General features: G+C 47.0%; 2 protein-coding genes across 2 annotated transcripts in view; both read left to right on the forward strand.

Annotated features, from left to right (window-relative positions):
- The window catches only part of LOC119391619 (monocarboxylate transporter 9), an 18,164-nt gene extending 7,869 nt beyond the window's left edge, over nt 1-10,295 (forward strand). The window contains exons 3-5 of the mRNA XM_049415347.1: nt 3,536-3,704; nt 5,640-5,703; nt 10,119-10,295. Of these exons, the coding sequence (XP_049271304.1) occupies nt 3,536-3,704; nt 5,640-5,703; nt 10,119-10,295 (410 nt within the window). The remainder of the gene's footprint in view (nt 1-3,535; nt 3,705-5,639; nt 5,704-10,118) is intronic.
- Nucleotides 10,296-31,966: 21,671 nt separating this feature from the next.
- On the forward strand, nt 31,967-56,244 carry LOC119390729 (monocarboxylate transporter 9). Its single transcript, XM_037658415.2, has 5 exons — nt 31,967-32,030; nt 38,162-38,406; nt 42,458-42,601; nt 51,379-52,266; nt 55,622-56,244. The coding sequence occupies exons 2-5, from the start codon at nt 38,163-38,165 to the stop codon at nt 55,906-55,908; spliced, it is 1,563 nt and encodes a 520-aa protein (XP_037514343.1). The 5' UTR covers nt 31,967-32,030; nt 38,162; the 3' UTR covers nt 55,909-56,244.
- The last annotated feature ends 4,704 nt before the right edge of the window (nt 56,245-60,948 follow it).

A 60,948-nucleotide genomic window follows, 5' to 3' on the forward strand; every position in this document is an offset into this window, starting at 1 on the left:
AAATGCGATATTTGCTCGGGGCTTTCAGAATTGCTTTTTCGGTAGTCAATTTTTCGAAATGTCAATGTTGGGATGGGTTTCTGGCACGAAGGACTTCAATTACCCAATTTGACACAGTCACCTAACTCCACTAATTAAAAAGTTAATCATATTAACTTTCTTAATTACGGCCTCAAGTCATGTCTCTAACCATCTTAAGATGCCTAGCGCTACAGAAAAAGTCATTGACTCATTTTGAACGTCTCAGAAGAATATGGCAGTTGTGTTCTTCCATGTTTCTGTTTAGGTTTTGCCATTGAATTTGGTTGAATATCATTACTTCGTAATTATTACTAGATGCCACTTTTTCGAAATCTCAAAGTTGGGTTGGGTTTCTGGAATGAACAACTTCAATTCTCCCATTTGACACAACCACCTAACTCCACTAATTAAAAATTTAAATAATATAACTTTTTTAATTACGGTCCCAAATAATTTCTTTAACCCTCTTAAAACCCCCGCCCCTACAGAAAAACCAATTCTGAAGGCAGCAATCAAATATCGCATTTTACAGATTTTTTGAGAAGGTTGGACGCATTTCTTGAAACACCCTGTATATATATATATATATATATATATATATATATATATATATATATATATATATATATATAGAGTAAATTATAGCACGGATTGGGAAAGGGAAGTGATGGTCATGTCGGAAAGTAGAGGGTGTGAGGTTAGTCTGAGCATAGTCTTGTATAGTATATACCGGTTATTGAATGTTAAGCGTTATGGTTTTGGTAAAATTGATCACTAGGAAAAACATGAAAACCACCTTTGCAGATAAGTTATGTATCCAGGGAGACACAAAGTGCGACAAATAATATTGATGTCGCACGCCCAGTAAACTAGGATCGAATAATGAACTTTTTGATGACTGCAGCAAGCGGACATGTTTGTAATAAAAAATTGGAGGGAAGTCGCGTTTCAAGACAGTTTCACTTGGAAGAATTATTCTAGCATGCCTGTGCCCCGAGATGTCCCGCTGAAAATTTTAATTGCGGTTTGCATGATTACGCATGCAAGACGGTGAGGATCGGAGCAATGTTCCTCTCTGATGTGACGAGCAGTCATTGCTTGCTATCGCCAGCCGGTTGCAAAAGGGTATCCGTTATCATCCTTCGATCCGTTGTCAGATTAAACGCCGCACGTAACTGCCGCGACACGTCGGGAAGGAGCTTTGCGCCCGTGCTCACTGTCTTGCATGCGCAGTCACGCAAGCCTCAATTAAACATTTCAGCGGAATCTCTCCGGGCGCATACATGCTAGAAGAATTATTTCAATTGGAATTGTGTTGAAACGCGACTGCCTCCGACTTTTTAATACAAATATGCCCGCTTACTGCACTCAATAAAAAGTTCAGTGCTCAATCTTAGTTAATTGGGCGGCTGATAGCAATAATTAGCAATATTTAGCAATAATTATGAACTCACTTTGTGTCCCCCTGGATACAGAACTTATCTGCAAAGGTGGTTTTGACGTTTTCCCCACTGCTGATTTTTAACAAAGCCATAAAGCTTAACTTTGAACACCCGGTATAGCATAGCAAGGGATGCGAAAGGAAAGTGAGGATGGGGAGGAGGAAGGAAGCGCCACCAGCTTCGCTGCTTCATCAGTCTTCGCATCACTACTGCGTAGTTCCCCCGTTTTTTCCTTCATTCTGTTCTGGTATCATCTCACTCAATGCTCCGACATGTGCATGTGGGCCCTTTAAATGAATAATTGATGTATAGTCTAACAGGTTAGCTAAATATGTTTTCTCTACCGCCACTTTGGTTGGTTGGTAACAACTCTATTGATGGTGCGGCAGAGCTTTCGCCGACTGGGCTTTAGGTCTCCGACGTGGGGACGTCGAGGCCTTGCCTCACCGCCGCCTCGCGGGCCTGCTGGACAGCCCACTGACACACTAAATATGTCGGACTAATGAATATAATCAGGCAGAAAGGCGATAGAAAGTGAGTAGCACGAAAGACAAGGAGATAAAAGCCACACATCTTTCGCGCTGCTTCCCTGCCATATGTTCAACCAACTAGCCGACAAGGTCATCCTTCAGAAAAGCGAGTCTATCGAAAAAAGGGCCCCATTTGCACACATTTGAAGAGCTTGGCTTGTAGATTTCTCTCATACGCACCACAAAACACATAAGAAGACATGTTGACTTACTTCAAAAGTACTTGATGTTTTCCAAAAAACAATGGATGTATATGTCAACGAAAGGATATTCAGTGGTGTGTAAGGTTTTCTATTATGTATACCTCTCAGTTATTTTTGTAAATGGGCAAGGAACATAACGCAATCCTGGCATTTTTTTCTGCAGGACTGGCAAGTTTACGTTATTTTAACAGGAGGAATGCGGCACTCTAGCTATAAAAAAATGCGATAGTTTGTCTCCTAATGGCATGTTTGCAAAAAGAGCGAAGTTAAATTATATTGTTGTGAGACGTGAGACGCCAAACGACAGCCGTTAAATTCGGAGAATCATCCTATTAATAATATCAGTCGATATTTGTTTTTACTCCCCACGGTGGTATAGTGATCATGGTGCTCGACTGCTAACCCGAAGGCCGGGAGGTGGAATCCCAGCCGCGGCAGCCGTATTAAGATGGAGGCGATAATGCTTGTGGCCCGTGTACTTCAATTTAGGTGCACGTTAAGGAGCCCCAGGGGGTCCGGAGCCCTCCACTACGCGGCGTTCCTCATGATCATATTGTGGTTTTGGGGCGTTAAACCCCAACAGTAAAAATTATTATTAGGTCGATATTTTGAGCGAGTGAAGCATGATGAAATCAACTAGGTAAATGCATTATCACGCTAAGACCACAACTTAATGATGGCTGCTGTACAGGTGTCACTGGCGTTCATGCACGAGTGGTCTCCTAGGAGTTGTCAGCTACTTGACGGTACTTTACTACAACGATATTGGTTTCCTATGACACATACTTGCTTTATGACGAGCATGAACTACAGACAGTGTTGGCAGTTAGGCAATGTATTTTTTTCTTTTTACTTTTTTATACCCGCAGTAACACGAAGTAGATAATCGGTGAGGTAAGTAATAGTGTTGCGTATTCAAGCTTGCTCAGATATAATCGTGTCTACTTCACTTGGCTGATACCTCCTGCGACCGAGCTATGTAGGAGAAAATCAGCCAATACGAAAGGGAATTTTTCACTAATTAGAATTAGGAGTGTCAATTCCTTCACCTCAAATATTCCACTGATATCACTTTTCGCGTAATATTTGCCTTCGCTTATGTATGAAGCTCTCGTACATTAAGTTGTGAAAAAAGCAGGACTTGAGCATTGCATCACAAGACTTTTTTTTTTAATCGCCAGTTTTGATGTGCCCATACTAACAATACAAAACACGTGATGTGAATATTCCGTAGATGGTCTTGGATTTTCTTTAATGAGGCTGCCGAGGGCTGGGCAAACATTAACAATGGGTTAATATAAAACAAATGGAATTAACTAATGTTCTCTTATTCACGAAGGTTTCTTTCGAGACCACGTCGGCTGCTACAGCAACATGTACCGGTTCTTGTCCGGAGGCGTGTTCGTGTTAGGACTGGTATGGCTAGCCGTGTTCCAGAGCGAGAGGCGCAAAAGGAAGGAGTGGAAACCGCAACCGGCCGGAGCCACCGAAGCCATCCTCGTCGATGGGCACGCAGTGTACTGTAATCCGGGTTTCACGGCCACGGAACATCGTCGCGACCCGGAGTGTTCAACCGACGGTCGCACGAAAGGCGATATCGAATGTGTAAAAGCCTGTAAATAATAATAAAGCCTGTAAATATGCAAAACGTTAAGCGCAGTACTGATTTGACGAGGACGGGACAGGGAGTGACACACACACAACCGCTAACTTTCAACAGTGATTTATTGTGAGCCGGATCAGTGCATAAATACATGGAAATTGCGGTCATCAGGCATGAGCAAATGTGAAGGATCTAGGAATGACAATTCTTTTCTAGACAATGATAATGAAGGTGCGCTGACACAATCTTCGCCTAACTCGTGTATGGTGGCTGATTCAACTATCAACCGCGTGGTCTCATCTTTGTGCGTGCGTACGACAGAGCACTCATGAAAAGCAGGCGAACACCCACACGTACTGCAATGCGCGGTTAACAAACCATCGCCACCCTTCTTTACATTGTTTTTGTGTTCTCTAAGCCTGTCGTTAAGGCAGCGCCCCGTCTGCCCCACGTAGAATTTCCCACACGAAAGGGGGAGCTTGTACACGACCCCTTCTTTGCAATCCACGTGGCGAACTCTGATTTTTTATTCAGCCGCGCGCTTTGTGAGCAGTTGGGTTGCTGAGCCTGCACAACTTTCCCAGCTTATTTGGAGCCGTAAAAGCGACGCTAATGTTTGCTCGAGCGCCCACTTTTTTTAAGTTGTGGGAAATCTTGTGAAGGTATGGCATGACAGCGAACCTCTTCCGGGAAATCTCACCAGCAGCGGCGTTCTGTTGGCGACCTGAAGGCTTTTTGAGCAGGGATTCTGCCACTGACACCAGAAGGTGGTCAGGGTAGCCTGCTTGTGCGAGGCGAGCGTTTTGGCAATCAAGGCTGGTTGCCATTAAATGGCGGCATGATTTGTTTATAGCGTTGTCGAGGCAGTGCCTGACGACGCTCCTCTTGACTAATTTCGAGTGGGATGACGAAGACGGCAGCAAAGGTGTGTTTCCCCTTGGATCATACAGGCGCTGAGCCATGCTCCCAATTAGGGTTGCAGAAGTTGCGCCTTTTCCTTTCCTCAACCTCTCCTCCTCCTCCTCCTTGGATCATACAACCAGCACCTGTGTGTGTCGTGAAAATACAATCGAACATCTAAAAACTTAAGGGAACCGTTCTCTCCCGGGACTTCGTGAGTAAGCTGCAATGGCTCTAGGCAGTCACGGACAAGTGTGAGTAGGTTAGAAACTTCCGATTCAAAGGAACCTTTGTCACAATTCATTAAAAACAGGTAGTCGTCAACGTATCTAAAACATTTAAAAACACTAGTCCCAGTGAGATGCGTCAGGAGGGTTCTGTTGAGGCTACCTAAAAACAAGTCGCTTAATATGGGCGCGATACAGGACCCTATACAGATGCCTTGCTTCTGGATAAAAGGCTTACCGTCCCAAAGGATGTAAGTAGAATCCAGGTAAGTAGCTAAAGGGTCTAAGAAGTTTCTAGACGAAATGCCAGAAGCGTCCTTGAAATCTATCCAGCCGAACTGAACTAGAGCCATCTTGATACATTCGAGCAATGCAGTGCGGGGCAACGAGTAGTAGAGGTCTTTGATATCAATAGATATGGCACACAGCCCTTCGTTAGTCCGGGGGGCGATAGCGTCCAAGACGTCTTGCGACTTTTTTTATGAGGAACGGGTCATTTACTTCCAGTAACTTCAGCTTTTCTTGAAGAAACGTTGCTAAGGCCTTCTGCCGCGTGCCTATCTCGGAGACTATTACTCGTAGGGGTGTTTATGGCTTATGTGTCTTTGCACGAAAAAATATCTCGGGATGGTCCTTCTTGCATTTACCGAACTTTGTCAGCACACTATCTAATGTAAGCTTTTCACACAAGTCTTTTGCCCTTTTCTTGACAGCGGAAAGGCGTACACCCGCGCGGCAAACAAGTACGTCAGATATGGCTTTATTAGCCTTGGAAAGGTACAGTTCGTGGGACATTAACGTGAACCCTCCCTCCTTATCCGCGGGTAAAAGGTATAACGAATTGTCTTTGAGAAAGGAAATGACGCGTTGTACAGGAATTTTTGAAGATGTCTGCTTACATCGTGTTAACACGTCGACTCCTTCCGAGATGCATCACGGTTCCTCTGATTCGGTTGCCTGGCGGGCAACCCGACGCACATGCGACAACAGTTCAGGAGCAGAGAGCTTCGGTTCCGCGGCGAACTTTGGTCCCAAAGAGAGAACGTGCCGGACGGTGGGAGTAATGACCAAAGGCTCTTGCATATGAATGGCACCAGTAGCTCTCGGCGACTTGAGAGGAACTTGTGCGCGCAGGACACACAACAGCTGGATCCAAATAGCCTCGGTGATTTCACCAGCAATGCCTAGAGACTTTCGAAGTTGCTGCTTCGCCGCTTCTTCGTCCAAGTTGTCGAAGAATATCGAACTAAGCAGTTGTCGATAAATTCGTACTTGCTGGTAGCATTCAGATTTCAAAATCTTCGTGATTCTTTTACCGTGCCCTGTCGAAGGACGGAAACCACAGAAGAGTAGCTTGACGTCTTCTGGAAGCAAACCGTTACGGATGCAAAAGGAATAGGAACGGGCCCTACACGTTGCAGCGGCGATGAGTGAAATGATGGCTTGAGGATCCGGAGACACATCTAAAAAGGGGCCATTTGTAGTAGAAATGAACTTAGCAAGGGTGGATCTTTGGCCTTGTTGGTGCGACATATGCATAACGTTAAGTGCATTACTGATTTGACGAGGACGGGACAGGGAGTGACACACACACAAGCGCTAACATTCAACAATGATTTATTGTGAGCCGGATCACTGCATAAATACATGAAAATTGCGGACATCAGGCATGCGCAAATGTGAAGGATCTAGGAATGACAATTCTTTTCTAGACAATGATAATGAAGGTGCGCTGACACAATCTTCGCCTAACTCGTGTATGGTGGCTGATTCAACTATCAACCGCGTGGTCTCATCTTTGTGCGTGCGTACGACAGAGCACTCATGAAAAGCAGGCGAACACCCAGACGTGCTGCAATGCGCGGTTAACAAACCATCGCCACCCTTCTTTACATTGTTTTTGTGTTCTCTAAGCCTTTCGTTAAGGCAGCGCCCCGTCTGCCTCACGTAGAATTTCCCACACGAAAGGGAAAGCGCGCGGCTGCATAAAAATCACAGAGTTCGCCACGTGGAATGCAAAGAAGGGGTCGTGTACAAGCTCCCCCTTTCGTGTGGGAAATTCTACGTGGGGCAGACGGGGCGCTGCCTTAACGACAGGCTTAGAGAACACAAAAACAATGTAAAGAAGGGTGGCGATGGTTTGTTAACCGCGCATTGCAGCACGTGTGGGTGTTCGCCTGCTTTTTATGAGTGCTCTGTCGTACGCACGCACAAAGATGAGACCACGCGGTTGATAGTTGAATCAGCCACCATACACGAGTTAGGCGAAGATTGTGTCAGCGCACCTTCATTATCATTGTCCAGAAAAGAATTGTCATTCCTAGATCCTTCACATTTGCGCATGCCTGATGTCCGCAATTTTCATGTATTTATGCAGTGATCCGGCTCACAATAAATCATTGTTGAAAGTTAGCGCTTGTGTGTATGTCACTTCCTGTCCCGTCCTCGTCAAACCAGTACTGCGCTTAACGTTATGCATATGTCGCACCAACAAGGCCAAATATCCACCCTTGCTGTAAATAAATGTACTCAGAAAATATAGAACGCGTTTTTTCTCGCTGTCCTCACTGAAGGGCATACAGACGGCCAATAGCGGTTGTGTTGGATTGCCTTGGCAGTCAATACTGCAGGTTTTTCCGCTCAATTTAACCCAAGCGCCAGCCAATTTGGCTGGCGCTTGGATTAAGTTGAGCGGGAAATCCAGTAAAATGTCGACCCAAACTGTCGTCGTGCTGGAAATCTATCAAGGTCTTATTGAGCTTTCTGCGTGGCAGTGGCCTATATGATATGCTATAGTACTCCCGTGCCGCACCTTTCTATTTTTGTTTGTTTACGCACGGCCGCTCTTTCCTCCGCTCTTTTTTCCATCTTTCTTTCCCTTTTCCCTTAGTGCAGAATAGCAAACCGGATGTCATAATACTGGCTTACCTCCCTGCCTTTCGCTCTTTTGCCTCTCTCTCTTACTCAAAAATGTTATTCGCCAAAATTTTAAAATTGTTCGAAAACTGATGATGAGCCAGTCAGTTTGTTTGAAAGCTACGGTCTGGTGAAGTTTAATTACGTTGGCTGTTTGTTGTGACCGGAAAACAATAAACCCTAATATACTATCCATTTATTCACTCGCGCTGCTCTGTTCACGCCTTTGTATTGCCGACGTACGCAACTGCCTACGTGCTTTTGCCGTTAATATTGTCACGGGTGAGAGTATAAAAAGAAGAAATGTATTTACAAAATATACAGACGGAGATAGAAGCAGCTGCTGCCAAGATGGAGGAACAGCAACAACACGAGCGCTATTTCATTCTTCGTCATCATCGTCTTGTTGAAGCGTTCTTGTTCCTGATGGCATGTAACATATAACCCCCGCCGTTGGTAGCGCTGTCTCGGCGCTTAAGAAACAGCAGTATCATGTGCAGAGAAGTAGGGCGTGAGGCGGGAGACGTGCACTATATCAATAACGGATACCGAAGATGACGAACTACTGTCCAGAGGAGCGATCTCGTACGTGACTTCAGTGAGCTGGCGTAAGACCGTATAAGGCCTAGAGTAACGAGAGAGAAGCTTTGATGACAGGCCAACGTGGCGGCAAAGTGTCCAAAGGAGGACCAAAGAGCCTGGGGAATAGGTAACCACTCTATGATGGCTATCGTAGCGGGTTTTCTGAGACAGCTGGGAGGCAGAAAGACGATCCCGTGCGATCTGTCGAGCCACTTCAGCGCTAGCAGTTACATCACGGGCGTACTCGGTGAGAGTGGACGTAGCGGATGGTAGAAGATTGTGAAAAGGTAACGTGGATTGGCGGCCAAACAACAGATAGAAAGGGGAGAAGCCAGCGGTGTCGTGGCGGGAAGAATTGTACGCGAATGTCACGTAAGGCAAAGTGCTATCCCAATCACGATGATCTGCGGAGACATACATGGATAACATGGTGGTCAAGGTGCGATTGAGGCGCTCCGTAAGTCCATTTGTTTGCGGGTGGTAGGCAGTGGTGAGCTTGTGACGTGTGGAACACGAACGGAGAATGTCCTCGACGACCTTCGAAAGAAATGAGCGACCACGGTCGGTCAGTAGCTCTCGCAGAGCGCCGTGGTGGAGAATGACGTCGTAAAGCAAAAAGTCTGCGACGTCGGTGGCACAGCTTGTAGGTAGTGCCCGCGTGATTGCGTAGCGTGTCGCGTAGTCAGTAGCTACGGCAATCCACTTGTTACCACTTAGAGACGTTGGAAATGGTCCCACGAGGTCGAGGCCGACCCGATAGAAGGGGACACTTGGAATGTCGATAGGTTGAAGAGGACCAGCTGGGGACAAGGAAGAATGCTTGTAGCGCTGGCAGGAATGACAAGCAGCAACATATCGCCGCACCGAACGGTAAAGGCCGGGCCAGAAAAATCGACGCCGTACGCGATCATACGTGCGGGTTGCTCCGAGATGGCCAGCGGTGGGGGCGTCATGAAGCTGTTCAAGAACAGTGGAACGGAGTGCCGCCGGAACTACGAGTAGAAGCTCGAGGCCCTCGGAACTGGTGTTGCGTCGGTAAAGAATGCCATCGCGTAGCACAAACAAATGAAGTGACGGGTCCGCGGGATAAAGACGTAGGCGGTAGATGATAGGCCGCAGGTAGTCATCGCGCAGTTGCTGGTTGCGTATGTCGGCGAAATTGGATATGGCTAAGACACAGGCATCAGAATCGTGCGCTGACGCCTCAGGAGGATCCACTGGATGACGGGATAGACAGTCGGCACCCTGGTGCATTCATCCAGACTTGTATGTCACGTTGAAGCTGTATTCTTGAAGTTTCAAAGTCCAGCGTCCAAGTCGTCCAGTGGGATCTTTGAGGGACGACAACCAGCACAGCGCGTGGTGATCTGTAATTACCGAAAAGGTCCGACCGAAAAATTATGGTCGAAATTTTCCGACGGCCCGAACAGATCGAGGCACTCACGCTCAGTGATAGAAAACTTGCATTCTGAAGGGGAGAGGAGGCGACTGGCGTAGGCAATGACGTGATCCTGTCCTTGTTGCCGCTGGGCGAGAACAGCCCCAATACCATGGCCGCAGGCATCGGTGCGAACTTCTGTAGGGGCCGACGGGTCAAAATGAGCCAAGATGGGTGGTGAGGTAAGAATCGTAGTAAGTGTGCCGAATGCAGTTGCTTGGTCGGTACCTCAGTCAAACGGCACGTCTTTTTTCAGGAGTTCCGTGAGAGGACTGGCGATGTTGGCAAAATTCTTGACAAGACGATGAAAGTAGGAGCACAGGCCGATAAAGCTCCGGGCATCTTTCACGGACCGTGGTATCGGGAAATCTTTAACGACTTGAACTTTCCCAGGATCAGGCTGCACGCCACGAGCGCTGACAAGGTGGCCTAGCACAGCGATTTCCCCACGGCCAAAACGGCATTTGGAAGAGTTGAGTTGAAGGCCTGCTGCTCTGAAAACTTCAATACCAGCTGACAGGCGGCTCTGGTGGCTGTCGAATGTGGATGAGAATACGATGACGTCATCCAGATAGCAAAGGCGTGTTGACCATTTGTATTCATGTCACTATGGCGCGCCCTGGCGGGCGCGCCATAGTGACATGCTAAGTCAAGCTGAAGCAAGCCGGTTCCATAGTCAGTCAGGGCAGAGTGGGCAGACAGAAAGTCCATTCCGAGGATAAGTTCATGGGAGCATTTCTCAAGCACGGCAAACAGGACAATTGTGGAGCGGTCAGCAACACTTATACGCGCGGAGCACATCCCAAGCACGGGGAACGTCCCACCATTGGCGACTTGAACGAGGGGTATCGTGGGGGCGTTAAAACTTTCTTAAGGCGGCGACGAAGCTCCGCGTTCATCACCGATATATGAGCCCCTGTATCGACAAGAGCAACAACGAGTGCGTCGTCCACTTTAACATCAATAAGGTTACGTCTGGTCGGAAGCGTGGTCAGAGGATTTGGTGGGCGCAAAGTAGATGCAGCGTCACCTCCGGGAGCTGCATCGGCTAGTTTTCCCGAGGCAGGTGGTCAGTCGGCGACGTTGGACGGCGAGAGTGGGGCGAGCGAGACGATGGGCGACGCGACTGAGGTGAACGGGACTGACGGCCATGCGGGGACGGTGAGCGAGGACGATACGGCATGGCAGAGACGTCGTCGCTGGTGGCTTGAGGTGGTTCGCCGTGAGGTTCGAAGCTTCCGTGGTCAGTGTTGGGCGACGGTTGTACCCATAGGATGTTTGATGCCAATACCACGAGTTGTTGCAATGGCGGGCCACGTGACCAACACGATGACAGTTGAAGCAAATAGGACGGTCAGCAGGAGTCCTATACTCGGCGGGATCACGAGGGGGCACTGGACGGCTTTGAGCTTGGGCATATGGACGTGAGGGGTGACGGCGGTTCATCGGTCGAGAAGGGACTGGAGTGTATTCCGAATTCAGGCCAGCACTGGAAAGCTCCTGACGAACGAGAGCATACACAAGTGGTACCATCTGGGAACTAGAGTCACAGGCGCGGGAGCACGGGGAGGTAGGAGCCATAGCTTCAAGTTCACGGCGGATGATCTTCGTCACATGCTCTGCAGTTAATGGCGCCTGGACGACTGGTACGTCGTCACACGACCACGTTGCGGCGGGTGTTCGGAAGTCTAGCGAAATGGTGGGCGATACGTCGACTTTCAGCGGCCTCGAAACGCTGACATTCCTTGACGATGGCATCCACAGTGTCACAGTCCTTGCAGATGAGAAGATTGAACGCATCATCTGCAATGCCTTTGAATATGTGCCCCACTTTCTCGGTTTCGTCCATATCACTGTCTGCTTTGCGGCAAAGGGCAAGAACATACTGTATATACGTCAGGTACGACTCGGTCGACGTTTGTGCGCGAGTTGCCAACTCCTTCTTGGCCGCTGCCTTTCTGCCTGCAGACTTGCCGAAAAGGGCCCGCATCTTTTCCTTGCATGCGTCCCAGCTTCCAATTTCTTCTTCATGGTACTTGAACCATACTTTCGCTGTTCCTTTGAGGTAGAACAAGATGTTCGCCAACTTAAGTGTGTCATCCCAGCGATAGTTTCTGCTTGTACGTTCGTACATCGGCAGCCATTCGTCAATATCGACATTGTCGGTGCCACAGAACGTGTCAGGATCTTTTACCTGAGGCAGGACAACGGTTGTTGTTGTTGCGGTCGCTTCAGCGGGAGCCGAACCCTCTTCTGCCATTGCTGGACAGGCCAAGCGGCGGCCACTTCGGAGTTCCGTTGTAGGCTGTTGTCACCCAGCACTTCCACCAAATGTCACGGGTGAGAGTATAAAAAGAAGAAATGTATTTACAAAATATACAGACGGAGATGGAAGCAGCTGCTGCCAAGATGGAGGAACAGGAAAAACACGAGCGCTATTTTATTCTTCTTCTTCATCGTCTTGTTGAATCCTGATGACATGTAACTATATTATGATGACCGGTGTTATTGTGAAAAACAGAACCGGCTGACTATTGCGCTCACACGCTTTTACTTCGCTGCATATTGGCACCGGCGGAATTTCTTTGTGTACAAACATTATAGCCGAATTCCAATTCCAGGGGCGTATATTCACAAATTGTGGCTGACAGGAATAATTGACTATTCTTTCAGCGGCTTCGCCAATGATGCCTACAGCGTTAAGATTGGCTAGCATTGTTTTCCTCCTAAACAATTTAAAGTAAGCAGTTTTTCTTTCTTTTTTTAAGCAGTTCCAAGCAATAGCTTAGCTCTGACGTAGAACACCTGCTTTGTACACAGAAGGCATGGGTGCAATTCCCACTCCGAATGAATTTATTTATTGCAACTATCTCGAATTCTTGCTCTCGGACAACCTTGATTTTTCGCTCGCAGCCAAACATGCCGATGCCGACACCGACACCGGTATTTCTGCGAAACGAGCTCTTTAACGCTGTTGCGTTAACAACGCAACTCGCACATCCATGAAAGAAGCTGCGTAGGAACCCTTGAGATACGTTTTCATGCGAGCCCTATCCAACGTACTGTATAGTCACCAAAAATATCATATCAGTGACCATGTTATTTAAATACGACAAAGTACCCTGCATTGTTCCTTACCTCACGGCTGTCTTCAAGAAACTGCGCCTTTTTCCTGTTTATTGAGTACTGAAATCAGCCGAAACGGAATTTATCCTGAACTGAACCCGAACCATAACCGATATTCACGGAGGGTGTCTAAAGAAGAACCGTACCTGAACCTTAAAAATGGTAACGCTTACCGGTCGCTGCGAAACGGTTTAACCAAGTATAGGGCGAGCACGGCAACGCAGCAGATGCTTCGTCATAGCAGGTGTTCTAGGCGGTTATTCTTGGTAGTAGATCGTTACTGCTCACGAATAGCGTTGTGTGCGAGAATGCGCACCTACACGAGGCGCCAGTTATGGGAGTGCAGGGTTTGACCTCCGATATTCCCGTTCGCCCCTCACCCACCTTCGAAATCCTTCACAAAGAGGAGGAGGATGGTGATCCTACCTAGGCGGTGTATTTTAGCGGCCATACCCAAATTAGCCGCTCAATTTTTGTGTAAACATGTGTTATAACGCCGGAATGAACCTTAAGTAAGCCTGAAAACTTCCATCACGAGAATGCCGCACTTATTTTGTGCACCTCAATGCACGTTTGCCCAGCTAGACTCTACAGACAGGCTAGACTTCACAGGGTACATATTCTCCACATCGCACCCGATCACAGGCAATCAGGGTACACCTCTGTACATACACAGCTGTACATACATGTACTACATAACTTACCTGCAAGCGGGTATGTAGCATCGGAGCAACAGGCCACTTAAGCACCAGTAACGCGAGTAGGCGCATTGAACCTAAACGTACAGCGCGACACCACAACTGGCTTCGTCAGGAAGACTGCGTGCATAGTTTTTCAGAGTGTGCCCAGATAAGATCGAACACGAGGTCCCGGTCACCATTGCCAATTTTGATTAAATTTACTATGGGTCTAGGCATTAGACCCAGAACAATGATTTCGAAGTTAGTTGCGCGAAAAAAAATTGTTCGCCTGAAAAACAATATATAAATCTTGGCCGCAAAAAACGCTTTTCCGCCAATTTCGCGATTTCCGAATTTCGAGCGCGGCTAGGGAAAAAAAAATCACGCAATATCCTTGCAGTGAATGATGATTGAGGAGCTGCCTCGGAGAAGATCGGGAAAACCCGTGAATCTTCCGTACAAGTGATCTACCATGATATTGTCACGTGGTCGTGACGTCGACGAAGACAGCAGTCGGCGTTTGTAGGATGAAACTGTTTATTTGGCCGAACTTGCGGCCGGAAAATGAGAACTACAACTACAGCAATGCACGCTGTACAATGATAGCGGCGAACAGGGCGTCGTCCGTCGATCAACTGACAAGCGGTCACGCGCGTCGGCTTTTATACAGGCGCTATCGAACTTTCCAGCAATATCGCTGGTGGCGGCGTAATCTCTAGACAAAGCTGGAACATTCGCGTGCGGGGCGCAATCTTAACAAACCGATCTACTACAATCGCGACGCTTCTAGAACACTACTTCGCGGACAGCGTCGAGCGTTGATAACCGTCTCTGCCGGTCAAACCCGAATACATCAAAACAAGACAAGAAGTGGGCGTGGCAATGCCCCTCTCTGAAAAAGCATCGTCCCGATGCTTGTGAAAGAACATAGAAGAGAAAAAAACAAGTGTATACACAAATAAATTACAATAACAAAGGAAAAAAAATATAGTCCCCAGGCTCGCTAACGCGCGAAAAACGGCTTAAGGCGCACGACATGGGCGACTTCAGGTCGCGCACGGCGCCGCTGAGAGTTCGTAATGCCGTCTGGGACAACCTCATAGTCGAGTGTGCCCAGGCGTCGAAGTACCCTGTACGGTCCGAAGTATCGTCGAAGAAGCTTCTCACTAAGTCCTCGTCGGCGTATTGGCGTCCATACCCATACACGGTCACCGGGTTGGTATTCCATGTGGCGTCGTCGAAGGTTGTAGCGGCGGCTGTCACTCGTCTGCTGGTTCTTGATCCGTAGGCGGGCGAGCTGTCGTGCTTCTTCGGCGGGCTGTAGGTAGGTGGTCACGTCGATGTTTTCCTCGTCGGTCACGTTTGGTAGCATGGCGTCGAGCGTCGTTGCCGGGCTCCGTCCGTAGACCAACTTGTATGGCGTCATCTGCGTCGTTTCCTGTACGGCCGTGTTGTACGCGAAGGTCACGTACGGAAGGATGGCGTCCCACGTCTTGTGTTCGACGTCGACGTACATGGCCAGCATGTCGGCGATGGTCTTATTTAGACGCTCGGTGAGGCCGTTGGTCTGTGGGTGGTACGCGGTGGTGCGGCGGTGGCTTGTGTGGCTGTATTCCAAGATCGCCTGAGTCAGGTCAGCCGTGAACGCCGTACCTCTGTCGGTGATGAGAACCTCTGGGGCGCCGTGTCGAAGGACGATGTTCTCAACGAAGAACTTGGCTACCTCAGCGGCACTGCCTTTGGGCAGGGCTTTTGTTTCGGCGTAGCGGGTGAGGTAGTCGGTAGCCACGACGATCCATTTATTTCCGCAAGTCGGCGTTGGGAACGGCCCCAGGAGGTCCATCCCGATCTGCTGGAATGGTCGCCGAGGAGGCTCGATCGGCTTAAGGAAGCCTGCTGGTCTTGTGGGCGGTGTCTTCCGTCGCTGACAGTCTCGGCACGTCCTTACGTAGCGAGTGACGTCGGCGGCAAGGCGCGGCCAGTAGTACTTTTCTTGTACACGTGCGAGCGTTCGGGAAAGTCCGAGGTGTCCAGCCGTTGGGTCGTCGTGCAGGGCATGCAAAATTTCTGGTCGCAGTCCCGAAGGTACAACGATAAGGTAGCTGGCTCGGGCCGGAGTGAAGTTCTTCTTTACGAGGACGTTGTTTTTCAAGGAAAATGATACCAATCCTCGCCTGAATACTTTTGGGACAACGACGGTCCTGCCCTCCAGGTATTCCACTAGACCCTTCAGTTCCGGGTCGGCTCGCTGCCGTTCGGCGAAGTCTTCGGTACTTATGGCTCCCAAGAAGCTGTCATCATCCTGGTCGTCGGGCGTTGGTGGGTCGACGGGGGCACGAGACAAGCAGTCGGCGTCGGAGTGTTTCCTTCCGGACTTGTAGACGACAGTAATGTCAAATTCTTGAAGTCTTAGGCTCCACCGTGCGAGGCGACCTGAAGGGTCCTTCAAGTTAGCTAGCCAATACAAGGCGTGATGGTCGCTCACAACTTTGAAGGGCCTGCCGTAGAGGTAGGGGCGAAACTTTGACGTGGCCCAGATGATGGCGAGGCACTCCTTTTCTGTTGTGGAATAGTTGACCTCTGCTTTAGACAGCGACCGGCTAGCATAACTGATAACCCTTTCCAGTCCGCCCGTCCACTGCACAAGGACGGCGCCGAGTCCTATGCTGCTTGCATCGGTGTGAATCTCCGTATCGGCGTATTCGTCGAAATGCGCAAGTATCGGAGGTGTCTGCAGGCGTCGTTTCAGTTCATGAAATGCTTCGACTTGCGCTGTTTGCCACCTGAATTCGACGTCGGTCTTCGTGAGCTGCGTTAGTGGCTCGGCGATCCGTGAAAAGTCTTTGACAAAGCGTCTGTAATAGGCGCACAAGCCGAGAAATCGGCGCACGGCCTTCTTGTCGGTGGGTGGCGGGAAAGCGGCGATGGCAGCTGTTTTCTGCGGGTCTGGGAGCACTCCAGTCTTGCCGATCACGTGACCCAAAAACAAGAGCTCCTCGTACGCGAAGCGGCACTTTTCTGGCTTCAGGGTGAGCCCGGAGTTCTTGATTGCTTGAAGTACGGATTGAAGTCGCTGGAGGTGTTCGTCGAAGTTCGAGGAATACACAACGACGTCGTCCAAGTAAACAAGGCAAGTCTGCCACTTCAAGCCAGCTAACACAGTATCCATGACTCGTTGGAAAGTCGCAGGCGCCGAGCAAAGACCGAAAGGCATGACCTTGAACTCGAACAGGCCGTCCGGTGTTATAAAGGCGGTCTTTTCTCGGTCTCTCTCGTCGACTTCAATTTGCCAGTAGCCGGTCTTGAGGTCCATCGACGAAAAGTAGTTCGCATTGTGGAGTCGATCCAGGGTGTCGTCTATCCGTGGGAGAGGGTACACGTCCTTCTTTGTGATTTTGTTCAGGCGACGATAATCGAAGCAGAAACGTACGGTCCCATCCTTCTTCTTCACTAACACCACGGGAGACGCCCACGGGCTGTTGGACGGCTGGATGATGTCATCGCGTTGCATTTCATCGACTTGTTTCTTAACGGCCTCCCGTTCCCGCGGCGAAACCCGGTAGGGACTCTGACGGAGTGGTCGAACATTTTCTTCTGTTATGATGCGGTGCTTAGCAAGGGGCGTTTGTCGGACCCGCGATGACGACGAGAAACAGTCCCTGTATTCCTGCAGAGGGCGTTGGAGCTGTTGCTTTTGGCGAGCGGGAAGACTTGGGTTACAGTCGAAGGGTGGCTCAGGGATCGTCGTCGTAGCTTCGACAGAATCTGAAAAGGCAAACGCATCGCTGACGGCCAAGATTTCTTCGATGTAAGCAATCGTCGTGCCCCTGCTCAGGTGTCTGTATTCCTGGCTGAAGTTCGTTAGCATCACGCTTTTTTTTTCCTTCATGCAGCCGAGCAATGCCCCTTGCGACGCAAATGTCACGGTCTAGCAGCAAACGCTGATCGCTCTCGATGACACCTTCGATGTCTCCAGCTTTTTCGGTGCCGACGGAAATAATGACGCTGGAACGCGGCGGAATGGTCACCTGCTCTTCTATCACGTTCAATGCATGGTTCCCTGGCGTCGCGCGGGGCGGGAGCGCTTTATCTGAGGTTAGTGTTATCGACTCGGACCTCAGGTCGATGACGGCGCCGTGTTCACTTAGGAAGTCCATTCCAAGTATTGCATCCCTGGAGCAGTTTTGTAGGATTACAAAGCTCGCAGGATAAGTCCGGTTATTGATGGTGACTCTCGCCGTGCAGACACCAATCGGCGTTATCAGATGGCCTCCAGCGGTGCGGATTTCGGGGCCTTCCCAAGCGGTCTTAACTTTCCTTAACTTCGTGGCGAAGGGCCCACTGATGACGCAATAGTCGGCTCCAGTATCGACGAGAGCGGTGACGTTGTGGCCGTCGATGAGAACGTCGAGGTCGCTAGTTCGTTGTCTTGCGTTGCGGTTGGGTCTCGGCGTCGGGTCACGGCTGCGTCGGTTTGTTCCGCTGCTTCCATGTTGCGTCATCGGGTCTTCTTTGGTCCGTAAGGTCTCGTCGTCAGGGGTCTGTCTGGTTCGCGTCGTGTTCTGAAGGTTTCGTCGCGACGTCGTCGTCGTCGGCGGAGGATCTTCGGTAGTTCGTCGTACAGCAACCGCACCTCCATCGGTTGCTGCCCTTAGTTTTCCGGATACGGGCTAGGCGACCGGCCCCGGTTTGGGCCAGTGTACGGCCGGCGGTGCGGTGACATGTAGCGGCCGGGCGACGGCGAGCGTGAAGGACGTCGTTCTTGCCACTGCGTTCCGGTTAGGTAGTCGTCGATGTCGCGAGGCCGTTCGCCTAGCTGCGGTCGCGGCGCGTTGATAACGAATCCTCGTAGTCCCATCTGTCGGTACTGGCAGCGGCGGTACGTGTGGCCGGCCTCCCCGCAATGGTAGCAGAGCGGGCGGTTGTCAGGGGCGCGCCAGACATCGGTCTTCCTCGGGGTGTAGCGCTGGCCGACAGGTGGGCGGTAGGGCGTCGGTGGCGGCGGCGGCTTATGGCCGACAGGTGGACGGTAGGGCATCGGTGGCGGCGGCGGCGTCTGGCGACGGTACTGCGGCGGTGTATCGTCTTGGCGTGGGCGTGGAGGAGGAGCATAACGGCGGGCTGCAGCAGCATAGCTCATAGCTTGCGGCTGCGGCTCTACTAGCTGAGGCGCACCGAGTGAATGCTGGATCTCCTGGCGCACGAGGTCGGCGATGGAATCTACTTGAGGTTGCGACGAAGGTAGAAGTTTTCGCAGCTCCTCTTGCACGATTGCTCGAATCGTCTCACGCAGGTCGGCGGATCCTAGCGCTTGAACGTCGGCGTAGCTTGTGGTCGAGAGGCTGCGGTTGTATTGCCGTGTTCGCATCTCAAGCGTTTTCTCGATTGTTGTTGCTTCGGAGACAAATTCTTGGACGGTATTCGGCGGATTCCTCATAAGGCCAGCGAAGAGCTGTTCCTTTACTCCTCGCATGAGGAAACGAACCTTCTTTTCTTCAGGCATGTTGGGGTCAGCGTGGCGGAACAGCCGGGTCATTTCTTCCGCGAAGATGCTCACGTTTTCGTTGGGGAGCTGAACCCGTGTCTCCAGCAAGGATGCGGCCCTTTCCTTTCGAACGACGCTCGTGAACGTCTCCAAAAAAGCACTACGAAAGAGATCCCAGGTTCGAAGCGTGGACTCCCGGTTCTCGAGCCATGTCCTTGCTGCTTCTTCCAGGTAGAAGTACACGTGGCGCAGCTTGTCGTCGGCGTTCCAGTTGTTAAATGTTGCCACCCTTTCGAACGTCTCCAGCCAGGTTTCGGGGTCTTCACATGGCGAACCACGAAATGTCGGCGGCTCCCTGGGCGGCTGCATCACTATCGCGGCAGGGTTCGCTGCGGCCGTCATCGTGCCTGTTGTTCTTGTCGCCGTGGCTTTTGGCTTATCCGGTAGGAGTCCGTATTGGGGGGGTAGTCCTTTCTGCCGGCGGCTGGTTCGAGGATCCGGGTTGTCCTTAGAGTCGTCTTCTTCGCGGCTTGGGCTTGCGTCAGCGCTCCGCGGTGGCGTCCGGATCATGAAGCAGCACCTCCACCAGATGTCACGTGGTCGTGACGTCGACGAAGACAGCAGTCGGCGTTTGTAGGATGAAACTGTTTATTTGGCCGAACTTGTGGCCGGAAAATGAGAAATAGAACTACAGCAATGCACGCTGTACAATGATAGCGACGAACAGGGCGTCGTCCGTCGATCAACTGACAAGCGGTCACGCGCGTCGGCTTTTATACAGGCGCTATCGAACTTTCCAGCAATATCGCTGGTGGCGGCGTAATCTCTAGACAAAGCTGGAACATTCGCGTGCGGGGCGCAATCTTAACAATTTACACAATTTACACAGGATTCAATGTGTATATAAAACACAATATCAATGTGTATATAAAACACAATTTACTTTTATATACACAATGATAAAGTATATGTACAAGAAATATCTAAGAGCGTCTTATTCTCCCTTCTCGACACTTGCAGACGCAACGCTCCAATTGTTCCTTCAATTTGAAAACTGCACTCGACACGCGCACGGCAAAGTGGCCCTAAAAATAGCTGTCCGACGCTCGCCTGGCTGTCCACCGCATCACTCGCTCGCCCTGTGAGAATTAACGGCCAGGCAAGATGGAAGACACGACGCGCGTAGCGTTCCTCTTCGCGTTCCACGACGCTTTGAATGGATGGATGCATGTTACGGCGCGGGCCTTCGCCCCATCTTAAGAACCTGGCGAGCCAGCTGCTAAAACGGCAAACTTCTCGGTCACAATATTTCTTCCCCTCAAAGAACAAGTGAAATACAGTCTTATGAGTCCATTATTTCTCTTGCTTTCGAAGCACTTTTGAAGAAAAAAATCATAAACAAGACAAACTGCACAAATTACCTGCATTTCAGGAATGTATAGCTGCAAACAAGTTAAAGTGAGGATGATAAAAATCAATACATATTAACTTTGATACTTTCGCCCTCTTTTAAAATAATTTCCGTGGCTATATCGCGCTTCATTTTTTGTCGATAATTGGGCTGAAACGCAAGCAATTTACCAGAAACGCCGAAGTTTGAAAATAGCTGTCTCAAAAAGGCCAATAATAATTTTTTTTTAAAAAATCCCTCTGCTTGAAGTCAAGGACGTGATCTACCATTTTGTATGAAAAAAAATTGTTGCATTATTTTGGTTGCTAACAAGTTATAATGCGTCAAGTGTGACCAAGCCAGCCTAGCGGCCGCGCCGTTCGTTATGTGCTGATAAACGGATAAAATGATTGCACACGACATAATCACAACGCAGCAGCTCCACGCCAACAAATGTACAGCCAGGCGTCGTGGTTCAGCAAGCTTTGTCTTGCCATCAGCCGCTTGACAAACCCGCAGCAGCGACCGCTCGATGCTGCGGGCGCTCACAGTACATGAGTGCCGCTTCGACGGCGGTTGAGGTCCACTTGCGCGCCAAACTACGCTTAGAGGACGAACGAGAGAATGGGTGCATCACTGTGAAAGTTAAAGGCTCTTAAGCGCCAGCAAAAGTCGTATTATACAACGAAAACTCTGCCGTCAATTCGGCAGTGACCGGCTACAAAAGTGCGCTCATGTGCGCTTCCTCTCTTCTGATGGCCTCAAGATAATTAGGTTCACTCTACCTGCAACATACGACACAAAAGCAAGCCACTGACATCTAAAGAAAGATGTATTGCGTGCTTCTGATGGTCGAACAATGCAAACTGCAGTTGCTGTCCATCTCGTGCAACACTTTTGTCAGTCGGCTGAGAAAAGAAGTTTGTCCAGGTCATTTGCTTCATTGCACCCGCGGACATAATATTCAACGCAAGCCGACCGTTTATCACATTTTGCGGCTGCGGGCATAACAGGAGGGAAAAAATAGATGCGTGCTTTATTGAAGGCGCTAACGGCGAAATTGCCCGTAGAGCTATTTGGCGATGTTTGAGCTACTGCGAAAGCACAAAAAAAATAATCAGCACTTCAATGTTTCCATTTACTAACCAATCTTTAAACAATGAATTCCTGCACGTAAAATGGAACACATTGAACAGAAAGTTACGCTAGGTTCACATACGTAATGTAACAGCCAGTATATTTGGGTATTCCCTATCTGTCATAATTGTGAGGAGCGCACAGATATACTCGTTCAAAACATTCATTCCGACAGTTACATACTTCAGTAAATTCCGAAATGACCCCTTCTACGTCGTTTGAGTATCGGCTTAAACCGTAGAAGCATCTCCAAGGAACACTACCAATACGTGCGTGGCACGAGGGCACTGCCTTTGCCTCTTTTTTAATCTTTCTTTCTTGATATATGAATCAACCTAATTCACCATATGGATGACTGAAATCGACATCAGTGCAACACCGCAAAATTTTCCGTTTACCACCTTCGACACCGACGCGCTTTCATGCACTGGATGACTGATATTACTAGTATTACAATAATGATTGCACGACCTTAAGCTTACACATTTACTTTTATCTTTTAATTCTATGAGCTCAATCGCCCTCAGTTTCTCTCTAATGTTATACAGCCATCTCTCCACTCTTCCTTGAACAAAACCCCAAACCGCCTTGGTACACGCGTTTGACGTTCAAGCTCAGCTAAGGTCCATGCCGGCGAAAGATCTTCAGAGAACATTAGCCTGGCGCGTTCGTGACAACGAACAGCGCTTCAAAGTGAATATTTCGTAGCGCCACTGCAGGAGGTTCTGGCTGCATCGAAATACGCTGCGCATTTGGGCCTAGAGTGCCGACGAGGTCGAGGAGCGCCTGTGTGTTGTGCTGTGTTGTGTTGCCATGCAACCCGCCGTCTTCCTTGTCCCGGTATGTAGCCGAAGCGTGTAGTCTACATGTCGTCCTTGTCCATCTGAGACATGTAATAAAGTTAAATATTTCAAACCAATAGTCTCGCCCTTTACCAAAGCAAGCGAAACCAAGCTATCATGCTCCAAGCTTGGTTTAACCGCATTCAAAAACGGCAAATTTTTGTCTTCTTTCTTCGAGACGTGATAGCAATCAGTGAAGCTGTTATGACCCACTTCCTTTCTTTAACACCCGTGAATTTGGCTTCTTCACACATTCTTGTATAATCGGTTGTAGTGGATCGGTACCATTGGATTATAAGCGAGCAAACTCACAATCAAGCTGTCGGTCACTGACCCGGCCGATTTTCATTCTGTACCCAACATTTATTCTACGTTCACGACATACCTACAGCTGTCAATAGCATATTCGGTCCAAACGACAACCGCTCATATGTGCCGAGCTTGGCTGGAGCACCTGCACATAATTTGGCACAGCGTAAGGAAAAGCTTGTTCTTAAATGCAGGGACAACGAATGTGATATCGTAAAAAGCGCGTCAAATGGACACTAAAGTTAAAAACGACTTTTTTTTTCTTTTACTGGTTCTTTTTTGATGGTTTTGCCACCTGATCTTTTCTGATAAGGCAGCAAATTTGGTCCACATGGTGCAGACATGCCCGACTAATACCACAGTTACGCTGACAAATTTAGTGCAATACTGAGCGAGTGCAATTTCGCCCAAAGAATTTTGGCGGCACGTGTGACACACAAGAAAGAGAAGTGCACTTTGGGCAGGATGGTAATGGCGATATGTACTGAAGTGACACAAGAGCTATCTCTATTTCAGGCAACATTTCTGAGGTAATAATGTGTTGCAGCTATAAGCAGCCCTTAGAATAAACTTTAGGTACAAACGGGGAAGATGCGGCCATTGCACGGCGTGGGCTGGGCATGCCGCTGGATGGTCGGGGCCATAAGCTACTTGAGAGCGAGAATGGCAAACTTGTTTTTTTTTTGGTATTCTATGTTATAATTCATAACAATATTCCTTATAACGAAAACAATAGTTTAAAGAATACTATCAACTGAGCTTCCGATAACCCGTTCTTCATTTTCGAGCTATCCTTATTGAAAATTTATCCACCATATCGAATAGTAGATTCCACCTTCCATCATTGTTACAGATTATGGTGCTGGAAGATGGTTGCATAAGGTGTATGCTGGATGCTGGAGAATAACGCAGCGTAAAACGGCTCTACAGCGCCAGGACCACCGTGCTTAGCTGTCACACATAAGTAATGACATAGAAGGCGATGTAGAAAGCATTAGTACAAAAAAAGTAAAAAAATGCCATACCCAAAAAAAAACTTCCGCCACTAGGAGTCGAACGTGCCACTTTCGGATTCCGAGCCGAGTACTTCACCACTACGCCACGCTGACTTCGTTTTTTATTGCGATAGAAATTATGTGGACAGTCTCGACGGGTTTTTCCCGTCGCCGTTGCCGCTGCTGTCGTCGTCATGTGCTTCCGGTATGAAGTCCAAATTCATAAGATTACCCTGCGCATTGTGTATTCAACTGCGGGTAAAAGCGCGCGAGCGGGGGCGAGGAACGCGGCCAAAGCAGAGATCAAACGAGCCGCCCCATTTCCGTCGCTGTGAGGGTGCAGCGATAGCATCACCCCGCTCCGGAGGCCTGCCGTCGAAGCAGACAGGAAAAGCCCCGCCCGTCTGTAACGACCATGAAAAGACGCTAGGTGGGGGCAGGGAGTGGGGGGGTAGTCGCACGAGCAGCCACTTTGAACTTTGAATCTAAGGGCGCTGTCGCGATCGCTAGCGCGCGCGCTATCTTGAAAGCCATCACAGAGGGCGTCTCGTATACCCTTCTACGTGCTTCGCTCTCAACGCGAAGTGACTGTGCGGAGAGCATCTCTCCCTGGAGCGGCCGTATTCTCTTACATCAGCGTTTTCTAGCTACGCGAGATCGAATATAAAACAGTGAGCTGCCAGCCTCCCTTCGTGTAACACTACAATTTGTTGCTATGGAATTCACTGCTTCGCCCGTGCGGTGAAACTGTGACTTTTTCTTTAATGCATAGTAGTAATGCCATCAAATCTCGTCATACATTACAATATGATTTATCGCTTTAGAGTTACACTCACATGCACAAAACACAGATAATTCCACGCAGTCCAACGAATTTTCAAAAGTCCGGTAAACAGACACAAGCGTCCAGAAGACCAAACCACTAGGTAACCTGGTTACGCTGACACATGTTTTGCTTTCTGTAGGATGGCTAGTCAACGTAGAAATACACAGTTTGGCTTCAGCTTTGTATGTCTTATAATAAAGACCGACGTGATCTTCACCTGCTACTAAAATGTGCATAGTTAATAAACGCAAACAAACATGCTGCCGGTAACGAATGGCACGTCGATACTGGCAAAAGCGGTAACTTTCTTTTACAATTCACAACGTAACTCCAAAAAATATGAAGTGGACTGAGGAGCGGGTGTAGTTTACCGGCTGAAACTGCCAAGTTTAATAGGCTTGTGCAGAGAGGTTATGGCGACTCAAATCTCATTCGATAAATACTCGCGTACCATTGATTGAGTATTGTGATGTTTTTTCGCGCAACGTACAGCGTGGCCGTGCCAGGGCACTGATCTGACGCTGTATCATTAGCTACAACTACATAAGAGCACTGCAGGGCCAAAAACGAGTGCAGTGCGCGGGAACAATATGCCATCATATTGGTTCAGTAAGGCGTTCGAATTGATAAGTCTGCGTTCTCGCATACGAGTAAGAGATGTACCGGCGAGTGCTACCGGCGGCGGTCGGTGACCGGAGGCGTTTGCTGGAAGCTCATTGCTGGAAGCTCATTCATATCTCGCCTCACCCTGAAGCTTTCTGCAATTCACGGAGACGCTGTACTTCCACCTGGATCAGCCCGCGCTTGACCAGACGACTGTGTATTTCGACGTCATAAAGACGTCGTGTTCACGTCATGATTACATCTCCAATTTCGCCTATCTGTGACGTCATGGTTGTGTCATGTATGACTTCAGATGTTACCGCGTGATACCTCTTGGACCGTTTGGTGTTGACATCGATGGCACCGACTGTCACTTTTCACGCTTCATGAGGTATCTGAGGCTTTCGCCTTAATATAATCAAGCTTTTACAACGACAGGACATTTTGTGGCTGTTACTAATTCATCGTGACGGGAGGTATGGCATACAGACACGGACACCAAAGTAAACCAGATGGCATCAGCGGCGTTTCGGTCGTCCAATTCTCTTCTTCTGTGTCCGTATCAGCAAACCTTTTATTGCGATAGCAATTATATGGACATTCTCGGCTGAATTTTGCCGTTGCCGTTGCCGCCGTCATGCACCGTATATGTATAAGTATGTAGGTACATATGAAAGCCCCAAAGAAAAATAATTCAGAAAAGTGCTTCCGAAGCGCGCAATCGAAAAAGGGACCTCTTGCTCCGCAGCGAGCGGCGCTAACCACTACGCCACAAAACGCAGATCCTCCAAGAAGCAAGCGGCGAGTGTTATATACACACCCTTTACCGCTGGACGGACTCAGAGAGGGCAGGCGTTTATAATCGTTTCTTCATTACCAGCGAGATGGGGCAAGGAGCGCGACGGGCGCATTTTAAAGTCGTCGGCGAGCTCGCTCGCTTCTTATATTTACGCAGGGAGAACCTTGCCCTTCCGCTCTCTGCTCACGCAGTTTTCTCCTGGTGAAGAGAAGAGGGATGTTTCAAGCGTTCACCGTGATGTCCGCGCTCATGTTACGGAGCGTACGAAAGTCACTCGAGCTCAAGGGACGCCGCTGAACGAACAAACAGAAGATGAGCGCAAACTATCAAGTGTCACAGCTCGACACTTGAAGCACGCTAGTTTCCTTCGCTTCTTGGACCGCCTTTGCAACAGGAGCGCTGTTCAAACTGAGAGTATCCATTGACGAGCCTCACTTCGTATAGCATTAGTTTCTTGCTATCGCATTCATTGCTTCGCCCTTGCGGCGAAACTGTGACTTTTTTCTTTCATGAAAATAATCAGTTGCCTGTTTCCTTAGAATCCGGCAGCCCTAAGAGAAATCATTACAGCAAAGCAGTAAGCCAGATATCAGAACATATGAAAAAAAAAATGTCGTTGCTCAATGCAAAACGCTGACCTTCTTATTGCTCTTGTATTGTTTGCAGATAAGCTGACAATAGCGGTGATTTCTGATGATATGCACGGTATTCGCAGTAATCAGTGAAGATAGAAAAAAGCCAGCCTACTTCAGCAATTCTGTTGACTATCAATTCATTCACTGTGACAGCATCATTTGCTCACGGTGAAGATAAGATTATTACGGCGCTATTGGTTCGTTCCCAACATCTTTAAGGGTTCTCTCTTCGAAAGTTCAACACTTGCGTATCGGACGTAGTGTTTGCCCTATGGCCGCATTCTTAAAAAAACTGCTTCGTCAAACTTCTAGCTTTTGTGTCATTCCAAAGTCCCTGCTGTGGGTCACCTATATGAGGCGTTGAATGTTTTCCCACCTCAGTGGAAGTGACGTCCCTCCACTGGGCGTGTGCAACACGTCTGCACTTTGTCAAGATTTCTGGCGTCTCTTCTGCCTCGGTAAGTCATATTGCAGGTCCAGTTCGGTATTATCCATTTAAGAGGTCTCTTTAGTTTGTTGCTTTTCCTCCGCTAACATATATTCTACTGTATGCCATGCATACAATCATGCAGCGCTGCCATTTTATTATGGACTGCAAATGTCACCGGTACCCACTGCGCGGGACTGGCGATGTGTTGGTCGGATTATTGCAACCGCAATCACCTATTCAAGTATGATAACATTCAGCAAGGTGTTGGTTTAGACTCTACAAAAAGTTCGTGAGAGATGGAGCAATCGTGCCTGTGGCTGTATCCCAGAGTAATACTGGCCGCAAACGAAACAACCGGATTTATTAACTATAGGACAAAGTTTCAAAGGGATAGTTTTAACACTTTTTTTCTTTAAACGATAAAGTGTCAATAAAGCAGAAAGGAGTGACGCAGTGTTACTTGATTGTTATGTCAGCAATAACTTCTGTTCTTTACAAGGCAAATTCCTGAAAGCGAAAAGTAAGGTTTAATACTTTCAAATTAGCTATGTGTATTTATTATCTAATTTTATGTTTTGCAGCCCCAATATCGATATTGCAGGAGTGGGGATTAGACACCATTGATTACGCATCAGTAACAGCCAAAGTGCAGAAATGAGAATGCACAACAATCTAGAGGTTAGGAATTACAAAGTTCAATACATGAGGGAAAATAACTCTGTTCTTATAATAACTTCCATTATTTCCCTGTCCAGTAGACTGTTGTTGATAGCCGAATGCTTATTATGGCTGCCTTTTTTTAAATTACAATACGATGCATTTACGGGGTGCCTCTTGCTTTTGGTGCAGTGCATCATAACCTGTGTTCATTTCAAGCTTTATCTTGGCTAGCTGCGACGCGCAAGTGTCATGGAAGGGACAAACAGACTGACCTATATTGTGCTTGGGGGCTCAACTAGGAATCTCTAGGAGAAGGCTAGCAGCGAGATGTTCTATTCTAAAGCAAGGGAACACAATTTCAATTACCATGGGCAGGTGGCACCGCCACAGGTAGCAATCACCAATCCTATGAAAACTTTTTGGTCGTCTATCATCTGTCGTTTTGTCGTATATAGCTAAGGCGCAAACCTCAGGCAGATTCTCTCGTATCAATTCAGGCTAATCGAGAGTGTGCTCCGAGATAAGTGAGAAGGGATAAATGTAATCCCTCGCAGAGAAGCAAATGACTTGCCCTTTAAAGGATCTGTAACCGATGCCATATCTGATTACATACAAGCAACTCGATTTCTTTCAAGATGACCTACGTCGCACCTGGAAATGAGATGTCATGTCTTGGGGTGCCGCCTGTGAGGTTTGTGGGTAGTTGGCCCAGACAACTTCACCAAAGAAAAATCCACCAACAGATTGGATAAGCGCCACAGGGATTTTGCTTATCGTCTCTGAAGAACAGACCTAAAAGACAAACCATAAGGTGGCAGGCAGGCGCAGAAGCGGCTGTAATCTTGCCTAGTCGAACTTTAAGACCTGACCTCTAATTCGATCTTCTCAACTAGCAATATAGAAGCAAACGTGATAATCTATGAGTGCTGACTGACACTGTAATTAAGCCAATGCACGTTCCGAGACGCCCAGTCACGTTCGACGCTTCGCAAGCAGCTGCGGTATCATCCACTAGATTTGTAGAAAGGGAGATGTTGGACAATCAAAAGTGAAAAATGATGATCATAACCGCCCTGTACATCTTTACGCATATAGAACATAACAACTTCCTACTTTGAATGGTGCGAAATTTAAACGCAGATAGAAAATAGATGTGTCACGTTCTTCGGATTTCTGCTAATCTAAATGTTGTACATGATTTACACTGAGGCTCACGCCCAATAGGTCATTGACTCATCCTCTCTTGTGGGTATGTGCGAAGCCCGATCATCATCCTGTTCATGCAATGCTGCTTTGTGGAAATGACCGCGTAGACAGACGATATAGAATAACAGGAAACTCTATGGGGCCCTCCAACACTTTTTTTAAAGCGCCTACACCGCTGCCGACCGCATCACACGTAGTGGCGCTCGCCAGAACAATTGCGGGTGGAAATGACGAAGATGCGCGCTGGCCTATGATTGGATAAATGTAACGTTAGACGTAATAACGGCGTTGCATCACACAAGGGGTTATTATTGGGTTTAGTTTTTCTTTAGCATGATGTTTTCACTTAACACCAATTAGACGAACGATCTTAGACTTTCGCAGCTTTAAAACTGCAGTGCCCGGCAAAGAATGCGCCGAACGCCACGGTTATACCACGGCGCTGGAGGAAACGCGCTGGGGACGCTCGCCGTTGTTTGAAGAAACTGACGGGAAAAAATGTAAGAGCGTTGATATAGACGCCGTCGCAACAAGAAAGACGACTAAAACTACAAAACATGATTGAGGCGTTCGCGATCTGCCTTGTTTCGCACGCGCAGTTCACTGTTAATGCACCACATTGTTTGTTACTATCGCAACGGCGTCATCATTACGTTGGAAAGAACAGGCAACATTGTACGCAAGCTTCCCGTACGTAGGTTCTTTCAGTTAATTTCATTGGGGCGCCATCAGACGTCACAGGCTAAGTGAAACGTGGTCAGGTGACCCCGCGAAAATCGAGTTGAGGGTAGGCCTCCATTTTATTGTATTTTCAGTGTTCTTGGCTGAATAACTTCGGACTGCGTGCACCTATCGCTGCCTTTTTGCTGCACTAATCTCTTCAGCCTTCAGTCTACGTAACCCCAAAGTAAAAAATGCAAAACAATGAGGTCTGGAAAAATGTTAGAGGGTCCCTTTAACATGCACCTATATATAAGTACACGGGCCTCAAACATTTTTGCCTCCATCGAAAAAGCAGCCACCGCGGCCGGGATTCGATCCCGCGACCTTCGGGACTGCAGTCGAGCGCCATAACCACTAGACCACCGTGGCGGGGGCAAAAACGCCAGAATCGCCGGCGCCATTCGTCCCTTTGCGTAGAGCACAGAAGCCGAGGCTCGCCAATCTACCAAACATATTACGCAGAATAAAACAACGCCGAAGGGATATTATCTCTATATACAGCGACTGCAGTCGTCCTCACAAGATGGTTCGACTGTACGAAAACAAAGGTATGCGGTGTCGTGGGTCGCGTGGTGCGTATCTATACATACATTCTTCCGTCTTTACTGGCAGGCACACAAGCGCGGTGGTGCGAAACGCTCTGAAGGATATGGTCGCTTGAAGAGTATTTATTTCAGTATTTATGAAAAATTAATTACTATAGTGTGCATGTGTTTGATCTCAATTCTTAAACGAAAGGCTCCCCTGAGCAAAACAATGTCGCAAAATGGACTTTCGACACCATAATTGAGCGGATATACATATCTCGGCATTATCATCACATCATCATCATCAGCCTGACTGCGCCCACTACAGGGCAAAGGCCCCTCCCATATTCCACCTATTAACCCGGTACTGAGCTTGCTGCTATGAACCTGCAGGCTTACAAAGAAGGTGCAACTTAAATTCAGGACGACGCAGCGAGCAATGGAAAGGAAAACGATAGGTGTAACCTTAAGGGACAAGAAGAGAGCAGAGTGGGTCAGGGAACAAACGGGTGTTAATGACGGCTTAGTCAAAAATCAAGAAGAATAAATGGGCATGGGCAGGACAGGTAACGCGCAAACTAGAAGACCAATTGTCGTTGAGAATAACAGACTGGATTCCAAGAGAAAGCACACGCGCGAGGGCGAGAGAGAGAAAGTTAGGTGGGCAGAAGAGATTAAGAAGTTTGCAGGCATAACGTGGTCGCAACAAGCACAGGACCGGATATAGGTATATGCTTTGGCTATAATGTAGCTATATCAAAAGAAATCAAATGATTGCCTAAAACACCTGTGACCTACAGAACCTGGCTAGTAGCAGCCTGATCCCTTTAGGAAATGCGCATGTTGATTCCCCTGTCTCTGCCCGCAGACAGCTGGATTGATCGAAATGTGTAACGACATGGTGCGCGGCCAAGAAAAACTTCTTATTTCAAAGGAACGAAAGAAGGAGAACTTTTTTGAGGGGCTCGTTCATATGTTAGACCTCACCAAATGAATCGAACAGACAGCTAGGCCAGGGAAATCACATAAGACGTCAATCATTCTCTTTAAATGTAGTGTACTAATAGTGTCGTAAATTGAAGTTAATTGAAGTCGAGGAAAAATCACCCTTTCTGTCGGTGGTTTAGAACCCACAAACTTCGAATTACGCGTGCGATCCCCGACCAATTGAGCTACGGTAGAATGCACTTCTCCTTACACTTCGTTAGGTGTTTTTGTGCATGTAATCCATGAGACTGTCTAGTGATCATTGAGAGCGCACGTATTGCCTTGGTAAGGCTGATTTTCGTGAACTTTGGTTTCTTTTCAATTTGTCTCACAATTGGTAAACCACAGTTAAATGCAGCAGCTAACATCCTCTAAGATTTCTCCGCCACAAATGTGTGTGCGATTGATTTTGTTGTGAACTTATTTCAAAAGGGCACACTGCATACATGAACTGATGTGATAAGGGCCCGAACACGTGGAAAAAGTACAGGTAATCGTTGCTATCCTTGTAACAATAACGCATCAAATACTTCATGTAGAAATGAGCATAACCTTGTTCTTAGATTCCTCTCGACCATTTCCTTAGCAACAACTTGGCACCCTTGCCTCACACGACTCTTATTCTTCCTGCTGAGTGACAACCCCAGTAGAGCTTCCAGCGCAAGATGTACGTCAATTATGGCGTGCCCGCTTATCAGGTAGGCTGGTTGTTAACTGCCCACCGCGTTACACATCCGCGTCACGAGACCCTTGTCATCGCCTCTCCGCGGCTGCAGCCTCCACTGGCCTTGCGGCGTCTTACGAAAACGTACGTACCTTTCTATCGTCTTCGCACTTTTGTAGCCATTTATTTGTTATTTCAGACCATGCAATCAAATAAATTAAGATATGCGGGCCAAATGACCCTGAATTGTATTCTTCTAGACGTTACTGTGTGCATTTAACACATACAAAGGAGGAGAGAGGTTACATTTCTTTCAAAAACTGAGATTCAGCCGTCTCATAGCTCATAATTCATACTCCATTTGTCCTACTATTAAGAAACACATTTTTTCCGCTACCTTTTTCACATGACATGCTTCGAAGGCGTGAAGGCAGCTGCCACCCGTTGTATTACTCGCCTAAACTCGCAGACTTCGCCAGAGGTGCCAAGGTGCTTGTGGATCGCAGCAAAGCTTAACCTTTTCATTCCTGGAATTTTTATTTTGGTTGCAGAAATTTTTTGTGCGTGTTTTCCTAATAGTTAGGATCTCTCAAGGGCACAAAAAATTTGAGCAAGTGATGGAATTATTTATGGATTTACAAAAAAGGCGTCAGATTAGGTCATCAGGGCTCAGTGGTTGCGAACTGACAAAATGGCTTCTTTATTCCCGGTTTTCTTGAATGTCAGAAGAGTGGTAAGTTGGGCTAGTTGGTAATGATCCATACTTAATGTAACTGCGCAAAAAAACGGACGGAAACACGAAGGGCGAGGAAAGGACAAACAAGCGCAGACTATCAACTGAAGTTTTATTGCACGAACGAGGCAATATAAAGGGCAGAAAAAAGCGAGAGGGGGCAAGAAAAGAAGGAGACAAAAGGCATGAGGGACCAAGTCAACAAAAACATTGGCCACATCAGGCAAGGCACGCCCGTCATACAAAACCAAGATAACTTAACTCTTTATCGTGTATGGCGACAGATGGAACACTGACGCAGGACTCAGAATTCTTTTGAATATGCGCAGCCTCAATTAGTTCCCGCGCTCTTTGGTTCTTATGCCGGAACAACACAGAGGTATCACCAAAGAGCGGAGTGCAGCCGCATTTTTTACAGTGGGCTGCTAGATGTAGACCGGAGTGACCTTTCAGAGAATTAAAATGTTCTCGAAGTCTAACATTAAGGCAGCGACCTGTTTGTCCCACGTAAACACGTTTGCATGTCAAGGGTATGGAATAAACAACACCAGTGATACAAGATACATAGTTATTAACATGACTAACATTACATGTACCTTGCCGAACATTTTGGTGATTTGCGATTCGTCTGTCTACTTTGGCGCATAAAGTGGAAAACTTGTTCCTGGCAGATATAACGACTTGGACGTCATATCTTGACGCAACCTTTTTTAGGCGGTGGGTAAAACCGTGAACATATGGCAGAACAGCAAATTTCTTATGCTGCGCCTTCTCAACCAAGTCACAACCATCACCAGGACCTCTCTTTATTTTCTTAATCAACTTTTCGCAGACCTTTAGTAATACGTCCCGTGGAAAGCCTGCCTGTCGCAGTTTTTTCACCTGCGCAGCAAAACTGCTTTCAACCAAATGCGTGCAGGTTTTCATCAGTGCAGAGGTAAAACATGAGAGTGCAATGGCATTTTTTACCAGTTTTGTGTGACCCGATTTATAGTTTAGCAGAGGTTTCACAGACCTAGGGGCGTAGCACCAACACACATGCTTAGACGAAAACTGCAGCTGCAGATCCAAAAATTGGATACATTGGTCCTTTAAGTATTCCGAAGTAAACTTCAGGCCAAGACCACACTGCTCAAAACTCCTTAGGATGCCTGCCGAGATATCTTCTGTGCCCTTACGGAAAAAAACAATGTAGTCGTCGACGTAACGAAAAACTCTGATTATGGATGCCTGTAAAACCAGTTGGAGCTCCCGGTCAACTCTACTTAGAAAAATATCAGATAGAACCGGTGCCACCCTAGACCCAATAGAGACACCTCTCTTTTGCAGGTACACCTCACCTTGGAAAGAAACAAATAAAGACCCCAGGTAAAAGAACAAAAGTTCTGTGAAGGAATCAACTGACATGCCACTTAAACCTATGAAGGCAAGTTCATCATTGTGACACGTTATACATTCCTTCACTGCGGTCAAGAGGTGATTATGGGGGAGAGAATAAAAAAGATCCTCTACTTCAATGCTCACGGCATCACAATCAACGGGGTTGTCAACTCGCAAGAATTGCACAACCGTTTCCGAGTTAGGAACAACGTAAGGGTCATCTATATATAGAGACGATAGGCAAGTCTGCAAGAACCCAGACACACAATACTGCCACGAGTCACGTTCCGTGATTATTGCACGGAAAGGCATCCCAAGCTTGTGCGTTTTTGCAGTGTAAAAAAGTTCAAGCTGCAATTTGTTCGCCTTTTTTACAGACTGCGCAAGCTTCTGCAGGTTCATATCCAGCAACAGGGCGACAGCTTGTTTTTTCCTTTCCGTTGGTTTAATTGACGTGGTCCGGAAATTCTTTCGCACAGCTTGTAACGCCTTCTCGCAATACATTCCCTCCGAATGTATTTCTTGAATGTCTGTGCGCGCGGATTGAGATTTGATGCAATATCTAAAAATCTCAGTGCAGAAACTAAGATTCACAAAGGAATATGCTTACGAAAAAACGGTGCTTTGCGCGCCTCAGAGGCAACCATGACTTCGGTCAAGGTTCGCCTTCTTTGTGGCTTCCAATGCCAAAAAATGCCACAATGGTTGATGGCGTCGATAGCAGTGGGGATCCTTGAAGAAATATTTCCCCAAGAATTAGCAGTTTTGCTTTTGTTTCCAAGGTAGGTGCTACGGGAAATTTAGCGTGGGGTCGTCGATTGACGACGCCAGAGTAGAAGAGGTTAAATGTGTTACGGGCGAATTAGGTGTTGAAGCCGGTAGTAATTTTTTCAATATTCACAGACATCTTTGTTTAGCGCCCTTCATCTCATGTCGTTCTTGCGGTTGCTATAGGAGACGTAGAAACAAGGGTATTTTTCGCACTTTCAGTCAGGGCCATAGCTGTCGCTTAACGTCATAAAAGATGAAAGCAAGAAAAAGACATGATCATCCGCCGTTCCAGTAGTAAACAATGTCAATTGTGAAGGAAAAAAAGAAAAAAAAACACCAGCTCAAACGTTCAAGAAAGAAGTGTCCAAGGCGGTGGTTGTGGCATCCGTCTTAACAGTGGAAATATACAGTGAGCCCTTGACCACGGGTAATTTTGCCATCGGCATCTGCGTCTAAATCCATAATATTTCCACTGAAAACAACAGCCCAGTCGACGAACTTTCTATGTTTCCGTAACCGTTGTGCATAATCAAACCATAGCTGGCTTTAGGCCGCGCTCTTATTCAAGATACGTTAGATCGTATCCTAAATATCCGGCTCTACGACGAAAGCCACTTCGGCTGCCTTCAATGTAGTTCATTTTCTAATTACTCGGCGTTCAAAGGCTTGAATATTGGAGATTATCCCTTAGACGAAGTGGCGGTTCTTGTCGCGCCGTTTGTCATCCCGTTTGGAGAAGAACTTGTACAGTTCGCTTTTGGGAGAAGTGGATGAGTGCTCAACACATCTTTGCGCAGCTTATTCGCGGTGCACAGCAAGCTCAGTGTCCTTAACGAGGCCTGACTCTTTCTCTAATCTTATGTCACAACGCAAATAAGTAAGACAAAAAAACACACACACACAATCTTAAACTAATGTATACGTTTTGAGTATGTAACCAGTGACATTTACGGTCTCTTATCACAGCAGTGAGAGTTTTCTGCTAGGAATATTGATATTATGTATTTGCTGGTACTGTCATACGGTAGATAGCAGTGCGAAAGCCCAGAGCACAAATGCAATGACCACACAGCTTAACATATGAAACATAGGAGTGAAAATAAAAGAAAGGAAGCCTGACCCAGTAAAATAAGCACGGTGCTATATATCAGCATACTGTGTCGCTATTGGAAACTAGCCAGCCACCGACATCAGTGTAGCTTTTTTCACAACAACACTGACACATATAATAACAGAGAGGGTCTTGCGCATGCACTAACCAAACCTAACAAAGCTAACCACTCGCGATATGTGTCTTACGGAGCAATTCACAAAATCGGTAGATGGGTTCAATCATGTAGCCACCACTGCGGTAGCTACAAGGTTCAAGGTTCACTTCCAAAGAGGTAGCTTCCGGGTTCGATTCCTAGCGCCAACCGGAAACCCACCGGTTTTTTTCTAATGGGTAGAGGAGTACATCGACCTGGCGCTCGGTTGTTTCTGGGTGCTAGTCTCGAAGGTGGCCCCATAAGAGTCTGTAAAGACTCCTGGGCGCACCTTAACCCACCACAGCTTTGGCGAAATAGTTGAGCATCCGCGCCGCTACTGTGGGAGACAGAGAATTGATGCCGCCTGGTGCCTATCGGGAAAATAGGTACAAGTGCACTTTCGGCCTGATGCTCGGCAGAACGAAGTACATAGTCGCTTGGGAGGGCACCCACTATGTCGGAACTTGGCAGCGTGGGACCGCCAGACATAAAAAAATAAGGAGATCCTCTTTTTTTATGCGTGTCTCTTTTTGTTAACAAGCAGGCACCTCTGTGCGCCTCACAATTTACCACGTTATTGCTGTTAAGTACACGAATCATCACTTCCTAGGATAATTATCGCTGCCAAAACTTGATATCCTGCTCAGCGTTTCCGTTTTTGTCTGTTATGTTTCTACATACTCCTTGTTTCTGATGCGTGCTGCCGCAAGCTACAAAACGTAAAAACCTGGCGCAGCAAACAATAGTCCCAAGTGCACGTATTATCATTCACGTGGAGCATGAGGCGCAGTGGAGCGTGCTGGTAAGAGTTGTTAGCAAAAGAGTATTCATGCATAGGGATATCTTACGGTGACTGCATAATGGCTATACGAGCGTGCGATGACTCGCGCTCGCTGTATGTGTTATATTGTGCGGGACAATATAAACACTTGCCGCTTTTAAGAAGCTGTTTCTTGCATAATCAGCCCACATGCTTCGGCTTCAGTATGTTTCTCCTGTATCTCGCGCCTCTGTTCTGCATACAATACTGTTGCTTTTACCGAGTGCGTAATTACGTTGATAATGGCAGTTTGATGTGCGTGCTCTTATAGCATTACCTCCGGATTTAAAAAAAATTCAGAAGACAATTAAGCCATCGGAAGCATGCGGGACACTATGTTCTTTTCCACTATAGTGTCGTTATTCTAACATGGGCTGAAATTAGTTATACTGGACGAAAAAATAACTACCTCGGAAGATTGCGGGTTCGCACCGCACAGAGTGGAAGAGTGTTTTTCCGTTCACTTTATTTAATTTTACATCTTGCTTTAATTATTAGAGTAAAGCTAAAATAGGAAATAATCTTCCATATACCTTCCATGGCTTGTCAGTTGGATTAATTGAAATGATTGTATAAGAGAGCAACAGTGACCTCGAACAACGGCCCTTCCTTCAGTTTTTCATAGCGCCGGCCTCGTTCCGGCCGACATTATTCCCTAGGTAGCATGGGAGGATTAGCAGCTCAGGTGCCACCTTGTGGTATATCACTTTCCACGTGATAGTACTACAAGGTGGCACATGAGTAGAGATATAACCATGTATAACCGATAATACTAAGAGCCTTATAATGGCTGTTAAATGAACTGTTATTGTTAACCTCTCTTACCCTATCAAAATAAGCCGCAACTGTTTATCAGCACCAGAATGCTTGCTCCTTTAACTTTAGCCAATGGCGTTAAAAATGGTTGTTGAGAACGGTGTGGTGTGTGTTGTTACGGAGAGATCAAAGGTTAAGACTTTAAAGAAGAAGATGGAGCGAAGCTCTCTCGTGTGCGATTTTGATGCTAGGCCATCCTGAATTTTTTCACTGTATCTGTACATATTCCGTCAATAGATGTTGTATATACTTAAAACAAACCCGCAACGTATATGAGGAGGAGTGGGGTATAAAACTCAGTACATCTCGCAATAATTTCAGCGTACGCTACCCGGAACGTGCGCTTTTGCACTCTGCCTCTGATTGGCCCATCGCGCAAGGCAGGAGCCAGCATCGAACAGGGAACACGAAAGAAAACATTGTTTAAAAGAGGAGCTGGCGCCGCACGTGGTGTAATAGTAGTGTGCGTATGGTCGTGCAGCCCTAAGCATATCGATCTACATTTCAGGATGGCTTCCGAGGACGAATGCAGAGCCAGTCACTCAAACATGCCAGTCAAGCCAACAGCAGCTCCGCGGGGGGTGGACCGGTGCTGGTACGTGGCAATAATCTGCGCCATGACCACATTTCTTACTTCCGCCACCATACGGTCATCGGGCTTCCTTTACATCGGAATAATGCGAGAATTCCAAGCAGACCGTGGTCAAGCAGCCTGGCCGATTTGCCTCATGGGAGCCATGGCCAATATGGCTGGTGAGTGAAGTGTGTCTTACACTTGAATTTTCATGCGACCGACGACTACCGCACGCATTTAGGGGAAACACAACGTTTCAACATATAGAAATAAAGAAATCTTCAACATTTCTTTTAATTCACAGGTGCAATAGGATTTACGTGGCAGCTTTACATAAATGAGACTTGAGCACAATTAGAATCCTTCATAATACCGTTGTCAAATCGACAAACAGACAGTTTCTTTATGTTGTACAGTGGGGCAGGCTATTTTAGCACTCGGTATGTTTCTTTGGCACTTGGCCTCACATGCACGGGGAACTGCACTGCAGAAAGTTCATGTGGGTCAGAGCACAAACTGAGTAAACGTGGCTGAATATATTGTAGAAGCGAACTTAGGCCCTTTTTCTAAAACCATTCGTACAGTATCAGAACAGATTCTCCAGTACGAAAAACCTCGAGAGCGTGTTCAAAAGCGATCTTAAGGCTTTCAGGCAGGAGTAGCCCGAGCATTTGCTAAATTTATTCCGTCGCTTCTGCAGCCTTCTTCGGGCGCGCACTTGATGAGGCGCGTGAGTATCTGCTCTTACTAGCTATTGTTGCCATGAGTGCAATAGACCACATGCCATTTCAAGATCAACATTAATTCTTCGCTGGAAGAACGTAGTGGCAGTAAAATTCCTTCTGGCTGCTCCTCTGCTGTACTGTACACTTCTTGCTTTCCTGAGCATCATCGCTCATCAACACTGAGTTGGTTCGCCAACTTTTTCCTGATTGGTGTTAGGTCTGAAAGCGAGAGCTAAGAGTCGGCTCAGGAACCAAATCTCCTGGTTCACATTATCGCAAAACGTGTTTCTTTAGTTGCAGTTGTGTACACCTGCGGCATATTTCTGTTGGAAGTTCTGTCTCGATTTTGGTTTCCGCGATTCAATGTTTTTGCGCTCGCTTTCGCTTCTTCTGGATGCGGCTCGTTTTTTTTTTGCCTTCACTTTTTTACATAAGCACACGTTCTTCGGAACGCGAGGAGGCCCCATAGAGCTACGAACGATGATATGGAGCCTAGCATGTAGTAGATATTGATGGGCGACACGACGAGAAGGCATTATCACCTCTTGGCCAGAATGCTGCGCTGTGAAAGACTTGGCTTACCCGGCTCAAGAGAGACGTCTGTCACGCGCCGGGGTCCTGAGCAGCCACAGCCTGCGGCGAAGATGACGGTTAACTTACCATCGGTCGCAGTACCCGGAAGTCACTTGCTCGCTAGCTCTTGGATATAACCCTTTGCAGTAGCGTTTCTGACGCCGCACAGAAGCACCTGCTCTCCGTAGTCCTTCCTGTGCTTGCCTGCACCACGCCACAGCGCGTATTTCTGTTCCACTCCCCAGCAGCTTTTCCATTCGTTATGATTGGTGTTACCCCCAGTGGACTGCGACGACCTCATCTACCGCGAGCTGAATATTTGAAAACAAATCCCCGGTAAAGGTCTGCTAGAAAAATTGGGGGACGCTTAAGCTTCGCCTTTAAGAGTTGAACGTGATAGCGATATCCTGCCTCTAGTGCGTACTTCGACCACTTGGTACATACTTTTTATTGTGTGTTTTTACTCGAGAAGTTCAGATTCTGCATTACTGCAATGTAATTGACAAAATACCAAGTGGTCGCATAGCCGCAGCACGCCGAGCTTTGGTGTCTGCTTTCTGTGTCTCCGTCTTGTGTGGCCGCACTCGTATTCGTGCGCCACTTGACATTGAACAGAATGAGCGCACTAAGGTGTGTGCCCTATTTAATGGGTAAAAAGCTATAAACTAGGACCTATTATGCGCGAGAAACATTTACGAGGTTGCGATGCACCCACTACGTGGTCTTAAGGGAATACGCGCAGTAATGTGTGTGCCTTTTATAATGGATTGGTTGGTTGGTTGAAAAACTTTATTTGGGTCCTGCAAGGCGCGGGTGGCTGGCTTTAAACCACGAAGTCGTTATGATATTCACGTGGTGTGACGCCCGATCGCAATGTACGCTTGCACCACGCAATATTACTGCGATATACATCTCGTACCGTGACACCTGTATACAGGACGTGTGCGTTTGTGCAGCATGAAAATGCTTTCAGTGCAGTTCCAAGCAGAGTTGTGGCTCTGTGGTGGAGCACCTGCTTGCCGCGCAGACGGCCTGGGTTCGATTCTCACTCGGACCCAACATTTTTATTATTTATTTTCTTTGCAACTTTCTTGACTTTTCACTCACAACCAACGACGCCGACTCCGACGGCGCAATTTCTGCGAAACGAGCTCTTTAACGCTCTCGCGTTAAAATTCACACACACCAAGCCGCAATGTCGCTTTAGCCTGGCTGGATTGTATACGGCGAGAAAGACGAAGTGGTGCGGCATCTGGGCAAGCACTGCCTTGTTCCCGCTTTGTGCTTTTGTAATCAATTCATTTAAGTGATGTTTACGTGCTTCAAACAACATATTTCCATAAGCCATCATATATGAACCATACACTGTGGCACGTACGTGCTTGAAAGTGAAAGAAAAAAAATGCCTTGTGTTCGGGTTTCGGAAAGACGGAGCTGTGTTCCTTGGTTTACTGACATTACTGGTGGGCGTGCTGAGAACATATGCCTTGCCTACCAACTTTCAGCCACCATCCCTAGCACCTTGACTTCATCCAGGACTGCACGTCGTTCCCGGGACCACGCCAGTATACGTTCTCTTCTTTCACTCCAAAGAGTCATACAGAGGATGGTTGCTTTATGATGGCGCGTGGGAATATGGTTATGAGGCACATCACTGTGGGTGGTCCCGGAATAATTTTGACAACTGGTGTTCTTTGACATGAACCTAAATTTGAGTAAGCAGCTGTTTTGTAGCACGCACCCGCTGAATTGGGACCAGCATGACCAGCAGTTGAACGCATGTCCTCAAGCTTAGCAGACCGACACGTTACCTGTTCAGCTACCATGGCGGGTTGTATATTTTGAAGTTAAAGCTTGTAAATAGCCTTGTACACCAGTAACACGATAGATTACTGGTGGATATACCGTGCGCGTTCCCGGATGCCACGGGCGTGAAAACTCGGGAGGGTGTCCTGGAACTTCGGCGTGGTCACAACGCCGACAATACTCTCTTGGGCCCTCGTGCTGAAACGTGATGAATGCCAGTCTCTACGCCTCCGGTCACAACCTTTATCCCGATTTTGGTTGATATGGTTGATGTGGTTGATGTGGTTGATAGACTTCGACCCTGATTCTATATTCCCAGTTGATCTCTACATTCTGGGACCATTATCTGTTCAGATTAGGCTAAGAGAGGGTTACCGTTGCCATAGATGACCATATATGTGCAAGCCATAACACGAGCACTCCTGACAATGTACTACCGATGTCTCGGGTATTCTTTCGACGTTAGTGCCTACTGCTCCGCGCTGACAGACCGTAAACGTGACTTTCTCTCTGCGGTCATTGATGAGCTCCTGCACTCTTGCTCTGCGGAAATGAGGTACACTGCTTAACAGCGCGCTGAAATCAAATTTTTGTTGAGAGCCTCAACCTTACCATCATCGACATGCTCTCGAATTTCGTTGTCGCTGACCGCCACGACTGGGATTCTCAATCACGATATGCGAGTCTTGTGTGCAATTCACAGCAATGGTACGTCAGTAAAGCCAGCTGCCACACACGGTTTAGCTGAACTTGCCACAAACTACACACCTGCGAAGCGTAGGTTCGACGCACGAGATTGAGCTGACTCTCACGCATGAATACGTAATGCAACGAGTAGGTTTCGTGCACATGTCTCTCTTCAATATTTTATTCTTTTCGCGCACTGGTTATTTGACGCCACAATGCTTAAAATTAAGAAAATGCTTATGGTTCAGTGCATGAGTGTTATATCTCAGAATGCACTGAGTGGTTGCATTCCACCACTCTCTAATAAGCCATTAAGAGCATTCATGGAAATGTAGCGCTGCAGTACTAATGGATAAGGCCACAACATCACGATTTGTTTGACAATATTTCTCGTCGTAGAATACACTGTGTCTCATGCATCAATACTTCATTACTGCAGGTCTCGTCGCTGGCCCACTAAGCCAGAAGTACACACCTCCGCCTGTCATGTTCGCCGGAAGCATAATAATGGCCGGAGGAATCATCGCCTCAAGTTTCGCACCGAGCATAACATGGATCGCTGTAACTCAGGGAATAGTGTTCGGTAAGAGTTTGAATGACTCACTATCTCATTGCAAAAGTGCATTACAGTGAGTGGAAATCTGCTTTCTGCAAGTGGATTCATCAAAGTGAGAAGCCAGTAGTATGCGCAGCCTCGGCTAATGTTACCGTTCTGTGACTTGCGCACATATCACGAAAAGTACCGAATAGCCGTTTTTAACGAATAGTTGCACCCTCCCTGTCAAATATTTACAGGCTCTCGCGAGAGGTACTGTTCCCCAAGTGTGTCATCCTGGTGCACTCGTTGTAATCAGAGATCAGCTATTTCAATGTATTACTTTTTCACTGCAGTGTTCTCAGAGAGTTAACCTTTGGAAATTTTCTTGCAGTTTTTGTATGATGCTAAAAAATTCAATACGATATCGACATTGTATTACTACTTTGCACTTCCACTTAATGCTGCCGGTAATGCTTACAAAATTCTTCACATGCTTTCCCGCATGTACGCCTATAAATCATAGGCTACAGCATGCACCCTCCCTGTCAAATATTTACAGGCTCTCCCGAAAGGTACTGTTCACCAAGTGTGTCGTCCTGGTGCGCTCGTTGTAATCGTGGGTACAAGATGAAAATATGTGCTCATCTTTAAATGGCCCTGCAACACTTGTCCAAGTAATCAGCAAATAACCTCACTATCTGAGTTTATTACCTCAAAAATCGACTGCCGCAAAAATTTTCAGAATCTGTCAAGTAGGAGCGGAGTTCGAGGGCTTTGTCATTTTCTGTTTTCTTTCGTCCCGGCGAGCGCGAGCGCGTTGAAAGCTGCACAGTGTGTGTGTGTGGGGGGGGGGGTGGAGTGACAAGGGCTAAAGAGCTACGTCCGTACGCCACCGCGCATCATCACCTTTGAACAGTTCCTTTTCTTGTTTTCTTCGAGCGCGCACGCGACCAACGTATAAATGTTGCGCGCGGCTCACTTGCCCCCGTCGCGACGTGCCACGGCCGCGGTGACTACGCAGCTCGTGATGTTCAAACCAGCCAATGGCAGTGTCTATGGGTATGTGACAAAATTAATTTTGTACATAAGGCCTCATTTGCTGTGAGAAGAGCGAATGATTTCTAGCTGACTTTGAAATTTGATTGCAAATTCCCGTCCGCGTGCTGCGCTGTAACGTTTGGCGCGAGCCAAACATTACATGCTGCCCGTTAAATACTGCCCATCAGTTTTCGAGGCTCCTGCGAACGTGCGAACGTTCGCAGGAGCCTCGAAAACTGATGGGCAGTATTTTCTGACCATGTTCAAAGAGTGTTTTACGGCCACTTTACCTGCGCACCGATGCAAAAACTATTTAGTTTTGACCTTAAGTTAAATCCAGGAGCCACTGTTGAGCACTTGCGCGTCCGATCACTCGCCCACGCGCTGTGAATATTTAGAACCTTGTGAGAAATGACTTTCTGTAAACTTCGAAACAAATAAGTTTTACACATGCTGCAACTCTGTTTCTATTGATACAGATTTCGATACAAACAGATCCCAGGACAACCACATACCTTTGGTTCTCAGGTCAGACTTGACTGAAGCTTGCGACAAGCCGGGACGCATGTTATGTTGTCCTAAATAGGGGACAGGCCGGCTCTTACAGGGTGTATCTCATTACTATTGGCACCATATATTAAACACCGAGGCCGCAGGATATATTACATGAATAGTTGCAACGCCTCAAAAGAGCCAGTGAGAAAGCAAAGCAAGCTTTCTCTGATTGCACTCTCTGACATTGCTGCTGAAAGTGACTACTTGGAAGTCACATGTGAAGAAAATGAGTCAACTTCGCTAACGGAGACCAGATTGGAGAAGCAGCACAAGCCCAGATTACCCACTCATCCCCCTGTACACTTATCTTGTCGTATGATAGATGTACACATAATTTCATGGCACTGACTACGGTGGAGGGACCCGTCAGTGCAGTAACATCGTGAAAGAGAGGGGGCCGTCAGCGTAGTGTAAATCGTAATAATGAAGGGGCCCATCATAGTAGCGATGCAACTATAGTGACGGGCTCCGTCACCATAAAGCAGTGACTACAGTAACGGGGCCCGTCAGCGTAGTGATCTCGTAAAAGTGAGGTGTCCCGTCAGCGCAGTAAAATGGTAAAAATGAGGGATCCCGTCACTGTAGTGTAATGGTAAAAATGAAGGGGCTCGTTACCGTAAACTTGTAACCGTTTTAGACAGGGGCGTAGGCAGAAATTTTTTTCGGAAGGGGGCGCTGGGGGGCACCTCCTTGATTTGAAGGGGGCCGGGCATACAGATGTAGTCAAGTGTCATTTTGGGCTCTGTATGCCATAGCAAAAAAAAAAAAAAAAATTCGGGGGGGGGGGGGGGGGCACGGGCCCGGTGTAGCGCTGTGCTGTAGGTCAACGGGTCAAAAAGCGGTAGTGCTGCAGGTCATCAGATCAATCCCTGTTTTGTCAATGTTTTTCCATGGTAATGCGTCAACATTGACATTACTGCTCTGAAGGAGCCGCATTTTTTCTTTTTAAGAGAAATTCATGTTGCTTTCTGCGGCGGTTTGGGTTTCGAGGCGCAGTGAGCAGTGCATGATGCGTTGGTGTCCGACTTCGGTTCGAATCGCGCTGACCAAGTAAATTTTTCTTTATTTATTCTGCTTTCAATATTGTTTAGGTAATGTTACTTATTTTTAAAAGGTAATCGCGTCGGGCAACATTCCACAGTGAAGCAATTGGGGGAGCCGCTGGCCAGCGAGAACCTGGACGATCACCTGAGTCCAGCTGACGGAATGGGCTGGCAGAGTGGCAGTCGCAGCTGAGCCCTGGTCTGAGCTCCCCCACCGCAAGCTACGCAGCAATAAGTTTTCCCCGCCGCATTAAAAACGCGCAGACACTACCGCATCGAGTTAATACAGTCGTAATGATGTCGCAGTATATATTACCACATCATTACAACAGGGATTGATCTGATGACCTGCAGCACTACCGCTTTTTGAACAGCGTGCTGACCCATTACGTACGCCACCAAAGCCGCCGCACGGTAACGTCTAAAACGATTACAAGTTTACGGTAACGGGCCCCTTCCTTTTTACCATTACACTACACTGACGGGACCCCTCATTTTTACCATTTTACAGCGCTGACGGGTGGATTCATATTTACGATATCCCTACGCTGACGGGCCCCGTCACCGTAGTCACTTCTTTAGGGTGACGGGGCCCGTCACCATAGTTGCATCGCTATTATGACGGGCCCCCTCACTATTATTATTTACGCTATGCTGACGGATCCCCTAACTTTTACGATGGCAGTGTACTGACGGGCCCCGTCACCATAGTCAGTGCCTAATTTCATTGTTATGATTTATGTCTAGATATCAGTTGGTATTAGTTATTATTGCATCACAATATATCCTAATTTTCACTATTTTCTGTGCTGCAAATGGTTTGCTTTTTGTCATTTTACGAGCAGGTTTCTCAGTTGGTAAGTACATTGTGGGGAAGAGTCTGCTACTTTAATTTCGACTCGTAACATTATTGTTGCACCTGCACTCTGCAACGTATCACAAAGGAGACCTGAGGTATGATAAATATTTCAATAAATAAACAAAAAAATCCCGCTTATGTACAGGGTTTAAAAGCTATAGCGTAAGCGGAGCTGCTATAAAAGAAATAAAAGTTTGTAAAAAAATAAACGCAGCTTGCGCTAAGTCGTGCAAGGCTGGGACACAACAGAGCTGGTAGGCACATGGCTGGTCCTGGCTTGGCTAAGGTCTACCCTCTCGCCTCTCTGTTTCCCACCCCTAGCTATACTATATTATTATACATGACTATGCTAGTTCTCTTTTTCTTTTTTGCCTCTGTTTATATTTCTTTCTTTCGCTCTTTATTTATTTTTTCTCTCTTTCTCGCTCTCTCTATATTTCTTTTTCGTCCCTTAATTTCTCTCTCTCACTCTGTATTTGTTCCTCTCTCTTTCCTTGATTCTCCACATTTCCCTCTTTTTTTCCTCTCTCTTCCCTTTCATTCTCCCTACTTCTCTCTTTTTTTTTGCCATGTTTCACTCTCTCGCCTCCTCCATTCCCTGCTCCTCACCCTCACTTCTCTTTCTCACCCTCATGCTATATTATACCATACAAAGCTATGCTAAGCTCTGCTAGCGTGCCTGGATAGCCGAGTGGTTACGACACTCGCCCCTGGATTGCGCGTACGCGGGTTCGAACCGTGCCTCGCCAAGAAATTTTTTTCCGCCAAGAATTCTTTCTTTCTCTTCATTTCTATGGCTTTTTTTCTTCTTTCTCTTTTTCGTTCTCTGTCTGTGTACTCGTACTCTCACTTGCTCATCATAGTTATTGCATACCATGGCGGACAAATCGGCGCAGGTGTTCTGAGAGCGAAGCAAAAGAGAATAAAAGAGGAAGAACGTGAAGAAGAGGACGAAGAGAGGGCGTAGCGGCCATATTGACGATAGTTTGCTTTCTACGACAGACGAAAAGCCTCGAGCATAAGAGCTCCGCTGTAATGTCCCTCTTCGACAAGCATTACGACGGAATGTCTATAAATACGTGAAACCTAAAGCAACTGGAATACTAAGAATTAATTACGATGTATTTTACAGCCACTTAAATGTTAACACTTCAGATATTCTTCGCTAGTCTTCCGTTTACGCTACTCGCAAGCGGCACAGTAAAGTGATCACTCCTCTAATTTCACGGATTTACTGCTACAAGCATTCACTTTTCCTTAGAACTATTATTGATTGGAATAACCTCGCAAAGGATGTCATATTACCTAACACACTGTCATTGTTTTAAAGCAGCCTGGCCTAAACCCTCGTTTGTTAAGGCATTGTATAATTGGTTTGATGATGATGAATTAACTTTATTGATTGCCCTGCGAATCGGTGGGATGGGCCTGGATCCCGCCTAGGCTTCGGCCAAGGGTTGCTGGCCCTTGGCGGCTTCCTCGGCTCGCTGGACGGCCCAGAGTTGTTGCTCCAGGTCCGAGCTGAGCAACGCAGACTCCCAGCGCGCGCGGAGGCTGTCGCTGTTTAAGGCTGCATCACAGCTATTGTTTATTATGTCTGGACATCCCCATAGTATGTGCTCTAAGGTGGCTCTAGAGTCACAATGTCTACACTTGTCTGTCGTGTATAAGTCTGGGTGTATTACATGCATGATAGCTGGACTCGGGTAGGATCGGGTTTGTAACTGCCGCCATTCGACAGACTGTTTCTTGCTTAATTTCGGGTGAGGCGGTGGGAATGTACGCCTCTGCAATCTATGGTGTACTGTAATTTCGTGAAATGTGGTCATTCTATCTTCCCACTCCCACTCATCGGTATTACCGGAGACGGCACTAATCGATGCTCGGTCTGTAAGCCCTCGAGCCATGCGGTGCGCCGCCTCATTACTACCTTCTGATAGTGTGTGAGCGGGTGTCCATATCAGATGGACACTTTTTTCTTGATTATTACCGAGTTTTAGAATTTGAAGTGCCTCTGGGGAGATTCGGCCGTTTGCAAAGTTTCGTATCGCCGTCTGCGAGTCACTGACGATCACGTCCGCTTGTGTTTGTGCTATGGCTAATGCGATAGCTATTTCCTCTGCGGTTTCTACGTGTGGCGTACTGACAGTAGCACTCGTCAAACATTTTCCCTCATAATTTATCACCACGGCTGTGTAGGCGCGCTTGTGTCTGTATCTAGCTGCATCTACGAATACGGTGTCTATGCTGTGACCAAATTTCTTTTGTATATCGCGTGCTCTGCTTTCCCGTCTGCCCTGATGGTGGGCGGGATGCATATTCTTGGGTATAGGAAGCACGGTTATCACGCCTCTAATATGTCTGGGCATATCTACTTTGACGCCATGTTGGGTGTGATAAGTAATACCTAGCCGATCCAATATTTGCCTGCCTGTTTTAGTTTTGGATAGGCGTTCGTATTGAGCGATGCGTTGTGCCTCGATTAGCTCATCCAGGGTATTGTGAAGACCTAGCTGCAGTAGACTATCGTTGCTAGTGGTGATGGAGAGTCCAATTGCTTGCTTGTATATTTTCCTGATTAAACAATGTAATTTGTATCTTTCTGATGAGTGCCATCGTAAGTATGATGCTACGTAAACTATTCTGCTTATTACAAACGCTTGAACTAGTCTAAGCAGATTGCCTTCTTTCATTCCGCTATATTTGTTGGCGATGCGTTTAAGTAGCCGCATGATTTGAGACGTTACATCGTCTAATTTGCGTATGGTCTCTCCATTATGGCCGTTACTTTCAATAATGAGTCCAAACACTCTGATCCTGTCCACCTTGGGTATAGGTTTACCATCCGCCGTAGTGAGGTGAATTTCCAGGTTGTTCTTTTCCTCGTAATAGCGTGGTTTTCGGCCGCGTCGTGATGGTTTATAAATGAAGAGCTCAGATTTCTCTGCCGAACACGCTAGCTCGGTTCCTGAAAAGTATTGTTCGACTGTATCTATCGCACGTTGTAATGTATTTTCAACTTGTCCATCACTGCCATCGCTCACCCATAAGGTAATATCGTCAGCATAGATGGAGGCCGTCGATTTCCTGTAGCTTTGCTGGTAAGCCAATCAGAGCAAGATTAAACAGGAGAGGAGAGATTACTGACCCTTGGGGCGTACCTGCGCTTCCGAGCTGTAGTTCCTCGGATACAATGTCTCCTATCTTAATACGTGCTTTTCGGTTAGTTAGGAAGTCTCGAATATAGGTGTATACTCGCTGGCCTAGGCCTAGCTCTGTTATTCTGTTTAATATTGTTTCGTGCGTAACACTGTCAAAAGCTTTCTTGAGGTCTAATCCTAGAGCAGCTTTGGTGTTTCGACTTGTGTTATCTATGATTTCATGTTTAAGTTGGAGCATTGCATCCTGTGTCGACAACTTTCTCCGGAAGCCCAACATCGTTGGCGGAAGAACGTCGTTGTCCTCGAGATAGTTTTTTAGTCTTGTTAATTGGTTTATTGTAATTATTTTGTTATGTTATTCTGTAAAGGTAATGTAAAAGCGTTTTGAACCACTCTTGTATGTCACACTGTACCGTGATTGTTTGTTTTGATGCATGTAGCTATTATTATCGAGCACTTTTACCACCCTGCCATGATCTTTCAAATGAAACATCGTAGTATTTATAAATAAATAAATAAATAAATAAATAAATAAATAAATAAATAAATAAATTCATTGATTGAATTAGATTGTAAATAATTGTGTCGTTATTGCACAGTCAGTTATGCTATATTTCATCGTTAACTGAGTTCTGCTGAAACGCCCCCCTCCCGTCGTCTCGTAAGACACGGTAATGCCTTCACGGGGGCGATCGTGCGTCATCCATCCAGCGTCATTTCATCCATAAGGGATATAAAGCAACCTTTGGAAAAAGAATACTGTATTCTCCATAAGCTTAGTGTTTGTGGTATCTTCCTTGCCAACAAACCGCAGAAACGGTAGAAGGAAGTCGCGTCTCGAAATAAGGACGCCGTGTCGCAGAGAGATATGCAAATACAAAATCTAATATATTCCTTCAGGCGTGCTGCTGCGCCACAAGGATATGTTTAGCTTTACCTTGCCAACTGTCCGGCCTAGGAAACATTAGGTCAATTAGGAAAAACGTTATCATTGTTACGTAGCAGATTGCATAGGCTTGTGTAACGCCTAATCGTTTCATTCGCCTTTACTAGCCGCACACCGAGTCTGAAATGCGCCCTCTCGTGGAAGATGACCCGTTTGAATAATGAGCTAAGGGAACTTACTGAGTTCAGGGGCCTAGTACGGTCTAGCTGGTATTCACTTTCAAATTGTGATTACAGCGCAAAAGAAGACACGGGACAAATGGACGAAAGAAGGCTAGCGCTGTCTTCGTTGTTCTACTTTTCTCTGGTCTTCTTTTGCGCTGCAATCACAATTTGAAGTTACTGAGTTCGCTTGCCTTACCTGGGTAGCTGTCTCAAAATGTTAGCTTGTCGGTGATTGATTCCAGCTAGTCACAAAGTAAGCCTTCATTCATCTAATTTCTAGAAGTTTAGTTGCCGCGACCCGCGTCTAAGCGTGCCAGTCGAAGCCCAGGTGACTGCCGAATTAAGGCATTGACCGTGGTTACTTCCTTCAAATGACTTTTCGAACCGCTGCTGTAGTTATCGCGTGCGTGTGAGACTGCGACATGTAGGACGGACTGCGAAGCACCCAAACATAAATACGCGAAATTTAGGACTGTCAGCCACACATATATGTCACGTAAAGGTACTGTAACCACTGTGTCATGTGCAGTCGCGTTTGCCTTGACGAACACTTGAATTGTGATAGGTTTACGCCATGTAGTCTTGTAGTGTATCCGTCTCCTTGCTTATTGGAACTTAACACAGTTTGGCTAAGGTTAGTTTGGGTACCAAATGTACCAGCACGAAAGCAAACAGCTTGGTTTGACACAAACAAAATAGTTACTTTATGTGGCCGACGTTTCGGAACCTGACTGACCTCTTCTTCAAGAATGAATGAAGTCGACCGCACTAGCAGCTTCACTTTTATAGACTTGGGTTTCGTCTGCCCACCATGTGGGTTTTACTGGCATGGAATATTTAGGGAGGTTGGCTATTGCATCATTTATACAGTCTATTTTCATGCGTGCAGCATGCATTTGCACCCTTCGACGGCGTAAGTAAAATTAGAATGAGCAGGGTGCTATCAGGCTTTCTTGCAATAACATAAATATAAACATACGTGTATACAACGAATATTCGATGTATGCTAGGCTACTAAGTCGTGCCTTTTTCATATTCTCTTCGCATGTCCACAAGGCATAGGATCAGGCCTGGTGTTCATGACGCTTCCGGTGTTCATCAATCAGTACTTCGACAAGTACAGGGGCTTCGCACTCGGCATCACTTACACTGGCTCCACGAGCTCCGCCTTCGTATTTCCGCGGCTGCTGCTGTACCTCGAGAAGACGTACAACTTCAGGAGCAGCATCATGATTTTCGGCGCTATTGTAGGTCACGTGATACCTATTAGCCTCCTTCTGAAAGAGCCGCCGTGGATTCGCCGCAAGCGAATTGAAGACGGACTGGCTTCGAAGCACGCCAAACAAGTATTTACGATTGAGAAGGAAAGCATCACAGGGCATTCGGACACAACCCCGAACGGCGCTCTTCAAAGTGACTCAAAAGACGTTAACGCAAAACACAATGCAAAGAGACACGTGAACCCCTGGAGCCTACGTCATGGATTTACTGTGCTCAAGAGTCCCATGTTTTATGTGGTGATGTTGACGTATATTTTATTTGGCTACAACTTCGACGTCTTCATGGCCACCATTGTTGACTTTGCGATTGACAGGGGCACATCGTTGGAGGCAGCCGTTGGACTTATACCACTGTTCTCTATGACTGATACATTCGGACGCCTGTGCATCCCGCTACTCGCTGACAGGGGGTACGTGACGCGCAGTACCCTGGCCATGTTCACCTACTTGTGGTTGGCGATCGTACTTCAAGTGTTTCCGCTTGTGTGTGACTACTACCAGCTGCTAGCTGCCTGTCTGTGTCTCGCCATGGCAATTGGGTGCGGCGTCACGATGTATCCGACTCTCATGGCTGACTATATGGGCATCCAGAGGCTTCCAATCAGCTATGGCATCGTCGGTACTGTCGCCGGCCCGTTGTTTATTATGAAGCCACTTTTTATAGGTAGGTCTTTATTTCTCCTGAGTATTGTACTTTATAGATGAAACGCTTTAGATGGAAAAATTGATGCATCAGGAAGAAAAAAGCTCACATCAACACGACCACTGCATATGGAATCCCAAGTAAAATGTGTCGTAAGTTTCTAAAACATCAAATAATGGAGGCATCACTTGAATATGGTCATCTAAACAAGTGCTCTAAATGGAGTTGCCTCACACTAACAGCTTTTCTTGATTACATCGTATGATCTCGGACTCCACTATCTTCACTGTACCTCATACTTGAATACAGTGTAGGTACTTGTACCAGATTTGTATTACAAGTCGGAAATACAGTGTGACCATTTACTGCTACCTCTTTCTTGCTATTTCTCCTTTTACAAATTTGGTAAATGAATGGAAAGCCGTGGAAGGTATTTGAAAATAATATGTCGGTTAAAACGTATTTTTGCGTTGAGAGAACTGTTGAATAGTCATTTGATCAAATAACAGAGAAGGAGCGATGCTACAAAAGAGGCGCAATTCGATGACATGTTAAGGTACCAATAACCGACAAATTACGTGCATATTATAGAGGAAGTGAGTAGTATCATGGCCCATGAATTACAATTTCAAAGAGGAACAGTCAGTTTAGTGTATTCACTTATTGCAAGAAAAGTAGAACATTGCGAGGCATTGCGCGATGACACAATCAATGGCTACGTAGTTTACAGGATGGCATTTCGATACAAAGCAATCACTTGCATAGCCATTGCTTTGTCAAGCCCTCGACGTTCAGTGCTGAAAACCTAAATAAAAAAATCGCTAGTTTCCTAAAAAGCTTTGTTTAGTTTCATTGTCCACCTGTTTTGAAACAGTAGCATACTGCTGTAATGTTTCAAATCTGGTCACTCCACGTACACATATCGCGGCAGATCCAAGATATTCATCGGTTCCTCGCGGTTCATTAAAGGAGATGAACACTTTTGGACGATTCAAAACGAAAGCTTCAAATTTATTGAATTAATGACATTGCGTTCATCTACATTATTGCATGTCGTTTTTTTTAGTTGGTAATATCTTGGTATGAGCGCCATTCGGATATATAAAAAATATTGAGGCATCTTGATTAACTTAACGTCGCAAAGACTTTATTTTAAACACTGCAGCTCGTGGCTTCATAGTGCTATTTGATCGCTTGACTTTGTAGTAACTTTGCCACCATCTGCACTGCTTAACCAGTCTCAGCGACGTTAAGTCAGTGAAGCTGCTTCAAATTTCAAATTCCTAAGGTTTGGTGGATCGAAGGTGAATTGTGTACCTTTCTCAGTTTTTGTGACGCATACCCGCTAGGGGTTGTGTTACGCTTCGCAGGAATTAATTTTGACCTTAAACAGTTCCGCTATTAAAAGGACATGGTGAATCGGCGCAAGATATAAAGATGTGGTGCAGAATCAAGATACCGAGGTGCTGTTCATTAATATCCGTGTATTCCTTGCACGTCAATGCATTTCGCGGTGTATTGCTATTCGCAACGTCGGACCATCTAACGTATGCTTCCATTCCGCTCAACAGTACTTATTTCTGCTGACGCAAGTAATACGCATACATCAGTTTCAAAGTACAGATTCCGAAAACTAATATGTCTAGAAATTTACGTATTCATATTTTTATGAACAGACCAGTTTTCTGCACCATTAAGTATACATAGCAGTATTCTTCCTGATCCGCCACCTAGAGCGTACATTTGGCCGTGCGTGATTTTTCGTCCCGATTCGCTAATCCAGAACCCCTCCAGGTTACGCCTAGTATGCTTGGTATGCTTAGCATGGAATTGTCATGCTAAATATCTTAATTTTCTCAGGCATAGTGAATTTCATGTTTTTACAGACTTCGCCGTTCTCTCTGTGCTGGTTTGATGTTTCCGTGTAATTCTGGGCTGCTTATTACCTTACGACCTACGGTATTATAAATGTTCTGATAAGAGAAAATTGTTCTCAATTATGGTCTCAGAAGATATGTATTCTTGAAGTGTCGTTGAACCATCTAGATATAGAGGAATGAATGTCATTATGCGAGTGCAACTCGTTATACTTGCAACCTGAGTGTTCGGAGTTCTTAATTATTTCTATGCATTCTATGTCTGTAATGGCCAAGCTCAATGGTTTTATCTGAATTGTATGAAATGGATATATGACACGAAAGGTACATATTGCATTATTTCGGCGAATATTTATATACAATATCTTTGAGACGTTGGCTGCTTAGGCTACACGTTTTAATAAAGCTGAGATAACAAATCCGCCGTGAACAGAGAGAAGAAAAGCAAAAAAATTTCCTTTAGTCATTCCAATAAAACTGCGCAAGACAAACGGAAATGATGCCTGATAAACGATATAAAACAAAGCCACCTCCTGTAGACATTCAATGTACACAATATGCAGACAACGCAGTACGGTCACAGCAGTGAGAGTAAATTTACTTGGGTGTGGTTTGTAGCTTTATACACAAAGCAGCAATTGACCGAAATTATTATATATTATATATCTGGGTTTGACATTTTATTTTCTAAAATTTGGACTATTACTCGAATAAGGGCAGAACTCTCTCATTTAAGGTCTGGAAATTATGTAAACTGCACCATTTACGAATATATTGTGCAGCGGTTCATAACATACGTCTATATTTTTAGTTGGGCTTTTTCAGTGCTCCCTTTTGAAATCTAACAGTATTATTTTAGCAGGCAATTCAGAAAGCGAAGTTTTTTGCTTGAGATGCTATTACAGAGGCCATTTAGGAGCTGCGACGCCTCTTTCTTTGAGAACTGAGACATTTGAATTCTATAGTCCCCTTTTATGACGATCGAGCAAAAACAACCTTCTAAAACAATCATAAAATGAGATATTCTAAAAATATAGCTTTTATGCTCCACACAATCCTTGTCGTCTGCAACATATTCCAGTGCACTTGAAGTAGCCGTTTATACATGAGAGTGTTTCGACAAATACATGTGTTTGAATGAAGTAATCGGCATTTGCATTACAGGTATGGCAGCAGGACAGTACGGATGATTTATCAACACCGTGATGAACTAGCGGCTTAGTTTTTGTGTCCTAACCGCGGGCTCAATTTCTGACCTTGCTGGCCACATTTCGACGGGGCTATATGTAAAAAAAAAACACCCTTGCACATACAGAAGGTTGACGTTTAAAAGACCAGGCAAACAGTCTAAACCCTCAGCCTTCCATTATACGGCTTGAATTTTAATCATATCTTGTTCATGTTTTTTATCTTGTCACGCAAGACAGCAGTATCTTTAAAACGAAATTTTTCACGTTGAGATTTCCCCAAGCAACGGATAACCCGAATCTCGCCTGCAGGCTATTTCCGGGACAACGTAGGTTCCTACGACAACATGTACAAGTTCCTCTCGTGCGGGCTCTTCGTGGTGGGCTTCGTTTGGATAGCCGTGCGCTTGACCGAAGGCCGCAAGCGCAAGGCATGGCAGCCCCCTGCACAGGGAGCCACTGAAGCCTTCGTTGTTGCTGGCCATGCCTTCTACTGTAACCCTGGTTTCGTGGCCATGGAATCCGGCTGCAGAGAAGATGACCACACAGCATCCAACGCGCCGAAATCTACTATGGAATGCCATATTGTTTCAACATGACACTTCGAAGATCAGTGTATCGTTGAAAACGTGTCAACACCCATCCCAAACATTGCCGCTCCATTCGTTGAAAACAGAGCGATTGCTAACAGCGGCATGGGAGAGGACAGGACTACGGGTTGTTAAAAGATTTATTAGATACTCTCAACTCGTTCTATAAAGAACTTTTACCCGTTACAAGTGAGAACAACACCACCATCCATGCGCGTGTGAACACAAGACTGCCGTTATGTTGCGGCACAGGCGATGTAGAGCACACGGCAATCAGTCCTTGTACCCTTTTGAAAACTGTCAATAAGTTAAACTGTATTAAGCTGAGGATATATACATGACCTTAGAAGGAGATCCCACACAGTCTTTGCCCATGGGAGCTCCCGCTGTATGCTCAATATCAGTAATTTTACGCAACTTCTAATAATAAAATTCTGATTCTGATCAGCGGTGCGCATGCTTTCTTCTATTCTGATTGACCAGTGCACTCACTAGTTGTACAGGGAGGATAAGAACATTAAACGGCGACATTAATGTGGTTTCTATATTGTCGTATATTCTTTTGTTTTCTGCCAAATGGCTAGCTTGTTATTATTGAAATAACTAAACTTGCTGCTCTTCAATGGCCGCAGTTCTAAAGGACTCAGCGTCCGTGCATTCACACGGTACGTGTTCTTCCACACCAGCAAGTCTGCGACAGATACGAAAAATGTCGCTACGTGAAGTTGCTCTACTTGGTATATTTTACCACTCGATAATTCATTCGCTCAGAACGGTAGTCAGAAATAGATGTAAATGCCATGGCTGTTAATTAAGGAAAAAAAGACCGTCAGACGGGATGTAGGAAATTCCTGATCCGTATAAATAATGAAACAACATTTCGTAAAGGCTTTCGGGTTTGCTCTAAGGACGACGAGCACAAGTGACCACCCAGCATGCAAGCAAGATGCACTTCGTCTTGTGCGAAAAAAACAATGCGTTTTTTTATTTAGTCATCACTGTGGAACAACCTTTGTGATCCATACACTTTCCTACCACTACTTATTTATTTACTTATTTATTTTCATACATAGATACACAGGGACGCAGAGAAAAGAGGGAGAGAGCAAGCCCCCTAGAGGGGCACAACGCCTGCCTACTCTTCCGGGAGGAGGGAAGAGACAGAGGAAAGGAAGTTAGGAGGAGAAACAGAGGGAAGGAGATTGGAAAGTAAAGAAATTTTTTACGAAGACTTGGGCAAAAATAGGTAAGCGCACACACGCACACACAAAAAAAACGCTTATAAACGGGCGGCCAGATCTGTTTGGTCCGTGAAGGCCAGCAGAGCTCGATGGGCCTGGTCGCGTCGAGATACACAACCTCTCAGAAAGAGGTAATCGTCAATGGGCGCGTATTTAAATCCGAGGAATTTATATTCCTTAATCAGCAAAGCCCGCTGCGTAGCAGACGCGGGACAGTGTATTATAACATGCTAAAGTGTTTCACACGAGCCACAAGCTGCACACAACGGACTGTTCACACATCCTTGACGATATAAGCGTTCGTGCACCAATACTGTGCCGACTCTTAGTTTATACAACAGTGCTCTGAAACGACGAGGCAAGCCACGACCACGAACACGGGGAGGAAACGATCCGTTCGCGACACGCAGGTCTGGGTGCTGCTTTGGGAGGTGGCGGCGTATAAGCAGACGAGCGTTGCCCATCATAGACGACATTTCCAGGCAGTCACAGTCATCATGATTACAAGATGAAGCGAGGCGATCAGCCTCTTCATTTCCAGCAATGCCCACGTGCGAAGGTATCCACTGGGCAGCTAGGGACATCCCGCGTGAGAGAATTTTGTCGGCTGATTCTACGATACTGCGTAGAATAGGGCTGTCGGCCTCTTTCCCAGTGAGTCTGCTAAGGGCACCACGAGAGTCTGTAAGGATGACTACTTTCGATGTAGGCAGTCCTTCTTGCACGTGCTTAAGGGCAACATCAATCGTGGCTAGTTCCGCAGTCGCCGATGTTTAACAATAACCTCATTGACTTCCACCCCGCGATTGTCTTGTGGGCGAGAACACCAACAAGGATGGTGAGCATTAAAGTTTCCGCACAGCGGAAATGACGGGCCACACCGGGATACTAGGCACTCTAGTAATGCGATGTCCAAAGATCGTGTCGGTCGAAAATGTATGCTTGCCACAGTCATAATTGTGCCCCTGAGACTCACAGCAGCAGCTGCCCATTCAAAATCGGCATCGCATATGTCACTTGCGTCAATATCTGAGAAATGTAGATCAGCTCGTATGTACAATGACGCTTTTGAAGCATTTCGTGGATGCGTGGCGTACGTACACTGGAAAGACCCACATGCCGGCGCCGTGCATAGAGCGTTGCTGTGAATGCCTACATAGCCTGCAAGTCGGAGGTCGTCTTTTCTTACGTTGGTTTCTTGAAGAGCTATAACATCCGGCGGGGTGTTCAATGCAAGGAGCTTAAGGACAAAATCAGCATAGCGCGGTCGTAGAGACCTGACATTCCACTGCAGTACATAGGGACGGGGCTTTCGACGAGTGTTCATGTTTTTAATGAATGTCGTCGATAACTGGAACGAGAGCCTCCAAAAGCTGTTCTACGGCTAATGCTGCTGGCGTTTGACGACCGGCGATCAGAGGTCTGGCGACGTTAACAAGCATCTTAAGCAGATTGATAAGTTGGGCATCGTCGTTGACTAAGCCGTTTTGGGCGCCCTATTTACAGCATTTTTTTGTTGTAGATGGGGCCCTGTCGAAAGCTGGTTCTGACGTTTTCGGCGGAACAACCTTTGAAGTGACTGGATCCGATGGTTTTGATGGAAGCGCCGGCCACGATGTTCACTGAAATAAGAAGTAATAATCGCCATCACGCTGATTGTGTGGGCAATAAAAACGACGCTGCTGTTGTGCACTATCTCAATGTCAGGCAAGATGCTGGTTCCTCCTATATATATATATATATATATATATATATATATATATATATATATATATATATATATATATATATATATATATTGTAACGAAGACGAAGTACTCCGGCGCAGAAGCAGCAGCATCGAGGGTGCAGCAGAGCCTCGCGCTAGCGGACTGTGCTCGGTGCATTACGCGACCAACGATAAGCTCGACGCCCAATAAATCTCCTTTATATTTGGTGGAGCCGTGCGGGGTAACGTTTCCTCTACCATCCTGGATCTTCGTTCTCGGAGGCTACCTTCTGCTATGCCGGACGCCAACCAGCAGACGCTTCCATCACCACCTGCCACCTGCCCTGGCAGTGTTCCGCAGCGTGAGCCTCCAATCTTCAGCGGAACAGACGAAAACGACGTTGAAGATTGGCTCTCGACTTACGAAAGGGTGAGCGCTCTGAACAAATGGACCGACGCAGACAAGTTAACGCGCGTATCGTTCTACCTCGCGGGTGTTGCCAGTCTTTGGTTCAGGAACCACGAGGGAGATGTTCAAACGTGGCCGCAGTTCAAAACCTCCATCACGGCAGTATTCGACCGACCCGCCGTCCGAAAACTGCGAGCCGAGCAGCGTTTGCGCGCACGCGCACAAGACGCGGGTGAAACGTTCACCAGTTATATAGAAGACGTCGTCGACCTTTGCAGACGCGTGGACGCTGCCATGACGGAAAGTGAGAAAATCAAACACATCATGAAAGGAATTGATGATGACGCTTTCCAAATGCTCCTGGCGAAGAACCCGTCCACAGTTAATGACGTTATTAGCTTGTGCCAGAGCTATGATGAATTGCGGAAGCAGAGAGCTCTGACGAGACGACCTCCCGCACACGACCTGGCATCACTGTCCAGCCTGACCAACGGCCACGACCAAGCGTCGCTGATAGCCGAAATTAAAGCCTTTGTCCGCGAAGAAGTCGCCCGGCAGCTCTCCCTGGTGCCCTTCACACAGGGAGCTACCACAAATCTGCCATCGTCCCTACGCGGCGTCATTCAAGGAGAGGTCGCTGAAGCGCTGCCAGCTGCCCGCGAGCAAAGTATTGGGGCTGCTCCACTTACATACGCTGCGGTCGCTGCCATGCCCTCTCGCAAAGCATCCGTACCTCCTTTCCAGCATCCTGCGAGCTATCCTCCACCTCCGGTCCGCTGGGCCAGCAATGCCACAGCCAACCCGTGGCGCACGCTCGACAACCGCCCGATATGCTTCGCATGTCGATACCCCGGACACGTCGCCAGGTATTGCCGCCGCCGGGTGCAAGGCAACGACGACAGCCCTCGAGAGCCGTACTGCCCGCCAGACTCGAACGCACATTACGCTCCCGCTGCTCCAGCGCCAGCTCGCTACCAGTCTGATCGCCGCCCTAGGTTGGAACATCTTCGCTCGCCATCTCCGCGCCGCCGCTCGCTTTCCCCTATGCGTCGACGGTCCGCACCTAACGAAGAGGGAAACTAGACGACGCAGTTCCTGAGGCAAGAACTGCGCAAGTTTCGGTTTGCCCAAGTCCTCATTCGTCACCTGCTAATGTTATTGATGTGTTCGTCGAAGATGTCGCTACAGTCGCTCTTATAGATACCGGTGCTGCTGTTTCTGTTATCGATGCTGGATTTTGCCGCTCACTTCGTAAAGTAACGACGCCTCTCTCCGGATTGTCGCTTCGTACAGCCAGTGCTCAGCCCATTCAACCGGCCGCAGTCTGTACAGCGCGTGTGACCATTCAGGACGTTCTGTACACGATAGAGCTCATCGTACTTTCATCGTGCTCCCATGCGATTATCTTAGGATGGGACTTTCTGTCGCGTCACAACGCCGTTATCGATTGCGCTCGTGCTGAAGTCGAATTCTGCTCACTCGACGACCCACCCTCCGTCGACCACCAATCTTCTGCTAAACTTGTCGTCAACGACGACACCTCCATCCCTCCGTACTCTTCGGCAGCCGTACCAGTCTCGTGCAGCGCCATATCCGACGGGCCGGTCTTCTTCACGCCCTCTCAGATCTTCGTTACCCGAAGAGCCCTTCCGTTGCCCTTTGCTGCTCTTGAACTTGTCGCAGGTTTCACC

This window comes from Rhipicephalus sanguineus, chromosome 4 (assembly GCF_013339695.2).
Source record: "Rhipicephalus sanguineus isolate Rsan-2018 chromosome 4, BIME_Rsan_1.4, whole genome shotgun sequence".
In the NCBI taxonomy this organism is placed as follows: domain Eukaryota; kingdom Metazoa; phylum Arthropoda; class Arachnida; order Ixodida; family Ixodidae; genus Rhipicephalus; species Rhipicephalus sanguineus.

Bases quoted from the DNA above. Each gene is read 5' to 3' on its own strand.
- LOC119390729 (XM_037658415.2), top strand. From the start codon at position 38,163: ATGGCTTCCGAGGACGAATGCAGAGCCAGTCACTCAAACATGCCAGTC. The intron at 42,602-51,378 runs GTAAGAGTTTGA...CATGTCCACAAG, and splicing joins AACTCAGGGAATAGTGTTCG to GCATAGGATCAGGCCTGGTG. The intron at 52,267-55,621 runs GTAGGTCTTTAT...TCTCGCCTGCAG, and splicing joins TATGAAGCCACTTTTTATAG to GCTATTTCCGGGACAACGTA.